Here is a 62,685-nt window from a genome sequence, read left to right as displayed (position 1 = left end):
AGTTCATCAGCGTGCCTGATTATGATCATGTTTAGAATTAAGTCACTTTAACCCATTTAGAAATAGCTTGCCTCATTTCCTTATAGACCAGAGTTCCCCAAACTTGGGTCTCCAGCTGATTTTGGACTACAATTCCCATCATCCCTGATTGCCAGTCCTGCTAGCTAGGGATGATGGGAGTTGTAGTCCAAAAACAGCTGGAGACCCAGGTTTGGAGAACTCTGGTCTACAGTGGTACCTTGGGTTACATATGCTTCAGGTTACAGACGCTTCAGGTTACAGACTCCGCTAACCCAGAAATAGTGCTTCAGGTTAAGAACTTTGCTTCAGGATGAGAACAGAAATCATGCTCTGGCGGCGCGGCAGCAGCAGGAGGCCCCATTAGCTAAAGCAGTGCTTCAGGTTAAGAACAGTTTCAGGTTAAGAACAGACCTCCAGAACGAATTAAGTACTTAACCTGAGGTACCACTGTATTAGGAAATGAGGCAAGCTATTTCTAAAGGGGTTGTTGTTGTTTAGTCATTTAGTCGTGTCCGATTCTTCGTGACCCCCTGGACCAGAGCACGCCAGGCACTCCTGTCTTCCACTGCCTCCCGCAGTTTGGTCAGACTCATGTTTGTAGCTTCTAGAACACTGTCCAACCATCTCGTCCTCTGTCGTCCCCTCCTCCTTGTGCCCTCCATCTTTCCCAACATCAGGGTCTTTTCCAGGGAGTCTTCTCTTCTCATGAGGTGGCCAAAGTATTGGAACCTCAGCTTCAGGATCTGTCCTTCCAGTGAGCACTCAGGGCTGATTTCCTTCAGAATGGAGAGGTTTGATCTTCTTGCAGTCCCTGGGACTCTCAAGAGTCTCCTCCAACACCAGAATTCAAAAGCATCAATTCTTCGGCAATCAGCCTTCTTTATGGTCCAGCTCTCACTTCCATACATCACTACTGGGAAAACCATGGCTTTAACTATACGGACCTTTGTTGGCAAGGTGATGTCTCTGCTTTTTAAGATGCTGTCTAGTCTAAAGGGGTTAAAGTGACTTAATTCTAACACCCAGAGCATGCTTGAGCAACTCCCTGCTCAGGAAAACCCTTCCGTGGGTGAAGGGAGTGTCATTGGTACGCTGTCTTATGTGGCTACATTGAACACCTGGAGACATCCCTTTAGAGCTCCTCTTGGTCCCTTTTCTGTTTTAACACTCTTTCTTTTCTCCTCTCCGCTGCCCTTAACTACGGGTCATTCATGAAGACATTAAAAAGCACCAACCACAGACACACATTCTTGGGGAAGCCCCTTCCCATGTCTTTCCACTGTGATAACTTGTGAACGCACCAGTATAATACAGCACAATGCAGAAGAATGTTGGAAGAGCCAGTGTGGTGTAGTGGTTAAGAGCAGTGGACTCGTAATCTGGTGAACCGGGTTCGCTTCCCCGCTCCTCCACATGCAGCTGCTGGGTGACCTTAGGCCGGTCACACTTCTCTGAAACCAGAGTTGGAGGTCATACATTTTCTATTACTGGGGAATGATCAGGAGCTCACCAAGTTAGTGGCTAAATATCTCTATTTGGTTTTTTGTCGTCGAAATACACTGCAGACGTCTGATCTCCCTGGAGACCGAGAGATGTGATAATAGACTGCTCTGCCTCCTTTCTTTTAGCAAATGTTTTGTGCCACTGGGGAAGTGGTAATTCTGTATTGATTTGTTTTGGATGTTTGGATGTGATGCCAATAAAAGGTTTGTTGATGATCGTGTTTATGGAAGACAATCTTACTCAGCTACGAGTGATCGCCAAAGAAGAAGAAGAAGATAGAAAAAATAGGGGAGGGTGGCTTTTGCTGCCCAACTCACCAAGCGACTGAGTCCCCTAAGTCTATGATTGGTCAGAGATGAATGGATGGAGGCAGGAGGCAGTGAAAGCAAGGCAGATCTTTATTTTTCTGTTGCAACAGAGTTCCCTCCCCTGCTGGCAAGTAGGCAAGAGAAACCCCGAGCCAAGAAGAAACATCTCTTTTAAGGGTTTGCATTTTGGTAATAATAATAATAATAATAATAATAATAATAATAATAATAATAATAATTTCTTATTTATACCCCACCCATCTGGCTGGGTTTCCCCAGCCACTCTGGGCGGCTTCCAACAAAACACTAAAATACAATAACCTATTAAACTTTAAAAGCTTCCCTAAACAGGGCTGCCTTCAGATGTCTTCTAAAAGTTTGGTAGTTATTTTTCTCTTTGACATCTGGTGGGAAGGTGTTCCACAGGGTGGGTGCCACTACCGAGAAGGCCCTCTGCCTGGTTCCCTGTAACTTGGCTTCTCGTAGCGAGGGAACCGCCAGAAGGCCCTCGGTGCTGGACCTCAGTGACCAGGCAGAACGATGGAGGTGGAGACGCTCCTTCAGGTATACTGGACCGAGGCCTTTTAGGGCTTTAAATGTCAGCATCAACACTTTGAATTGTGCTCGGAAACGTACTGGGAGCCAGTGTAGGTCTTTCAGGACCGATGTTATATGGTCTCGGCGGCTGCTCCCAGTCACCAGTCTAGCTGCTGCATTCTGGAATAGTTGTAGTTTCTGGGTCACCTTCAAAGGTAGCCCCACATAGAGTGCATTGCAGTAGTCCAAGCGAGAGATAATCAGAGCATGCACCACTCTGGCGAGACAGTCCGTGAGCAGGTAGGGTCTCAGCCTGCGTACCAGATGGAGCTGGTAAACAGCTGCCCTGGACACAGAATTGACCTGTGCCTCCATGGACAGCTGTGAGTCCAGAATGACTCCCAGGCTGCACACCTAGTCCTTCAGGGGCACAGTTACCCCATTCAGGACCAGGGAGTCCTCCACACCTGCCCGCCTCCTGTCCCCCAAAAACAGTACTTCTGTCTTGTCAGGCTTCAACCTCAATCTGTTAGCTGCCATCCATCCTCCAACAGCCTCCAGCCACTCACACAGGACCTTCACCGCCTTCACTGGTTCTGATTTGAAAGAGAGGTAGAGCTGGGTATCATCCAATAACTGATGAACACCCAGCCCAAACCTCCTGATGATCTCTCCCAGTGGCTGCATGTAGATGTTGAAGAGCATAGGGGAGAGGACAGAACCCTGAGGCACCCCACAAGTGAGAGCCCAGGGGTCTGAATGAAGGAGCATATTACAATATAATTGTTCTATTATTGAAGGACAAGCTTAAATGTTACATTGCAAATGGGCCCCTTGTTAGAATGTCTAGCCTGGACAGATAGAGATAAAGAACAAGGATTTATTGTCACACCAGGATGAGGGAGGTTGCAGGAAGGAGGGAGAGAAGACCAAGACCTTATATGGTAATATAGGAACTTATTATAAGTTTTGATTTCCCAGAAATCAGGTGACTTACAAGAGATCAGGTGGTATTCTATTTTGCAATTCTATATAAAGGGGCGCACCCTGACTACTGTGTACAGGTTGCGTACTGATCGCCCTGTGCCTTTGTTCTGCATATGCACTTCAAATAAAAATCCTGTTAATAACCTGCAAGAGCGTTTTGCCGCTTTGTGTGAATCTGTGCTTCAGGGACCCAAATAGCAGATATGTGTGGTCCTTCATGAACACTCATCCCCCACCACCACTTTCTGAACATGGCCCAGGAAGAAGGAGCGGAACCACAGTATAACAGTGCCCCCAGCTCCCAGCCCCTCTAGACGGTCCAGAAGGATGTTATGGTCGATGGTGTCAAAAGCTGCTGAGAGATCCAGCAGAACTAGGAAACAGCTCTCACCTTTGTCCCTAGCCTGGTTGCAGAAGAAGGACATCCCCTCTACAAACAGTCTGAAATTATATCACATGTTGGGGTTACTGTGGCTCAGGCAGGCCAAGGTGTGATATTCCTGAGGATTTAGCAAGTTTTACATAATTCCAGCAAGTTTTTACATAGTTTTAATGAGGGTGAAAAAGGAGATGGGGACAGAGACCAGGCTAATAGCAAAAGCCTTTTAATAAAGGAGATACAGTGGTACCTCAGGTTAAGTACTTAATTCGTTCCGGAGGTCTGTTCTTAACCTGAAACTGTTCTTAACCTGAAGCACCACTTTAGCTAATGGGGCCTCCTGCTGCCGCCGCGCCGCCGGAGCACGATTTCTGTTCTCATCCTGAAGCAAATTTCTTAACCCGAGGTACTATTTCTGGGTTAGCAGAGTCTGTACCCTGAAGCGTATGTAACCCGAGGTACCACTGTATTTATTTAACTGCTACCAGGACCAATATTACAGGAAAAGAAAGGTGTTACAGGCACACAAATACAGTCATTTCACCCCGTCTCTTAATTACAGGTAAATGTCTTAAAACAATTAATTGCATCTACTTGCAAAGGAACACAGCTAAGAGTATTTCTGGGATTAATTCAAAAACAGGACTGATGATCTAGTCAGTGCTTGGATATACTTCTGTTTACAAAAATAATGTTTTTAGAAGCATTTGAATTTCCCGGTATTTTAAAAGGGTGGGTGGGGTGGCTTTTTGACTGATTGCTTCAATCTCTTGTCAATTTAACACAATCCTTTCTTCCATTATGGAATGTCAGTGTTTGCTATGATTTCTACGTCATCCATCTTGCTGTTCTCCATTTACAAAAGAAGGATTTGAAATACACTTTGAGTTTCCTGACACCCTAAAGGTGGGGGCCGTCAGGGAGATCTTGGGTGTTTCTTCTGAATGATAATCTTCCTGTATAATCTTCATGAAATGCTAGCATTCTGATTCTGATTCTGTCTATACCTTTTCCCCTTGAAGACAGATCTTCCTGACTGCTTACTAAACCCTTTCCACTGCTCTGAGGTGGAGACGTTTTGCATAGCTATTGTTTCTGTTTGAGTATGTGAGCCTCTTAGTTTTGTTTCAATAAAATGGAAAATAAAACCATCTATCTTGAGTAGTGATTCTTTTGATACTTTTGTCTTTGGTGAATCTGTCTGTCTGAGATTCATCGGAATGCCTGAGGGAAAATGGGTTTTAGATGAGGAAGCCTAAAATAGTAAATGGAAGATACACTCTTTAGGAAAACAGGAAAGTATGTAAATGTTGGGAAACATCTTAACACAGAGAAATTTGTTTCTACATTTCTGGTGGTCCGAGGTGTCAAGATTAATCTCCTAAATTTTAACTCTTAGGCAGGGTTTCATCTTTTCATATTTAATATTTTTATTGAAAAGGTTTCAATTATAAAGTGATACAAAGACAGAGAGGAAAATAAAAGAAACATAAAAAGGTACAGAAATGTGTAGAAAGAAGCAATATACAAATATATACAATCAGTGCTTTTTTCCTAAAAAAATATTTAGGGGTACAGTCATTTTCCTACTCATATTGAAATACTGCCCCTCAATGAGGCCAGAATTAGATTTACAAAATGTTTAGGGTATGCGAACCCCTGCGTCCCCCCATAATAAGAGCACTGTATACAATACAGGAAAAAGAAAATGTAGCATAATAACATCAAATTTAATATAAGAATGTATGAGAGCATATTAAATTGCATGCTTTCATATTTTCATGTCAGAAAGAACCACGTACACCACTTTGAGCTCCTTGGAGGAGAAAAGTTGGATATAAATGCAATAAGTATTTTTTTAAAGTTTGCTCAGACATACGAGCCAGATATTTTCCTATGTTCGATGTAAACAGTGCAGTTGAGGATAACACATGTTTTGTAACCATATACAGTGGTACCTCGGGTTAAGTACTTAATTCGTTCCGGAGGTCCATTCTTAGACTGAAACTGTTCTTAACCTGAAGCACCACTTTAGCTAATGGGGCCTCCCACTGCCACCACGCTATTTCTGTTCTCATCCTGAAGTAAAGTTCTTAACCAGAGGTAATATTTCTGGGTTAGCAGAGTCTGTAACCTGAAGCGTATGCAACCTGAGGCGTATGTAACCTGAGGTACCACTGTAGCTGATATTGGAATTTCAACAACTGCTTGAATGTATCTTCCCAAATAATTAATGACTTTGACTTGGACAGCTTCTGCATTTCCCCGCAGTTTGGCAAACTTAAAAACGAATTTAAAAGTGTGTTAAACCATGTATTATAATAAAACTGAAGTAGTTCCCTGTGTAAATATGGCCGGAGTCAGACTTGTGCCCACCAAAAGAGGGGGGGTAGGTAGGTGTGTCTCTCTCTCTTTTTGGAGTGGGCGGAATGCAAGTCATCACAATACAGAATCTCAGTGCAAGAATTGACACTCCCCTCTTCTCCTCCTTCTCACTCTTTGAAGCCGGAAACTGTTGGCAGCTTCTTCTTTTCTCTCTCGCTCCTCAAGCAAAGCCATGGCTTCTGCAAACCCAGTCCAGTCCCTTCTGCATGAGCTCACTTGCTCCTTCTGCCTGAAGGAGTTCATGGACCCAGTGATGCTCATCGGATGCGGGCATAACTTCTGCAAAGCTTGCATCACTAAGCACTGGAAAGGCTCCCTTAAGAACGTCTGCTGCCCTCAGTGCAAGAGGTGTTTCTTGAAGGCCGAGCTGCAGCAAAACGGGCCGCTGAAGAAGATGGTGGAGGCAAGTCGGCAGATCACCTGGGGAAGCCTGAAAGAGCCAGCCGTGTCCGAGAGCACCTGCCCTTCGCACAAGAAGCCTCTGACACTTTTCTGCCAAAAGGACAGCATCCTGATCTGTGCAAAGTGTGAGGATCAGCATCAGGACCACACCATCCTGCCCATACAGAAGGCTATTGACGAGCGAAAGGTAATAATAGCTTTCAGATAGGGTGGGGGGGTGGCAAAAGTATGTACAGTGGTGCCTCAGGTTATAGTCACTTCAGGTTACATACGCTTCAGGTTACAGACTCCGCTAACCCAGAAATAGTACCTCAGGTTAAGAACTTTGCTTCAGGATGAGAACATAAATTGCGCGGCGGCAGTGGGAGGCCCCATTAGCTAAAGTGGTACCTCAGGTTAAGAACGGTTTCAGGTTAAGAACGGACCTCCGAAACGAATTAAGTTCTTAACCCGAGGTACCACTGTAATTGTTATTAATGTTTCTTTAGAATAGGTTGCATCTTGCCCAAAGTCAAATTTCAGCCAGGACTCTCCCTCAGTGCCCTTACATGATGTCCAGAGAGACCCATTCAACTTCTGAGGCCACTAGCCATAAAAAAGAAAAATGACAACACGCAAAATTAAATTAAGGCACCAAAAAGGGGGGGGGGTGAGTGGTTTGTTTATATAATCAGCCGATCTGAGAGGATGTGTTTGTGATGGTCTAACCTTATGCCTGGCGTGCTCTGGTCCATGGGGTCACGAAGAGTCGGACACGACTAAATGACTAAACAAACAAAAAAAACCTTATGCCTTCAGAACATATTTTATTTATCAACATTTTAAACTTTTTAATGTGGCGCAATCTGTATCAGTTAACAAAAAGAAATACGTCTTTTGCCAAATCACATCTCTCATTTGTTTAAATCTGTAGCCCTAAATTGAAAAAAACAAGTCGCCAGACTTATTAAATGCCAAAAAAACCCCACAAAATCACTCCACAAGTGTCTAATGGCAGTGTAAGGGCAGAGCCAGACACAAAATGGAGGCCGAGGTTGGCATAATCAGCTGGCAATTACTAACATCACTTTTTACATCACTCTGACCCATCTTTGGAAATAGCTGAAATCTTTCCCACAATATCTTCCTTGTGGCAAGCAGTTCCATAGCTCAGTTTTCCTCCATCTGCTCTGGAGGTATTGTGACTCAGCCTCCCCATGTTAGGCAGAATTTAGTGCTCCCTTCCCATCCCCACCTTTCTCTCAAATTATTTTTACCCATCTCCTGTAATTTCTTCTCCCAATCCCCTTTTGCATTCAATTTATACCTTATTCCTCATCCCCAAACTGTTAGTTTTCTTTCATCCCTCCCCCTGCTCTGGTCATTTCACATTCACTTCTGCCTCCTATAAGAGCTTTCCATTCCTATTCCCTTGCTTTCTATCCCTGTTTCATTTATTTATTTAATCAATATGTTGTTGGGGGAAAGCTGCCTGGGCCTCATCACTTCTCAAGTTCTAACAAAAGTCTGGGTGAGGTTAGGGGGAGTCATGAGTTTTCAGAAAACGAAACTGAAAAAAGCAGCCCTTATGCTGTCTTCACAGCAAGAGTCTTTCTGCGCCGATCAACCTACCGGTATTCTGTACTTTTCTGCCTGCTGTTAGCGAAACTTTGAAATGCCTTTATTTAAGGCATCTGATCTGCTTGGAACTTTCTGGGAAAAACCTCCTGATGCTTTGAGTGACCCAACTTGCATGTATACTGTAATAAAAGGTGCTTCTGGCAGATTTTTACACTAAACGCAGAGTGCAGTATTCCAGAATCTTTTAACTTTTAATCTCTCCCCCCACCCACCTTGCATGTATACAATCTTTTAACTTTTAATCTCTCCACCCACCCCCTAATTTCCTTTCTAATTTCCTCTGGTCCAACCAAAAGGCTATCTGCACGAGTTGTAAGCCTCAATATCCACCTCGGAGCAGGCAGGCCAGAACACAGATATGTGTGAACCTTCTTCCATTTTTTTATTTTATTTCAGCCCCTTCATGCCTGCCTTCTACTCAGAACCTTGGGTGTTATCAGTCAATCATCCAAGTATTCTGACAAGGTTGAGCTGTGCTGAAAGTTTTGAAACCAGATAACACCAGCTGCACACATTCCCATGAGATTTACTCATGGTTCCTTTGTTCTGGGTTTCTTCTTCCTTGTTTTTTTGCTTGGGAGTTGGAACCTTGTTGCAACAATAAACGATCAGGCTTCCCAGCCGCTCGTTTTGCTTCAATTGGCCTGGCTATGGTCTCTTGCTTGAACTTGACTAATTCTGAACTAGCAGAGCTAGAACCTAGCGAAGCTGAGAAACTTAAGTACCCTACCCCAAGTTTTGTCACTTGTGAATGTGAATTTCCCTCAGCACTGTCTGCTGCAGCCCCTATCCTCTTTTTAGAATGTGTGGGGATTAGATTGCTATGGCAAAGCAACAACTGCTTGGGTGCACTGTGGCCGAAGTTTCCTGTTTAGGGAAGTTTTTAATGTTTAATGTTTTATTATATTTTTAATATTCTGTTGGGAGCCACCCAGAGTGGTTGGATAATTATTATTATTATTATTATTATTATTATTATTATTATTATTACTATTACTATTACTATTACTATTACTATTCCCTTACGTGGTGCCTGTGTGGTAAACCAGTTGCATGAGAAGCGAACTAAGCTGGGAAAGTACAGTGGTACCTCAGGTTACATACGCTTCAGGCTACAGACTCCGCTAACCCAGAAATAGTACCTCGGGTTAAGAACTTTGCTTCAGGATAAGAACAGAAATTGCATGGCAGCGGCGGGAGGCCCCATTAGCTAAAGTGGTACCTCAGGTTAAGAACAGTTTCAGGTCAAGAACGGACCTCCAAAACGAATTAAGTACATAACCAGAGGTACCACTGTATAAGGGTTCCCCCCCTCCCTTTTTAGATTATGTGGTTGTTTTGAAGTCAAACCACTGCATTAGCAACACCAAAGTGACCTCCCTGGGGTGCCAGTCTATGGAGGTCTTGGGCTGCCCAGGCTACACGACCCCCTGTAGTGAAGTTGGGAAAGTTTGGTATGCCAAACGTTGGTTCACGCAGGAATGAAGCATTGTGGGAGAGATAAAATTGTGGCCTTCTGGGGAATGGTTGTGTTAACGGAGAAATCTGAGGGCTCCCTTGGACAAAAAAACAAGGACACCAGCCAGGAATACCAGAGCAAAACAGCAGCCAGTAGGCTTGGTCTTTCTTGAAGACTGTCGTGACAGGACTCCCACCTGCCACAAGGTGGAACAAGATGGAAGCCACGAACAAAAGAGCCCCCAAACTTTTATTAGCTGCTAATCCCCACGTTGGGTAAGTAAAGGGACCCCTGACCATTAGGTCCAGTCGTGGCCGACTCTAGGGTTGCGGCGCTCATCTCGCTTTATTGGCCGAGGGAGCCGGCATACAGCTTCCGGGTCATGTGGCCAGCATGACTAAGCCGCTTCTGGCGAACCAGAGTAGCGCACAGAAACGCCGTTTACCTTCCCGCCGGAGTGGTACCTATTTATCTACTTGCACTTTGACGTGCTTTTGAAATGCTAGGTTGGCAGGAGCAGGGACCGAGCAACGGGAACCCACCCCGTCACGGGGATTCGAACCGCCGACCTTCTGATCGGCAAGTCCTAGGCTCTGTGGTTTAACCCACAGCGCCACCCGCGTCCCCATGTTACACCCCCCAAACTACATCACTCATACATCACGGTTACATCATGAAAGGGGAGGTCTGGTGGCAGTAATCTGAGCATCCTGGACCCTGCCCCATGGTTCTCCTTGCCCTCCACCAAACACCCATCAAGTGTAACAAAAAAGATATTTACATTTCCCTGTTTCCCAGCCAAGTTAATCACACCCTTTTGTCTTCATCTGGGTTTGTTATTTCTGGAATGGCTACCTGTCTGGCATCAGGTATCAGGATGCCAGGGATTATCACTCAGGCAGAGGGGCTGCTGAGTAGCTGAGCTCACATGTCTATATGAATTTCTGAAGTTTTCCCAGTGAGCCAGTACAAAGATACATTTACCAGTGAATTGTTACGTTTGGTATCGTGCAGCAAAGGCCCTTTGAATAGACAGGAAGAAACTGTGATGAAGTGTTTTGTGGGGACAAATCACAAAAGTCACAAAAGCAATTGTGCTGATTTTGGTAGTGGGCTGCATGTGCAGGATATCTGCTGGAGGGGCAACCCCCCCACACCTATACATAAATTCCTGCAACAGCTGTTTGGTCTCTTTAAACATAAAACTCCCTGTTTCTAGAAGTGTGAGTCAATTACATCTTGACTCTAGGCAGGATGAGAGCTTATCTGATTTGCAGACCCTGACACAGCTAGGTGTAGATTGGGTTGTAAATAAGGCACAGGAGGCTATAAAGTAATTTACAATTTAGGAGCTGGTACTTGTAGGAGAAGCCTGGGAACGAAGGAAGAGCCTTTTGAACTATTGTTGCTGTGTGAGTATGGTTTTAGCTAGTTATATTTTACAATGTTTTTATTTTTTGTTTGTTACCTTCTAAGAAACGCGCAACTTTTTGGGTGGCTTGTTCAATAAACTTGAAAAAGGACTTTTTATCTTTTGTACTCGGCGCCTTTGCTGGGAGAAGCTAAACTGGTGCCTTACCATTTGGACACCTACCTGTTGAATTTCTGTCTGCGTCACGGTAAAGTGACTCAGGGCTGGGCCAACCCGGCAAATATTGAAGGGGGGTTCTCCTCCTTGAACCCCATTTGAGGGTGGTCCAGGAAAGGAGGTGGTTGGCAGCTTTACCGTTTGCCTTTGATTTGCAACAACTAGCGATCTCTCCCCCTTCCTGGCCAAGTCCTGCCGGTGTCTAGGAGGAATGGTCAGGGGGGGTGGATAGTGCCACTCACTACGCATACCCCCTCGGCCTCACTGATGTGGTCCAAAGGAAAGTGTTATGGAAATTATGGGGCAGGGGGCACGTATTTAAAGTTGTTAACAGTTACAAATATTATGCCTGAATGTATCCTTTCGACTTGACAGCTCAGGGAATACACCTAGCTTTATGATTTATATAGGGATGCAGGTGGCGCTGTGGTCTAAACCACTGAGCCTCTTGGGCTTGCCGATCAGAAGGTCAGCGGTTCGAATCCCCGCGACGGGGTGAGCTCCCGTTGCTCGGTCCCTGCTCCTGCCAACCTAGCAGTTCGAAAGCACATCAAAGTGCAAGTAGATCAATAGGTACGGCTCCGACGGGAAGATAAACGGCGTTTCCGTGAGCAGCTCTGGTTCGCCAGAAGCGGCTTTGTCATGCTGGCCACATGGCCCAGAAGCTGTCCGCCGGCTCCCTAGGCCAATAAAGTGAGATGAACGCCGCAACCCCAGAGTCATCCGCGACTGGACCTAACGGTCAGGGGTCCCTTTACCTTTACCTATGAATCATATGAAATCAACACCTTTGCCAAGTTCCTCCATTCCAACACCATTTTGCCCTTGGAAAAAGGACTCTTTCCGCTGCCACCTCTCCAAACTTGAAGACATGTATACACTCCAGGAAATGCCTAGAGGTGACCATTGCTGGGATCATTGTTCTCCAAGGGAAGCCAGAGCTCATCACCAGACTTGCCTCAGGCCCCAGACATGCAAAGGAAGTTCTATTGTACTTTGGGTTGTGGGACTTCAGAGGTGTTTGCCTATGCTAATCTTATACAGTGGTACCTCAGGTTACATACGCTTCAGGTTACAGACTCCACTAACCCAGAAATAGTGCTTCAGGTTAAGAACTTTGCTTCAGGATGAGAACAGAAATTGTGCTCCGGCGGCGCGGCAGCAGCAGGAGGCCCCATTAGCTAAAGTGGTGCTTCAGGTTAAGAACAGTTTCAGGTTAAGTACAGACCTCCGGAACGAATTGAGTACTTAACCTGAGGTACCACTGTACCTGGGTCTTGCCCTGCCATGTCTGCTTATGCTAATCTTGTACCAAGGACTTGTCTGTACATGTTTGCCAAGGTTAAACTAGTATAACCCCTGTCTACCCCTCCCCTTTTGTGACATGTCAGTGATGTAGCAATGACGTAGCAATGATGCTGTACGAACTGTATCCTGGGATATAGTGGGAAAGTTTTAAAAGTCCTTGTCACCCCATCCTCGGGGTTCAAAATTCCTCTTTGAACCTGTTGCGCAATAAACTTTGATCTACAGCTATTTGCTCCAGTTGGTGGCTGGACTCCTTCCTTTATTCCGCAGGGACCCGCGGGCTCTGGGTGACTGAGCAGCCTCACACCTAGATTTTTCCATAACAGAAAGCAGAGCAATACATTTGGCACCAGTTTGGCTGCAGGAGTTGCCGAAAGGAGGCGTAAAAGGCACCAACCATCCACTTCCAGTAGTACAGCAGAATATAGCCAATTTCCCATGTTATTTGCATCCAGGAAAAAAAGAAATGCTTGCCAATAAAATTTGCGCTATATTCTGCTATATGTCTGGAAGTGGCTTTTATTCCATATAGAAGCTCAGATATATTGCAGAACTCAACTGTCAGAGAAACAGAACCAACTGTCCTATGAATGCAGCCTGAATGTGGGCAGGGGGACTGAGTTGTATTCTGGGGCAGGAAACTGCAAAGAAACTGCAACTACCTTTTACTCCTGAATGCTAGGACCTTTTCTCCAAGTTCTTACACCTGAGAAATCTAACTGTAATGTGTCTGAAGGCAGGAACAAACTAAAATCCAATTCTCTCCTCCCCTTCACAACTTCCTCTTAGGAGCAAATTCTGAGCAAGCTGAAGCAACAACAAGTTTCGGTTGAAAGGTTCAAAGAAGCTCTTGCATGTGGTGCCAAGGAACTGCTGGTAAGTCTTGCATAAGCACTCAGCACCTACAGATGGATGCTTGGTTTACATGAGATAGCATATGAGGCCTGCTGTGGACTGGGAGAAGTCCCTGCCCCACTGCTATGCCTTATCTCATTCCCCAGGAGGAGAGAGAGAGAGAATTAAGAAGCTATTTGATAGTCATTTTCAAGTAACTGAATGTCAGGCACTTACTCAAGAGACCAAATTTTATTTTCTGTTGCTCTGGATGGTAAGACCCAAACCAATGGGTTCAAGTTACTCTCTCTCTCTCTCTCTCTCTCTCTCTCTCTCTCTCTCTCTCTCTCTCTGTGTGTGTGTGTGTGTGTGTGTGTGTGTCTGTGTTTATTTTCATTATGCAGTAACACAGCATAATAAAACCATCAAAACAACCAAGCTGTGAGTACTCAGGGCAGAAGTCCTGTCCAAAGCACCACACTCTGACCATCTTATGAGAGGGCTACCTAAGCTACCACGTTGCTTGCACGCTTTCCAGTCCATTAAAAAGCGCATCATCGTTTTTTATTTCAGCCCTCGCGTAAGAACAAAAAGTTCTTGCCTGAACATTAGAAAGAGCTTCCTCACAGTATGAACTGCCCACTAGTTTGAGGCTTGTTTATACGTTGCACTGAATGCAAGTACAAGCTGTTGTATCTGTCTACTCATGTTGTTGGCACCCGCCTGTCACAAGAGACAATGGAGTGCGCCTCTGAGGGTGAAGTCAAACATTAGCAGCAATGAAGTGACCTTCCCAGGGTGCAAGCCTGGGTGGTGTGTATGGAGGTCCTGGGCTGCCCATACAACAAGACCCCCCCCCCGCCTCGCTGGTGTGGTCCGAAGGAAAACAGAGCAATACTCACGTATGTGTGAAATAAATCAAAAAGAGGCTGCGGACATACCATACATTTATTTTATTTTTAAATATATTTTATTAGATTTTCTTCCAACTATACAAAGGTAAAAATCACCATAACAGAAACAATAGTCGCACACACACACAACTCTATGTCAAAACAATTTCAAATCCAAAAATAGGGATTCTCCAAATCTTCCCTCCACCCCCTCCTCTGATTCCTTAATTTTTCTTTTCAACTGCCTATCATTACTACTACAAAAAAATTTCAACCATTTTTTCCCTATTATATTTCTAAAATTACAAGTGTTCTTAAAATCCTGCCAGCGTGTTAACTTGTTTACAATACTTTTGCATATATATAATAAACATTTCCCATTCTTTTCTGAATTTGTCGTCTTGGCTTCTGAGCTTTCCAGTTAATTTTTGGCATATTCCATCAACTTGATTTGCCAGGGACATACCATACATTTAAAACATGCAGCTTCATTCAAAGAATCCCGAGAACTGTAGCCCTCAGAGCTACGCTTCTCAACACCCTTAACAAACTACACTTCCCAGGATTCTATGGGGCCAAGTCATGTGTTTTAAATGCATTGTCTGTAGGCAGCCAAATAATAACATGAAATCTGTTGGGAAAGGCAGTGGGTAAGATGCTTGCACGCCTATGATCCAGTCATCATAGGTTTAGCATATATAGTTTGACCCTACGGTTCTGCTGCGAGGAATAATTTTCTTGTTCTTTGTTTCTGTCCCACTACAGGATCAGGCAAGCCTTGCACACCAGGCGCTAGTGACTGAGGTCGAAAACTTCTGCCAGTCTTTGAAGGATCAGGCGCAGTTCCTGGTGCTCTACCTGGAAGAGCTGAAAAGCACAATCTTAAAGAAGAAGGAGGAAGACGACAGCAAATATACCAGGGATGTGACTCAGCTCGATGTCTTGACCAGTGCTGTAGAGACGATGTGCGCTCAGTTAGGGGTTGAGCTCCTGAAAGGACCACCCCAAGTCGATGTCTTGATCAGTGAGGCAGAGAAGATACATCGTCACCGATCGGATGAATTTTGCAAGGTGAGAGTGTTGTAAAAAATGCACGCTCCTGCAGTGAGGATTGCGAAGCCCAGGTTTCAGAAATCAACATGGGATTTTGCACTGCTCATGCAGCGGCACGAGCGGTTTTCAAAGTGCAAGTTGCAGACATGGTTCATTTGCAGTCGTAATCCCTTTCCTGTTGTGGGGAACTGAACCCTGTGCAGCACAATCCATTACTGCTCCTGATGCTCAAAGATAGCTCTTAATTTGCATTTTTAAGCAAAGAAGTTGGATGGGAACTTCCAGAGACTGGTATGCAGATCAGAACACAGTTATGCTTCAGAGTCCACACTTCTCCAAATTTGTGGGCAGATTTTAAGGTGAATGCCATACAAAAATGCACATATTAAGGGAAAACGTGCATTTTAAGGGAAAACTTGCATTTCTCAAATGCACATTTGAGAAAAATACCATACTTTCCCGTCTTATTCCCTTGGATAAGACGCCCTCTAATTTTGGGGACTCAATATTAAAAAGGGGGGGGGGAGAGATTGTCCAGAATGGGAGGAATGCAAAAAGAAAGCTCACCCAAATTCCAGACGCTTCCGATCAAACGCAATGCAGAAGACTCCTATCTTATTTCCGATCGACATCAGCAGCCGCCAATCACACACCCAATTGCTGCAGTGGAGACCAATCGCCATCGGACATTCTTGCAGCAGTGACCAATTGCAAGCGAACATTGCTGCAGCAGGCTATCACACGCAATAACACCAGTGATCTACTACTCAAGATAGAAATCATTTCCACTGCCCCCCCTGCACTACCCATGTATAAGACGACGCCAGTTTATAAGCATTGTTTTAAGCTAAAAAAACCCAAAACGTCTTATAGACGGAATAGTACGGTATGCTAGAAATGATGCAATTTTGCATATGGGTGTGTTTCAAAAAATGCTAGTTGATGCCGGAACAGGTTGCAAAAGCTGACAGAAGTAAGTAGACTGCTTTTCCTGTTAGCCAAACTGATCACATTTCGATTATTGCTGTTACTACTGCTACTACTACGATTTACATTTGTTAGTCACTTTTTCTTGCCCAAGGCAACCCAAAGTCACTTACGACAAACTAACCAACCAAACAAACAAAAACGGAAGAACATGCATGTACAGAATGTGGAATAGGCCTTCCTGAGCCGTGCTATCAGAAAACAAGTGAGGCGGTTCCATGCTAGAATGCATCAACCCCAAATATCTGCACGTTAGAAACTAGCATGTCCAAGCGAAGGGTTTTAATCTATCTTTCTGTTCTAGCTTTCCATCTAGAGGGAGGCATATGTGTGTGTTTAATAGGGGAGAACAATCCAATGAGGGTCCCGTCCCGCCCCCCCCCCCCGTCTGAAGTGGTAGATTGCAAGCAGGGTTGTGCAATCTCACATGGCACCCTGGGGTTTTAATCTGTTGAATGGTTTATTTAAATGTAAAGGTTCATCATTGTTCCACCCGATGTGTATGTCTTTAAGGGGCCAGAGCAAGGGCCAGAGTAAGATAACGAGACCCAGCTTTACAGCTGTGAAACGTAGCAGGTGCTGTTGAGTGTATTTGATTAAGGTGTGTCAGCATTTGGGTGTAGTATATAAGGAGCAGCACCTAGCTCTCCCATTACCCTGGGGGATGGGTTGGTGGTTGGGTCTGGTTTGGTTGTTAATGTATTTAGTGTAAAAGGAGTTTTTGTTTTTCTTATTAAAACCTTATTTAAGTTATTTTTGAGTCCTTTCTTTTTAATGCATGGTCTCCCCAGCAAGCTCTCTGCAGCGTTACCATACTGCAAAAAGCCAACATCTTTGGTTATGGGCCCAGCTGCTGAGTGGATGACTGCATATTTTTGGACTCTGAGAAAGGTTTGAAAACTCCTTCTCCTGTTAGCGTAGTTCTGTGGGTCTGGAAGAGTTCCAGAATGGTTGACCGGGTTCCTGAAGCTGAGAAGGCTCTGGTCTTCCCACAGCTAACAGATGAGAACTATAGTTTATGGTCTTTTCGGGTGGAGGCGCTTTTGACCTCTAGAGAAGTATGGACCTATGTAACTGATGACCCTCCTGACCCTGTGACTAATGCTTGGTCAAAAGGAGATGCAAAAGCCAGGGCGATAATTAATTTGGCAGTCAGTGACCAGCAAGTAGTCTATATAAGAAATAAGAAAACTGCCAAAGAAATGTGGGACAGTCTTGCAGCAGTGCATGTTAGAAAAGAGTCAGCATCTGCATTGACATTTTTCAAGCAGTTGTACCAGACGAAGTTGCAGCCTGGTGGTGATTTGGCAGCACACTTGAGATGTCTGGAGGCAATACGCGGCGAATTAATTCGAAGGGACATGGACATACCTGATATTCAGTATGTTTTTATCATTCTATGTTCCCTTAATGAGGACTTTGATGGTATAGCTAGCCAGATATCTGCTGTTCCACCAGCACAATTAACTGTGGAAGGGGTAACGGCAAGATTAATGGGCGAGTTGGATAGAAGGGAGGCTTGTGCCATAAGCACTCCTATTTCCAGAAAGAATGAGGAACGCCATATGCAAACCTGTGGTGATACAACTGCATTTAAAGCTGCAAAGCGTTGTTGGTTCTGCAATAAACAAGGACATTTTGCAAAGGACTGCAGATCCAAAAGAAAGCAAAGTACTCCCAAGCCTGTTTCTGTTCGTCAGTCACGGTTGTCAGCCCAGCAGCCGACATCGTATAGTAGAGACAGAAACGAGCCGCGAGTTTTCCATGCTAGGACAACAGATCGTAAAAGACTTAAACGTGCCAAGTGGAAGTCTTTTGTTGTGGACTCAGGAGCATCTCAGCATATTTGCAACGATCGAAGCTTGTTTATTTCTTTCGAAGAGGAAATTGGTAATGTACATTTAGCCAATTCACAAGTCTTGCAGTCGCTTGGCAGGGGTACTGTTAAACTTGACTCTTTAAACATTACAATAGCGAACTGCATTTACTGCCCGTCAGTGGACAATTTATTATCAGTAAGGTGTTTTGCTCGTCAAGGCATAACTGTGCGTTTCTTAAAGTCAATGTGTGAGTTTTTCAAAGGGAACAAACGTCTATTATATGCCCGGGAATCTGATGGTTTATATAGACTGTATTTTCGCACCTACTCCCAATCGCCTATAAATTGCAGAGCAGCACAGTCAAGCCAGGGGTTGAGGAATGTAAGGCCACATTCCGGGTGTGTCCATGAGGCGCACAGAATTCTGGGACACCTGAATTTTGCTGATGTAATTAAGACAAAGAATATTGTTAATGGCCTCAACTTAAAACCATGTAAATTCTTTATGCAATGTCTATCCTGTTGCAAGAATAAGATTAAGGTTGCACGCAAGGGTAGGTGCTCAGATAGGAAAGTAAATGAGCCATTTGAGCGTGTACATTGTGATTTAGTTGGGCCACTCCCACCATCATTAGGAGGTTCTAAGTACTGGCTTACTCTGATAGACCAGTATAGTAGATATTGTTGGACTTATGCAATAGCTGAGAAGTCCCAAGCATTTGAGAAGTACAAAGTTTTTTGCAACTGGGTAAAAACGCACTTTAACAAATCAATTAAGAACCTGTTTTCTGACCGGGGCGGGGAATTTGTTTCTGAGGATTTTGAGAAATTCCTGGAAGCGCAGGGGACTACTCATGAGTTATCTTGCCCCCGAAGTCCCTGGCAAAATGGGCTTGTTGAAGTTGTGCAGCGTGACCTACAGGCAGGGGTTAAAACGTATCTGCACGATGCTAATCTGCCCAAAGACTTTTGGGCTGAAGCGCTTAATGCGTTTTGTTATGTAAGAAATCGCAGTTATCATTCTGGTTTAGATGTCACCCCCTATGAGAAGCTGTTTAAAAAACGCCCTAATCTGAAATACCTACGCATTTGGGGTTCAGATGTAATTATGCATTATCCCGCTAAGCAGAAATTGGGTGAACGTAGTGTCCAGGGAAAATTAATGGGCTACCAGCAGGGGGCATACAGAATTTACGTACCAGCAACTGGCAAATTTCATATTACCAGAAGCATGATACAAACTGTAAATTGGAATGGAGTTGCTGTCTTCCAAGATACTGATGGTATAGATAATACTGAGGAAGAAGAGGAAGAAGAAGCAGCAGCAGGAAATGGTGCTTCTGAATTAATGGAAAAAGACAAAAAGTCTGTTGAATCTGATTTGTTTGATGATTTAAAGTCACAGGCACCCAAGGGGAGGTTAGATTCTCTTGAGTTTTCTGATCGTGAGCTTAGCCTACAGGCATCTCTTCAATCTGACAATGGTTTACAACCTGAAACTAGTGGTTCACTTAGTCCCATTAAGTCTGAGGAGTCTGACTCTCCTTCCGGACTGAGACGTTCAGATAGAAAGAGACAGAAGCCACAACGTTTTGCAGATGAACATTTTAATACTGTGTATGCCAATAAGGCAGTTTTTGAGCCAAAAAGCTACAATGATGTTCAGAAATTACCTAAGCAACAAGCTGCAAATTGGTATAAAGCTATGAACTCTGAGATAGCTTCTTTAAAAGAGCATAACACTTGGTCTCTTGTACCACAAACCCCAGATATGAGACTTATTGATTCAAAATGGGTTTATAGAGTTAAAATGAATGACAAAAATGAAGTTGTAAGGTACAAGGCTAGATAGTTGCTAGGGTTCTCAACAAATTACAGGTGAAGATTATGATTTGTGTTATTCACCAAGCGTAAAATTTGAAACAGTTAAGCTTTTGTTAAAAGATGCATCACAACGTGGACATTCTGTTTTGAAAGACATGTACAAAGTATGCTTTATGTTTTTGTTCCACAATGATGAACCGCAGGGGAAATGTTGAATGGTTTATTTAAATGTAAAGGTTCATCATTGTTCCACCCGATGTGTATGTCTTTAAGGGGCCAGAGCAAGGGCCAGAGTAAGATAACGAGACCCAGCTTTACAGCTGTGAAACGTAGCAGGTGCTGTTGAGTGTATTTGATTAAGGTGTGTCAGCATTTGGGTGTAGTATATAAGGAGCAGCACCTAGCTCTCCCATTACCCTGGGGGATGGGTTGGTGGTTGGGTCTGGTTTGGTTGTTAATGTATTTAGTGTAAAAGGAGTTTTTGTTTTTCTTATTAAAACCTTATTTAAGTTATTTTTGAGTCCTTTCTTTTTAATGCATGGTCTCCCCAGCAAGCTCTCTGCAGCGTTACCATACTGCAAAAAGCCAACATAATCCACCCCAAGATTCGAACGATGAGGAAAACGCATGCGTTTAGACTCCCTCACACGGCCATGAGGTCTAAGGATTAAATCTGCTCCCTGTGTGGCAACTGCAGTTCCTAGCTGCACCAATCTCTGTGCTACAATTAAACATGAGGCTGGCAGAATAACTCCTTAAAAACAGCGGCACCGGTGCACTTGGGGGTGGAAATTCTCTCACGTCACCATAGAGCCCTGCAAAATGGTAAGACACACCAAACTGGGATCCCGGTGGATTTTAATGGGAGTTGACTTTTTACAACTTCATAGATACCCCTTTTTTCATATCCCTAGAAACTTGACTACTCGTTTTCTCTGTTTCTCCTTCTTCTAGGAATATGAAATGTTCACCAACTGGTATGTATCTTACATGTATTATTTTTATTGGTTTTCCAAATTATTACAAACCAGTCCAAATTATTTAAATTTAATACAAAATGTTTTCCCACTCCTGTTGCAAACGTATGTTCATTACTTCCTGATGTAGCCACTTCATTCTTGTTTAAACTCCTCTTCATCCTTCTCTTGATGTTAGTCCATTCTCACAGCCGGCCTTGCCAGTTTCCTCACATTCAGCACCTCTGTTACTTTTCATAAATATAAAATCCATTTCACGTTTGTGGTCCTGCATAAACATTGTTCCCAGACCTGGTGTGTTGAGATAGTTAATTGCCATCCTCCTTTGTTCGGACACATTCCATTCCTTGGAGATCATTCCTTCCTCTCTTCACCAACAGGTTACGGCTATAAATAATAATAATAATAGGAAAAAACCAGCCTTTTCACAAATGCAGGCTCTTGCCAGATTTAGTTAGCAGCCGTTCATCTTCTTTTAATTGCTCCCTTAAACTCCTGGTCCAGTCCAAAGATTTAAATAAGAGTCCATTCAACCTCGGTTGAGGGGGGAGGACATAATAAAACGTTGTTAAATCCTTTGCTGAGCATAAATCAAATGTCTCCCCTTATCTTTTCCTTGGTGTCAGACAGAATAACATAGCTATGACTACACACGGCTCACTCATTTTGCAGGGAAGGTCAAGAATCAACTGGTATGTATTGTTGTGACGTGGGGTTTGTGATTTCAGCTCCCTTGACATAATATGCTGGAGACAGTTCTGTAGTAACACTTCTTTATTTAAGCAAACAAGACTGAGAACTGAGGAGGGGAGAGCTACATTTATAGGGACAGGGAACTAGCTATAAAGGATACATTTTGGAGGGAACAATATCAGGCAATCACAGTCCTGCCTTTTGGAGGAAACCAATAAGACAGAGGATCCAAATACAGCAGCTTGAATGAACCAATAGTAGCTGTACCCTCTGGAACCAAAAGGCAGTTACTTTACCCTAATGCAAATACAGGCAATAATAATACAGATATAAAATCCTTTGACTCAATACACAACATGTATCTCATCCTTTCGCCTCCTCCCTCCACCTTCCACAAGTAGAATTTTTTACATCTCTCTCCAGAGGAACTTCTGCACTAATCATGGCCTCCTTCCTTTTGATCTGTCTGTTATCACCATCTTAACATAAGTGTGGTGGGAGATACACTTGGGCTGTTTTCCTGATGGTTCAATACCTTCAGTGATGCGTGTGTGTGTGTAATTTTGTGTTCCTCAAAAGTTCATTTTTGCAGAAGCAAATCAACAGAAGACAAGTGAACAGCATGCTATTGTTTCCCCCTCTCTAGGTTTGGTGAAGAACATTATAAGGAAAACAGTTCCGGGGATCTGGAAAACAAATGCTACGAAATCACTGAGCTAAATAAAACTTTGAAGAAGACGTTTCAGAAATTCAAAGGTATCAGTAAGCAGGAGAGGAGTGGATGGTTCACTTCCTGTGATAGAGTGGAACAAGGCTATCGGCTTCAATCCTGGCTCACAGTCCTGGAGCGCCTTTGGGTGTGATGCCCTTGGTGGATCCCTACTCTTGAGAAGGCCCCTTCCTCCTCACAGCTCTCTTCAGTGCCCATTCACTTGCAGCACAGCAGAATTTAAATTGCGATACGGCACACTAAATTACAACCACAAACATGCAATTAAAAATCAGTAGGAATATTTGGTGTGATGGATGTGCAGTCCCTCATCTTCAGTCATAAATCCTCAGACAAGCTGCAGAAAACATCACTGAAGTTCATCCACAAAAGGGTTTAAGGACCCCTATTCTAATGCTTTCTGTTATCCTCCCTGCCCTTTCTAGGTCAGATGGCAACTGAGCTGTGGAAAGCCAGAAACAAAGTCCTGAAGAAATATGAACAAGGTGAGTTCACTGGGGGATAACTGAGAGTCAAACTGGATTTGGTGTGGCAGATCCACGAACAGGATCCCTTGTGATGGCAGCTGTATACTATGGCCCTTATTGGGATGCTGTTACGATTAGTATGGTAATGGAGCCCAGAAATGGTCATGGTACTCAAAGAATGTGGGCAACCTTTCCCCTCCAGATGCTGCTGAACCCAGCATCCCTTGTAATCATGGCTAAAGGTGAAGGAAATTCTTCTCCCTCTTATGTATTTATTTATAGTCTGCCTTTTCCCCTGACAGCCTCAAGTGTCAGGGACATGCCTGAATCGGAGGGGGAAGAGTCGGACTTGGGAGATGAAAGATTGCTTGTACAAGGAGAGACAGAGTCTGACTCTGGAGACGAAAGATGGCAGACAGAGCAGGAGGAAGTGGGCTCGACTCTCCCCCTTCACCAAGAGTTCTCTGACTCAGCTAGAGCAGACATGTACAGCTCACAAGAAGGGGGAGAAATAGATGGCAGTAGAGAAGTTGCTAGGCAACCAGCAGAGAGTCAGAGGTCAGAGTTCCTCCTTTGAGAGAGGGGTGTGGGAATTCCCCCCTCCTCCTCCTCCTCATTCCAGGAGAGCTGTAAAGGTCAGAATGCAATGGAAGTGCAACAGGGGAAAGGCTGGACGTTGGCGTATTTTCTGTTGTGACCAAGGCGGAGTTTCAGAATGAGCAACTCCTTTCAAGAGCGGCAGGCTGGGAGCCACTCTCTGAGTGTAACTTGTAAATGAATGCACCATAAAACTGCCAGGGAGTCATTAATTCTTATCGAGGCTTGCTTGCCTGCCTGAGATAGTTACATCAAGGCAGCTTACCGATAAAAATAAGAAACACGAAAAACATAGGAAAACCAATAATTAAAAAACAACTAAACATTGATAGTATTTTATCTCCATCTATCATTTATCATCTATTATACATCATGCAAATAATTACAATAAAAAAGTACATTTTTATTACAATTTTAAAAAGTAATAAAAGTTATTATATCAAGTAGTATATTTTTAAAATAAATACAGTAATTCTTTTTTCAGCAGAGCAGCTTAGCCATCCTATAACCTCCCCTTCCTCTTGCAGAAAGTGTGTACTTGGATCGTGACACAGCGCACACCTCGCTGGTCCTTTCAGAGGACCAGGGGAGCGCCTGGAAGTCGCACGAGTCGCCTGAGGAGATGCCTTATCACCCTGAGAGATTTGAGAACCGTCAGTGTGTGCTGGGCTTAAACGGATACACCTCGGGGAGAGTCTACTGGGAAGTTGATGTGGAAAAGGCGAAAGAATGGGGTGCTGGGGTGGCCAGAAAATCCGTGGAGAGGAAGGGCCCTCTGGACTTTAACCCTGATGCCGGAATCTGGGGAGTAGGCCTAGACAGAGTTGGGTTAAACAAGGGGTACTGGGCTTTCACCCTTCAAGGTCCTATTCCCTTGACCGTGCCAAAACCCCTCAAGAAGATCCAGGTGTATCTAGATTACAACAAAGGGGAGGTGTCATTTTGCAACGCCACCGATGCTGAAACCTTAATCTTTACCTTCCCTCTGGCCGCATTCAATGGAGAACAAATCTATCCCTGGTTTTGGGTTGGGAAGGGGCCCATCAAAATATGCCAGTTAGAACCAGAAGATATCGAGTTCAAACTGGTAGAGGCTGGGCTTATTAAACCTTGGGAGTACAGTGGTATCTCTGGTTTTTGATAAAAGATACAGTGGTAACTCTGGTTACGAACTTAATTCGTTCCGGAGGTCCATTCTTAACCTGAAACCGTTCTTAACCTGAAGCACCACTTTAGCTAATGGGGCCTCCCGCTGCCGCCGCGCGTTTTCTGTTCTCATCCTTAAGCAAAGTTCTTAACCCAAGGTACTATTTCTGGGTTAGCAGATTCTGTAACCTGAAGCGTATGTAACCTGAGGTACCACTGTACTATGATTTCTGAGGAATCTCCTCTTTGTAGGCATTCCCTGGATTTGCAACTCCTAAGCACTCTTACTTCCTGTTGCAATACATTCCCCTTTGTAAGTTGGGGTCTGTGGCCAGCTCCCTCCTTGCTTCCTCTACTTAAATCACTTGGGTGGGAATGGCCTCAGGGCATCTTCCTGTATGGAAATCTTAAGTACCGGTCAGGTGGTTAAGCATGTGACCCTGTTTCTTTTCAGGAGGCAGTCAATTCGGAAGGGAAAGGCGCACAAACGATTGCAGCAGTTGTACGTATGGGGCTGTAGCCAACCTAGTGACGCGCTGGGATTTCTCCTTGCATGATGGAATATTCTCTCCCTCTGCTCCCCCCAACCTATTTTTGAGGTCCTTCCAACGCTCTGTGGCAGTTTGGGGGAGGGGGGAAGTCTCATTGTGCAAGTAGAAATCCTGGTGCTGGCGGGACGCATTAGTTGAACACTTCCCTCAGCTTCCATGCCTATCGATGCAATGCTGGGTGTGGAATAAATCAGGACATATTTTTGGTGCATGCCTTGTTTTTTTTGGGGGGGGGTGGAGTGGTGTGGAATGCAACGTGCATTGCTTTGTTGGTATGGCTCCATCAATACTGTTGGCAACCTGGTACCATCCAGATGTTTTAGACTACAACTCTCATTGGCCTCAGGCAGCATGGCCATATGGAGTTTAGAACATCTGGAGGGTGCCAGGTTGGCACATGCGCACACACGCACACACACACACACACACACACACTCTACGTTCCCTATGGCACGGCAGTTTGGCACTGAAGGGGAGGGAAGGCACCAACATCAAAATAAATCCTTTACTCGTTCAGCCCCACACGAATCTCCCTTGAGGCACTGTCAAAAGAAACAATACTCTCTGGTTTTCTATGTGCTGTGTTCTATGCAAAACCCCTTTGCGACAGAGCGTGCAAAAATACTGTGTTGCTTTGTTTTGCAGCGCTCCTGACAAAATTAGAAACCAAAGTGCATTGGGCTGACTAAGCAGTGGAGGTTTTCTGTTCTATTTCCCACTTTTGGTGTTACTGTAACTTTCTCACTGTAAGACGTGCGCCAGCTGAACATACATTTAAACTGCCTGTTATCACTAATTGTAATTTTCACATCACCTTGCCATCCAGCTCCCACCTAATCATTTTCTCATATATACTTGCCAACTATGATTTCATTTTCTGCATCTAACAAAGTAGGCTGTAGTCAACAAAAGCTTATGCCATAATAAATTTGTTATTTAGGGTGCCATAATACTCTTTTTTTTATTGCCTTTTCTTAGGTTGTTTTTTTTGCATATTGTACCCAGGGATTTGCATAATTCTTTTTTTAAAACTGATGTTGTTGGTACCTTTTTGCTGTTTGGAAAGTTCCTGTATCTATTCGGCTGTTTCTTCATGCCCTTTGGCTGTATTCTAATAAAAGTGAGATGCTCACACCGAGGGTTTTGTGTGTGTTTATCTTGGTTTCACTCCCCAACCCAATGAAAATCCAGTGTCCTGCCACTAAAATAAACCATAGGAATGAAGCAAATATAGTTAAAAGATAAAACTTACAAAACTCCTAAGAAGTAGTGCTTAATAATTCTTTCAGTCTCTTAGAAAAATCAGTAAGGCCTCGAATTTTGGATAATTGACAAATGAGCTTTGCTTTAATCAACTATTAAAATGTGTAGGTACCAAAGGTTGGGGGATGAAGGTGCTGTTTGCTTGGTTCATATCCTGCTCTAACCACATGAGCAATCACCACAGATGCTAAGATAGCTGCTAAACAAGCTGATTTTAAAAGGATTTTATAGCCAGTTTTAGTAACTTGTTGAAATCCACTTGCAACACTTGCAATTTTCCAGTACTGTATATTTGACAAAGTGATTTGCATGCTTGTTATGTGTCAGCTACTGTATAAATATTGTATAACGTTCAGAGCGCCAGTGGCAAGGTGACTCCCCTGATAAGCATATCAGAAAATAAAGGGTAATAGAATCAGAGAACGGTAGAGTTAGAAGGGACCCCAAACTCTCTGCAATAAATCATCCGTGACTGATGGTCACTTAAAGGTAAAGGGACCCCTGACCATTAGGTCCAGTCGTGACCGACTCTGGGGTTGCGGCGCTCATCTCGCTTTATTGGCCGAGGGAGCCGGCGTACAGCTTCCGGGTAATGTGGCCAGCATGACTAAGCCGCTTCTGGCGAACCAGAGCAGCGCACAGAAACACCGTTTACCTTCCCGCCAGAGCGGTACCTATTTATCTACTTGTACTTTGACGTGCTTTCGAACTGCTAGGTTGGCAGGAGCAGGGACCGAGCAACGGGAGCTCACCCCATCGCGGGGATTCAAACCACCGACCTTCTGATCGGCAAGCCCTAGGCTCTGTGGTTTAACCCACAGCACCACCCGCATCCCTGATGGTCACTTAACTTCTGCTTAAAAAACTTTAAGCAGAAGGAGAGTCCACAACCTCCCAAGGGAATCCGTTCCACCATCGAACAGCTCTTGCTGTCAGAAAGCTCTACTACCTGATGTTTAGTCCGAATGGATTTACAAACCTTAAATTGTTTTAGAATTAAAGTGGTATAAGTGAATGAGGCTAGATCAGGGTAGATGTTTGCATACAGGGGGTGAAGTCAGAACTTAATTTCTCAGCTGTTGGGAACAGATAAGCACACCGCTGGTGAGGTCACGCCATCCACCCTTGGGTGGAGCAAAATCACCCAGCTTCCCATGCACACACAACCCCACCAAGCAAACTTCTGGGACGCTGGAACTAGATTGCTTCGGTTTGGTCTGGTTCCACTCTGCATCCAAAGTGATAAACATCACATGACCCATCCATGTTTCTGCTGTCTTGGACTGAAAGGGTCTATGCCCCATGGTAAGAACCCGAACACTACGAAGGAAGGCTTTTCAAATACCTCCCCAGACGAGGCAACTCAGACCTCCTGCCACTGAACATCTGCCTCCTCTCTTAGGTCTGATTATCCCAACAGTTTTGACAGCGAGAGCCTGGTGAGACAACCTTATATTTGTTTATGTTTTGCTTAGACTGGTACCTTTAGGAATATAGGAAGCGTAGTGCTGATAAGGGTGGCGCTGTGGGTTAAACCACAGAGCCCCTTGGACTTGCCAATCAGAAGGTCGGCAGTTTGAATCCCCGCGACGGGGTGAGCTCCCGTTGCTCGGTCCCTGCTCCTGCCCACCTAGCAGTTCACAAGCACATCAAAGTGCAAGTAGATAAATAGGTACTGCTCTGGTGGGAAGGTAAACGGCGTTTCCGTGCGCTGCTCTGGTTCGCCAGAAGTGGCTTAGTCATGCTGGCCACATGACCCGGAAGCTGTACGCCGGCTCCCTCGGCCAATAAAGCGAGATGAGCACCGCAACCCCAGAGTCGGTCACGACTGGACCTAATGGTCAGGGCTCCCTTTACCTTTACCTAGTGCTGATAATGCCAAGGTTGCAGGTTCGATCCCGTATGGGACAGCTGCAAATTCCTGCACTGCAGAGGGGTTGGACTAGATGATCCTCAGGGTTCCTTCCAACTCTGCAATTCTATGATCTAGCCCAGAATTTCCAACACAGACTGGCAGCAGGTCCCCAGGGTCTCTGCCCATCTTCTGTTGTCTGATCCTTCTTAGCATTGATGGAAAACACATTACTCATGTGTGCAGTGCAGTGTGTGTGATTGCCTATTGTTTGTTTTTTGTTTTGCAAATTTTTAAATTTAGTTTTACATAATTATTATACCCAACAAACATAACAATTCCAAAGGAAAAAGAAAGAAAAAAAAGCTGCTCTCGAAACTTCAGACCTCCTGCCCTCCTTCCCTCACTTCCATTTCTAAATTTTATTCCTGCATCTCTTACTGTACTGTAACTATTATATATGCATAGTGTCCAAAGTTCATGTTACTTTACAAGTGTTATTGTACCTCGGGTTGCAGCCGCTTCAGGTTGCGTTTTTTCGGTTTGCGGACCGCCAACACCAGGGAGTACCAGAACAGGCTACATCCAGGTTTCGGTGGTTGCGCATGTGCAGAAGTGCTAAATCGCGCTTTGCGCATGCGCAGAAGAGCAGAAACACTACCTGTGCATGCACAGACGTGGGTTGCGAACGCTGCGGGTTGCGAACGTGCATCCCGCACGGATCACATTCACAACCCGAGCGTCCACTGTATTCCTGTTTACATTGGTCTCTAAGATATGTTATAAAATTATTCCAGTCCTTAATAAAAATTTGGTCTTCCTGATTTCTGATCTTCCCCGTCATTTTTGCCATTTCGGCATAGTTCATCAACTTGGTCTGCCATTCTTCTCTGGTTGGGACTTTGTCTTCTTTCTATCTCTGGGCTAAAAGCATCCTTGCTGCTGTCGTCACGTGCATAAACAGTCTTTTCTTCTCTTTTGGTAATTCCGTACCTATAATTCCTAATAAAAAAAGCTTCTGGTTTTTTAATGAAAGTCACCCTAAACATTTTTTTCACTTCATTATATATCATTTCCCAGAACGTTTTTACCATCCCACATGTCCACCACATATGACAAAAGGTACCTTCTTTCTTTTTACATTTCCAACACATATTTGAAGCGGTTTTATACATTCTTGCTGATTTACTAGGTGTAACAGATACCAGCGGTACATCATTTTCATATAATTTTCTTTCAACGTATAGCAAGCTGTAAATTTTAAATCTTCTTTCAATAACTTTTCGCATGATAAAGGCTGTACAGTGGTACCTCTGGTTACGAACGCTTCAAGTTACATTTTTTTGGATTATGAACGATTGTAATCCAGAAGTAAGTTTTTCCTCGCCGCTGCCTGGAGCCAAGCCCGGACATCCGCGGGGCCTACGGAGCTCTCGGAGGCCTCTGCAAATGCCAGGAGCCAAGCCCCGACATCAATCCACTGTCCATTACAGTGGTACCTCAGGTTACAGACGCTTCAGGTTACAGACTCCGCTAACCCAGAAATAGTACCTCAGGTTTGCTTCAGGATCAGAACAGAAGTACTTTGCTTCAGGATCAGAACAGAAATCGCGGAACGGCAGCGAGAGGCCCCATTAGCTAAAGTGGTACCTCAGGTTAAGAAGAGTTTCAGGTTAAGAATGGACCTCCAGAACGAATTAAGTTCTTAACCTGAGGTACCACTGTACTTTCAATGGGAAAGTCTGCTTCAGGTTAAGAATGGACTTCCGGAACCAATTAAGTACTTAACCTGAGGTACCACTGTATATAAATACTTTTGGAGTCCACATTCCTTTGAGGCCATTTGGTCTATCCCTATATTTGGCCTGGGAAAAATAAATTTCAAGGGTGCAAGTTCCTGGGTGCTTCCAAACACAAGTTTACTGGAGAGTCAGTGCTGCTCATGGTTGCACCTTTTTGCACCATCCACGTGACATCACCATCAAAATGCCAGCGTGTACTTGGAATCTTAGAGTTGGAAGGGACCCCAAGGGTCATCTAGTCCAACCCCCCACAATGCTGGAATCTCAACTAAAGCATCCATGACAGATGGCCATGCAAGCTCTGCTTGAAAACCTGCAAGGAAGGAGAACCCACAACCCCCGGACGGATACTGTCAAACAGCTCTTACAGTCAGAAATTTCTTCCTGATGCTCTTCATCCTTTAAACTGGATTCCCCTGATACACCCATCCTTTGGTACATACACATTTTAGCTGTTGCCCAGTGAAACTGGGACATGCGTGGAATACACGTTTTTCAACTTATTTTCTAACCTGTCAATCATGATGCTTTGTGAATTACTGACTCTGCCATTCATATTCGGGCACCTTTATTACGCACTTTATTATCCGGACATGTCTGCTCTCCCACGCTGCTCCGTGGCTCTTGTGCTTGCACAATTCTCTATTGCTATATTCAAAAACAAAACAAAACCTTTTCCTTGGGCACTGAGATACACAGCCCGATCGCCAACAGGGAAGAGACAGCTGTCAACTTACAGATTTGAAAATAAGGGACCAGCAGCCTCGAAAATATGGGATCAGCAGCCAAATAAGGGATTTTGGCTTAGCTTATACAGAAATCCGGCACTGATGGAGCCATGCTGCTTTGGCTGCCACTGACTGTGTTTTGCAGGGGGTTGGACTAGATGATCCTTTGTTGTTGTTGTTGTTGTTGTTTAGTCGTTTAGTCGTGTCCGACTCTTCATGACCCCATGGACCAGAGAACGCCAGGCACCTCTGTCCTCCACTGCCTCACGCAGTTTGGTCAAACTCATGCTGGTAACCTCGAAAACACTATCCAACCATCTCGTCCTCTGTCGTCCCCTTCTCCTTGTGCCCTCCATCTTTCCCAACATCAGGTTCTTCTCCAGGGAGTCTTCTCTTCTCATGAGGTGGCCAAACTACTGGAGCCTCAATCCTAAGGGTCTACAACTCCCACCAAAGAAGAGGGGCAGACAAAACTGATGAACGACATTGAGATGGCAAAGCTTACAGGCAGAATTGGAAACCAGGAAGAGGACCTCTTTAATAAAGAATGGGGAAAGTTTATAAGTTGAAAAGCTATTGCAAAGGGCTACATACATTGGTAGGATTGACAGAAAACTTGTAGTAAAAATTTGAACTATGGGTGGACAAATGATTTATAAAAATAGAGTTATGAAAGGGATGCAGAGGGGGAAATCAGTACATTAAGATGCTGCACTGGTTGGAGGGTATGCTAAGCAGAAGTCGGGGCTGCCATCCTCCTGGCGCGAGGAGATCCATCGGTCCTTCCCTGCCCAAGAGAGAGGGAGGGAGACTCTCACCCATGCTGCCCGCGAGCCCGGCATGAGGCAGTTGCGGCGGCGGCGCGGCCACTGAAGCATCGCCCTTCTGCGTCCCTCCCCATCCCCTCCTCTTCCTCCTCCCTCAGGCCGCCTTCTCAGCCGCCGCCGCCGCTGCCGCCTCTGGCTTCCCCTGGCAGCACAGCAGAAGTCTCGCAAGAAGCCTTGCCCGCCGCCACCCATCTCCTCACAATGCGCCCCTGAGGGGGAAAAGGGAGAGATGGAGACGCGGCAGCTCATGCGTGCGCTAAGCCGCTGCTTCCCTCCTGAGCCAGGCGAGCATGAAACCTGGGAAATTTAAGGGACATCATCAATCTGGGACAGCAGCGGGAAACGGCGCTGAGATAAGGGAGTTTACTGCTAAATAAGGGACGGTTGACAGCTATGGGAAGAGACCCTGTTTACCAAGGATCTCTCGTCTACGTGACCGCAGTAGCCCAACCATGGTTCGGGCATTGCTTTCTGGTTTTACTTGAAGTTCAACTTCAAGTAAAGTGTTTTTTCACTTGCAAACACGAAGCGGGAGCCCTAAAATGAAATGTTTCCAGTTTGGCAGATGCCTCCTGGCCTTTTGCTGACTCCTGCAGGGGACCCTGTTGCGCAGGTTGAAACACTGAGTTGCCCATTTCAGAAAGTCCTTTTGGTTTTTTTACATGCAGAAAAGGAGCTTAGTGGAATCAGAACAAGAAGAATCTTTATTTGCATCAGCCACTAGCCATAGCAATGAAATGAAATGAAATGTACTGAAGATAGAGGTAAAAACTTAACTATAGAAAATATATCTTGGGGGTTTACATCAATAATCAAATAACAGATCTTATTCTAAATGCCCCTGCTTAGTAGTGATCATCTATGACGAACCCCTGTTTTCTTGCGACAGACCCATGATTCATAGGCATGCGACAGGCGGAAGCGTGGATGAGCAAGTTGTGCTCTGTGCCAATTCTTCCTGCCCAGGGATCTTGACCAAGAAGGCGGATTCCTGGGCTAAGGGCTAGGAAGCTTCCTCTGTTTTCCGTTTTCCGTTTCCTCTGTTTTCTGTTTTTCAATTTCTTCCCTGCACAGAAATCTTCCCCTCCGTCTGAAAAAGGGAGCATACAGCCAGTTTGCATCCTTCTGTTGCTCACACCCAGCCGGGACTGAGCGCACCTCAAAAGCAGGGCGCACCCAACTCTCGCCATCGCTTGGCAGGGGTGAAGGTTGCCCTCTTTTGAAAACATGGGTGAAGAAGAAGAAGAGAAATTGTGCCCAGGCTGGGGGCGACGAGCAGGCTAGAAGAAGCAAAGATCACCAGTGTCAAAGCAATGATTCTTCAACATCAACTCTGTTGGACTGGTCATGTTGTGTGGATGCCTGATGATCGTCTTCCAAAGCAACAACTCTATTCCAAACTTAAAAATGGAAAGCATAATGCTGGTGGTCAACAAAAGAGATTTAAAGACTGTCTAAAGGCAAATCTAAAAAAATGTAGTATAAACACTGACACCTGGGAAACACTGGCCTGCAAGCGCTCCAGTTGGAGAACAGCCTTTACCAAAGGTGCCGTGGGCTTTGAAAACACTCGAACTCAGGATAAAAGGGAGAAACGTGCTAAGAGGAAGGCACGCTTGGCAAATCCACACCGTGATCAATCCCCGCCCGGAAACCAATGTCCCCACTGTGGAAGGATGTGTGGATCCAGAATTGGTCTCCACAGTCACTTATGGACTCATTGTTAAAACTGTGTTTATGGAAGACAATCTTACTCGGCTACGAGTGATCACCAGAGAAGAAGGCAGGCAGGCAGGCATGGTGGGGTGGCAGTCTGGTGGATAATGTTGGGGGGGGGAGGGTATTTTAATTATTTCATTTCATTTCTATAACGATTGATAGTTTTTTTAAAAATCCTCAAAGCGAGTACTCCTCAGAGAATAACAATACATACATCAAGGTTTTTAAAAAGAGAAGGGGGGAGAGAGGTCTTGCACAAGATCTCTTCACTCCTTGGCAAATATAAAAATCTTGCGCAAGACTTCAGTTTTTAAAGTATTTGTTAAAAATGGAAATTAATATTCCTCCCCCTTTTTAACAACAACAACAAAAGCTAAAGCCTCATTTTGCCCATTGAGAAATAAGGCATGCTTACAGGGGCTCTCTTGTAATTTATCACCATGCCAGAAAAATAATTTGGCTGCTTACCTTCTTTCCTAGGAGTACATGAGCCAGGGCATGAGAAAAAAAGAAAAAAGAGGTTGCATCCCATATTGCCTCAGGAATTTTTGTGGTAAACAGAAGCTGTTGGAAATAATGAGAGCTCATATTTTAAAATAAGTGTAGATAATAATCAAGCTATGATCTGCGAGCCTGTGTTGCGTGAGATAAGCCAACCCTGTTAGCAGTGGTCTTTCTAGAACCTTCCACACTAACCCAGTGCTGACTAACCCAGCCTTTCTCTATCTTGAGTCCTCGGAATATTGTTGAACTACAATGCCCATCACCCCAACCGCTGTTCACACCAGCTAGGGATGATGGGGGTTGTAGTCTAACAACATCAAGAGACCCAAGTTTGGGAAACCCAACTTGACAGCAGTCTTTCCATCAGGCCAAAGCAAGGCCTCTCGGCTGTTCTGAGAGAGTGGCTCCATTTAGTTCCTCCTCTTGCCAAATTCTCCATCCCATCATTATTAAGAATGTGATTACTTGTAAAAACCGGTGCCAGAGCTTGCTTACTTTCCCCTTCCCTCCCTGCTTCTTTTTCCTTTTGTGCCGCAACTTTTCAACTGGCCCTCTTTTGCTAGCTGCTCTTGGAACCTCTTCGGCCAGTGAGCAGGGCGAAAACATCTTTAAATAAACACATAACCTTTAACTGCAGTGGTTAGATTCTTCCTCTGAAGCCCCCAAGTCTTAATGTATGAAACCTTTGTAAGTCTTGCCTTTATTAGTTCATAACTGTTGCAACAGTGGCCATGAATAAAACTGGCTGCAGCTCGTGGCTGGTGAGGAGACATTAACCATGATCCCATCTTTGGTCAACACATTAAGCTAAGCTCAGCACAGTGCAGGAGTCAAATAGACCAGGGAACTACAAGCTATAGGCCTGTTATGTTTGTGTAGTGCCAATAAGCTACAGTTTAGTTTACCGTGGCATACGAGCCAGGTCAGTGAGTGCGGCAGCAAAATGATTTTGAGGACCTTAGAAATCCAGAGTGTGTGTGTCAAATACCAGCAAACAACTTTGGATAGTTCTGCAAATCGGCCAAATTCTGCAAGAAACTTAAGCTCTCTTCTGCAAGGGAGAATATTCTGCAATTCAGCATTCCCTCTTCTTCGGCAGAGGGAATTACGCTTGCAGCTTCATGAAACGCAAGGCATAAGCGCTTGAATGCCAAATATCTGTCACAGTCTGGAGGCACCAACTGCCCAGAAGGGAACTAAACACGCATACCTGCCAAAAGACCCAAGTCCTCGTTTGACCCAGGAACCAGAACGGCAGTGAATAAAAATGCATTCCGGTTTTCATACTACCGTTATTTCAAGGAGCCCTGTTGCGTACTGACTCAGGGGATTCAGGTTTGTAATTTCAGAACCTTTGGAGCTGGCGGACCTGACCTGTTTACTGCCCAGGATTTGAAATGGTTCCCTTAAAATGTTCCCTCCTTTCCACATGGGTCACTGTGGGTCGCACTTGCGCCTGTCGCTCCAAAAATCCCCTCGGCCTCCTTCGTGTTGACATCCCTCTGTTATTTAATGTCTGCTGGCCTTGGCAAAACCAAGCTGGGCCTGATTTAGCCTGCTCAGCTAGCAGAATGACCCGTCTTACGCTTCAAGCTCCCTCCCAGGTCCAGTGCTGAGCTGAGCTCCCCTTTCAGTTAGTTGCAGGTTTCCTTGGGAGCTGTCAGAACTGACCAAATCTCCTTGCCCCTGAGAAAGAGCCAAGAGAAGGCCTGAGGTTAGGGTGGAAAACTAGGATTCAGCCAGGAGCTCAACTTTCCCCCCCTAAACTGGTTTGAGAGGAACTCGAGACGGTGACATTCCAGGTACGTCACCAAGAATTTGTAAAGGCTTGGTGTGTGAAGGACAGCTAAAAGTAACAGTGGAGCAGTCTCCCTTAGGAGGTTGTGGGTTCTCCTTGCTTGGAGGTTTTTAAGCAGAGGTTGGATGGCCGTCTGTCAGGGATACTTTAGCTGAGATTCCTGCTTTGCAGGGGTTTGGACTAGTACAGTCTAACTGGGTCATTTCTGCTCTCTGTGTGAGTATCTGTGGAGGGGACGGTTTGGGATGTTTATGTAAAATGGGTTGGGACTTAAGAACACAACGTGCTATATACCAGGCCAGAGATTTGTCCATCTAGCCTAGTGTTGTGGGTCTCCAGCAGAAATCTTTCACTTCACTTGCTCTCAGATCCCTTTTAACGTAAGGCGAAGATTGAATTTGCAAAGCAAGTGATCTACCCCAGAGCTGTGGTTCCCACACCTGAAAACTTGCAGCGTCTCTCCCCTGAACTCCTCTTCCACCAGAGCTTGAACTGACCAGTTTCTGTTCCTACTGCTTACCCTTGACTGAAAAGGCTCTTGACGCAGGTGCAGCCAGAGTGGTGCCTTCCAGATTCCTTGTCCATTGGTCATTCTGGCTGCGGCTAATGCAAGCTGGACGCGGGTGGCGCTGTGGTCTAAACCACTGAGCCTCTTGGGCTTGCCAATTGGAAAGTCAGTGGTTCGAATCCGCATTATGGAGTGAGCTCCCGTTGCTCTGTCCCAGCTCCTGCCAACCTAGCAGTTTGAAAGCACACCAGTGCAGGTAGATAAATAGGTACTGCTGTGGCAGGAAGGTAAACGGCGTTTCTGTGTGCTCTGGTTTCCGTCACGGTGTTCCATTGCACCAGAAGTGGTTTAATCCTGCTGGCCACATGACCTGGAAAGCTGTCTGTGGACAAACGCTGGCTCCCTCGGCCTGAAAGTGAGATGAGTGTCACAACCCCATAGTCGCCTTTGACTGAACTTAACCATCCAGGGGTGCTTTACTTTTTACCTTACCTATCATTCTACCTCACAGAATAAAATCTTCCAAGTTATTCGGCATGTCTTATGATACAGGGAGTGAAGAGATTGCCGGTGCAATCTGCTCAGAAGCAAGTCCCATTGAATTTCATGGGGCTTGCTCCCAGATTTTGTGTGTGTAGGATTCTAGCCTGAGCTACAGTCCAGAAAGCATCCTTTCCGGGTGTCTTAGGAAAGCTGCTTTCTCCCAGCCTTCATGCACACACATACACCCATCATCTGTAATATGGAAATAATAATGCTGCTTAAAGTTTGAGAGGTTAGTCTAGATGCTGCCTGAGGTGCCCCACGCAGCCTTGTCATTCTTGGTTGTCAAACTGAAGTTTGGTCAGGGAACAGTTAGCAGAATAGGCAGGATCGCTGGCTGTGGTGGAGAGGTCAAGGTCTGTTTTTGTTAAAAGATACAGTGGTACCTCTGGTTACGAACTTAATTCGTTCCGGAGGTCCATTCTTAACTTGAAACCGTTCTTAACCTGAGGTACCACTTTAGCTAATGGGGCCTCCCGCTGCCGCCGCGCGATTTCCGTTCTCATCCTGAGGTAAAGTTCTTAACCCGAGGTACTACTTCCGGGTTAGCAGAGTCTGTAACCCAAGGTGTTTGTAACCCGAGGTACCACTGTACATCTCTGAATAGGTGGACTGGAAGGAGAGAATCATAAGGAATGGGGTTCAGTTTTCCTGCTCCCCCTCCTGACTGGGGGTGATCACAGAAAGCAGAACAGCCAACTCCTGAGCCTAGAGATGGGAACACCCGGGCCTGATTTGTTCTCTGCAAAAATCCAGAACTGTGGCTTCAGGTTTCTCCCCACCACTCCAACCACCTTAGAAATTTAAGTGTGGGAGCAAGATCTGTTGGGAAATTCACCAGTGGCCTTTATGCCAAAGAACACGCTGGGACCACTGAGAACTCTTTCTGCTCAGAGACTAACAATAGTATCTGGCCAAGCAAGGATGTCTTTAGGTTTGTAGCAAGACTTCACACTTGAAATGCTTTGAAGATTCAAAAGCTCACCTTGCAGTTTTCTTCATTGCCATTCTTCTGACGGAGAAGATGTTATACAAAATGTACTAGATTAACTGCAAATCATTCTTCTAGATATTGAGCTATGGCGAATAATAGAAAATTGGCTCATTCCGACTTTTTCACAATAGCGACAGTTCCTCTGATATGCAGCCGGATTAATTAAAGTGCAGCAATCACTTCTGAGACTTCACTCTGTTGTTCTTTCCTTACCGATCTTTTTTCCACCTCAGCCTCCCTGTTTTTCGTGACGGGGTTGGTTGCATCTACTTTATAATTTTTATGCCGGTGTCCTAACCACTGCAGGGTCCATTGGGGTCAGCAGATAGGTCATTTCGACCCATCTGAGTTGATGACCGCCCACCACACCCTGAGAGATATTCAGGGCAGCTGCAATGAAACGGACTGTTGAGGGCATTCCTTTTGGGGAGAGGTAATGGATGGGTTGTGCTTCCCCCGCAGGATCCAGCCAACCACCTTATTAGGGGTTTGAGAAATAACTAGCTGGCTAGCAGGAAGGTAGCCATCCCTTATAGTCCCTGCTTCTTGACCTCTGCTTGAGTCGAGTCTGGAATAAGCTCTTCTGCAGGCATCTGGGTATAGTGTAACTGGGTCATTTCTGCTCTCTGTGTGAGTATCTGTGGAGGGGACGCTTTGGAGTGTTTATGTAAATGGGTTGGGACTTAAGAACACAACGTGCCGTATACCAGGCCAGAGATTTGTCCATCTAGCCTAGTGTTGTGGGTCTCCAGCAGAAATCTTTCACTTGCTCTCAGATCCCTTTTAACGTAAGGCAAAGATTGAATTTGCAAAGCAAGTGATCTACCCCAGAGCTGTGGTTCCCACACCTGAAAACTTGCAGGTTCTCTCCCTGAACTCCTCTTCCACCAGAGCTTGAACTGACCAGCTTCTGTTCCTACTGCTCACCCTTGACTGAAAGGCTCTTGACGCAGGAGCAGCCAGAGTGGTGCCTTCCAGATTCCTTGTCCATTGGTCATTCTGGCTGCGGCTAATGCAAGCTGGATGCAGGTGGCGCTGTGGTCTAAACCTCTGAGCCTCTTGGGCTTGCCGATCGGAAAGTCGGTGGTTTGAATCCGCATTATGGAGTGAGCTCCCGTTGCTCTGTCCCAACTCCTGCCAACCTAGCAGTTCAAAAGCACACCAGTGCAAGTAGATAAATAGGTACCACGGTGGCAGGGAAGGTAAACAGCATTTCCATGCACTCTGGGGTTTTTTACGGTGTTCCGTTGCGCCAGAAGCAGTTTAGTCATGCTGGCCACATGACCCGGAAAGCTGCCTGTGGACAAATGCTGAAAGCGAGATGAGTGCCGCAACCTCATAGTCGCCTTTGACTGGACTTAACTGTCCAAGGGCCCTTTACCTTTTACCTTGATGCAAGCTGTAGTCCAGAAACATCTTGACTACTCATGCTGTAACACAACCAGTTTACAATGATGCTCTCTACTAGAAACGTAAGAATTTTCTTCTTCTCTTCTTTCTAGCCAGTGTGATGGATGCGCACTCTCTAATATGTCCCAGTGGCGAAAGGGTTTGTTCGATCTGCTTGAAGCCTTGCCAATGCCCAGCCACGCAACCCTGCGGGCACAGCTTTTGCCCATCGTGCTCCAACCGATCCTGGGTGGATGAACTAAAGGAAAAAGTCACCTGCCCTGAATGCAGAGAAACCTTTCTGAGAAATAAGGCATGCTCTTATGAACCTCTTGGAAAAATGGAAGAGGCCACCCAGCTGACCACAGTGGATGAAACAAAACAGTCAGCTCAGAGTATCTGTGCGATACACAAGGAAATATTAAATCTTTTCTGTGTTGAGGATCAAGCCCCACTCTGTTCAGTCTGCAGAAAATCCTGGGATCATTCATCACACACTGTGATTCCCAGAGGGGAGGACAGTTTTCCAATATCAAAGCCTTCCAATTCTGGCATTATAGGATACTCAAACGCAGCAACTTGCATCAAAGGAAACGGTAAAGAAATGTAGCATTTTGTAACAAAAAGTGCATGGCTTGTGATATCCTGAAGCAAACGTTATGGGAATTATTAGATAAATGTCTGGAAGTAAAACCACAGGTTTATTCTCAGGCTGTTTTATGGTTCCATGCCCTGCACCCTGTCAAGGGGAGGGAGATATACCAGGGCAGCTTTGCAGAACTGGTTTCTTTTGAGGTGGAGGTGGGGATTCAACTCCGCATGCCTAGCTTTTCAAAGGCTTGCAGCACAAAAACGGGAAAAATAAGTCCCCACCAACAGTGAAAGAATAGCTCACAAAAATCTGGAAGGTAGCAGCGATGTACAGGCTTCCGGAATTGATTAGAGCAAGAGAAGGCAAATAAGAGAACATTTTAAAGATAAATGGAAACCATGCCTTGGATTTAGAACATAAATATGGATGAATGTGGTAGTTTTTCCTAGGTAGTAAAATGTTAGGTATAGTATACAGTGGTACCTCGGGTTAAGAACTTAATTCGTTCCGGAGGTCTGTTCTTAACCTGAAACTGTTCTTAACCTGAAGCACCACTTTAGCTAATGGGGCCTCCTGCTGCTGCTGTGCCGCCGGAGCACATTTTCTGTTCTCATCCTGAAGCAAAGTTCTTAACCCGAGGTAATATTTCTGGGTTAGCGGAGTCTGTAACCTGAAGCGTATGTAACCCGAGGTACCACTGTACATATCTGGACAAAATGTTTCCAACGGCTGTGGAAGATATGGTCAGAAATCATTGTTGGTGTAATGGTTCTAGGGGTTGCTCGTGCATAAACCAGCGCCACACCTGGCTGGGTTGCCTGAGTGAACCTTTTCTGTCCGGACAGCCACTCGCCCGTGGCTGTCTCAATCGCTGGCAGAATCCGTCAGTGGGCGTTTCTTGAACTTCTTCCAGCAAAGAAGCTCTTTGATGCCTAGTCTCCGCCTACTCTCCCTGCGCGGAAGCCTTCTGCACAAGGAGGGTGTGGGCAGTGGAGGACCCTTACTCTCCCCGCTGGTCCCCGGCAAGGAGTCATGGGACCGCCTCGCCGATTCCCCCATCTGCCCCCCTTCTCCACTGGTGCTACGCTGATTCTCTTCCCCAGAAGATGGGCTGCCTCTCCCCATCCCGGGACGCTCTCTGGGACCCCTCTGGAGCCCGCTCTCTCCCTCCGGCCCTGATGGCAGTTCCCTGACAGTTGGTTTGTGTTTACCCTTCAAAGGAGAGGTCGTTGGTGGGAATGAGAAGGACAGCACAGATAAGCTCATGCTGATTGAGCCGCAGGTTGACTTCAACTTGGAGGAAAACAAGGAAGAAGGTAAAAAGGCTTTGCTAAGAACGTAAGAGCCACATATCTCAACAATGAGCAATCCTGATTTGCTTGCGGGATATTTACACATCTTCGTTCGTTCCACACTTTTCATTGCATTGTCCCATTGCTTTCCTAACAACAAAAACTCTGTGTTGTTGTTGTTGTTTTGTATAATTCCCCCCCCCCCCAAAAAAGAGAGAAATTAGTGAAATAAGATTATTCTTCCCGGGCCTCTTAAGCAATATAATATTGTGATAGTTTTAACCATCAATCATGGCATTGAACAGCTTGATATTTTATTATTGACTCTGCTGCTATGGCAATTGGATATGGGGCTCACAAGATTGTTTTAGCGCTTATTATGATTGGATTTATGTAGCATGGCTGTCTTATACTCTGCCTGGTGGTGGGGTTCCCGGGGTTTTGGTATTATATTGATTTTATTGTATTTTTAAAGTTGTATTAGTTTAGAATCTGTGTTCGTTGTTGCTTTAGTCGTACATCACCTAGGGAGCATATACGGAGCGGAAATTCGGGCACGCAGCAAAAGCAAGCAAACAAACAAACAAACAAACAAACAAACCCAAACCCCTAAATAAATAAGCAGAGTGTGTTCCCCTTCTTCACAGACACTCCATCAAACTCCAGGGTCCAAAATTCCATAACATGGATCCTCCTGATACTGTTCATCATCCAGATTGTGGGCTTGGTGACAACCATCTTCGTTTTCACAAGTGAGTAGGAATCAGCCGGGTACCGTCAAAAGATTGGTAGTTGTTGAAGCAACAAGCTCATAAATGATTATATTCGCTTGCTTCACTATAAGCTAGTTGGCTTGCTTTGATGTTACCCTTATCTGCGGGACTGGGGTGCTGGGCTCCGAAAAGCCCAGAAAAGGGGAGCTATCTGTAAGATTTGGGTATTTGCCACCTATGACCTCACCTGGGCAGATGTCAGAGACCAGGCTGAGGAGTCCTGCTCTGATGAGGAATGGTGGGAGCCTCCCCCTCTTTCTGTTCCTGACCAGGATCCTGAAGCTGCCCAGGAGCAGTGGAGCAGTACAGATTTGGAGCAGTGGTTTGCAGAGGGGCATAGTTCGGAAGACAACAGCTGGACAGAACTGAGCTAGGAGAAGAAGAACAGGGAGAGAGAATTAACAGACTCCCTTTTGCTGGAAAGTGTCTCAGCACTCAGTCTAAGGTCAAGGAGAGCAGATAAGGTAGCTATGCAGAAGGCCAAATGGTTGCAAGATCAGGTTGCCAGATGAGGAAGTGATGGGGGTGGCTAAGAGGGAAGTGGGTGAAAACCTTAATTGGGGGCATCTTTCCTCCGAGAATGGAATCTTTGTTTTTCTCTATGAACATTAAACATCTCTTTAACTGGTAAGAGACTATTTTCGCTTTGTTCTGCTTATCCACGGCCAAAGGGAGGGAGGAAGCCATTTCCCCAAAGCCTGACAGCAGGTGAAATGATAGGAAGCCCTGGCCAGAGTGACGTGTGCTGCTTTGTGTATACAGAATGTATGAATGTTTGCTTGGGTGCAGACATGCCATCTCCTTGCTGCGGTGCCCATCCTGCGTCTGTAAAGCAGGCTGATTTGCTGTAATTATGCACCTTTCTTTTCTTTTTTAAAAATTTATTTAATCATTTTTTCAATACAGACAGCAACCACAAAAACCACAATAACACAATAACACAATTTAACAATTCAGATTTGAGTTCTGATATACTATAACTACACCTTTTTAACAATATTTCCCCACCTCTCCTCCCCCTACTTCCCACCACTTTCCGCCTTATCTCTTAAGTAATCCTTCCAGATTTCTTCATATTTATCCATTCTTAATTTGCATCGATATGCAATTCATTCGTATGTAGCTAGTCTGTCCATATTGTCGATCCATGTGCTCAATGGGATCTTTTTGCAGCTCTTCCCATTCATCAGAACAAGTTTTTTTGCTTCTAATATGGCACGGTACATCCATTTTTTTGGACCCCTTGTAATCTCCCACGTTTCTGGTATATAATTTAGAATTAAATTCAAATCTCCTAAATAACATTTTTTTTTATTACTCTTGCTATATACGGTATATATATCCTCACCTTGCACCAGTGTGAGGTAATTATGCGCCTTTCTTTAATAAAGCACTAGAGCCGATCACTCTGGTGTTGTAGACATCCTTCTTTGGTTTCCCTGCACCCTACTGCTGCCAGGATCCCACCTTTCGGACTGCGGTTCAGGACAGTCATATAATGTATTTATATAATGATCAGGTAGAATAGCAACAGGTGGGAACAAGTATTGTGAGGGGTGGAGTTACATGACAACTGGCCAGTTGCATTGTGGGAGGTGGGGAATCTTTGTGTCTCCTGCCATGCCCCCTGAGTTCCTTGGGTAGCGGGCAGGTTTCTAGAACAAACAAAACAATGCTGGTTCTCGTCATCAGAGGCTAAAGCTGAGCTACCAGCCCCTTGTTGCCCGTCTGGCTGGATCGTGAACCAAGGGAGCTGCTATCATGTCTTGCAGCTGGAAGGGTCCTGGGATGATGGCCAGCGCCACTGTTCCTCGCTCGGTGCCTCCCTGGCTGTGGTTGCGGACTTGGAGAAACTGGTAAGAGAAGGGGCTTGCTCAGATTGCATGCTTTATACTTTTTTAAGGGCTTCTTTTCAGAGCATGCGTCCTGTTAATATGCAGCGGTAGCCAATGTGGTTCGCTCCAGGTGTTGTCTGACTACAGCTCCCACTGTTGAAGTCCAGGAGTGTCTGGAATGCATCACGACAGCAGTTCCTGCATTGCTATATCCAAACTGGAAGATGTGTCTTCAGTTTTAATGTTTCAACAAGTGGGATGTGATACATAAGTAGCAGTCAAGTGCAACATTCCTTGTTTTCCTAGAGTGGACATGCAAGGGAATGTTTGGTCCAGCCAGTCGGAACTTCCTGTTTCCTCCTGGCCTGGGACATTCTTCCTTTGCATGTGACTAGAGGTGGGTGTGACCTTACCTGTCCAGGTAACAAAAGGACAGGGCACGCAGCGCTCTCTCTCTCTCCGACTCTCTTTTTTACTTCCTCCATCATTGGAGCAGCTTTCTAGCTAAGGTTGCTCTGTTGACTTCCAGCCAACAGAAGACGCTGGGACTATCCCCATATGAGATAGTTCCACATGTATATACTTTGTAACTAAGTCTGCCTTCAGGGATCCAACTGTGAACTGATGATGATGTGAGTAAACTTCTTTTAGTACTTCACACAAGATTGTGACATGTTTATTCATTTAGGAGGGATACAAAGGGGACTTACCAGGAATATACAATTCAATACTGAATTGTATGATATTGAGAGACTTAAACAAGCCTGCAACCAGCTAGCTGCTGTGTGTTAAAAGGGGAATGTGAAACTCTGCTAAGTATATTATATAAACAATATTAATAAGGATAATATTAATATAAGGATATTAATAAACAATATATCCTCTCCTGCCTCTCTGAACATTCCCACGCATCATTGGCTGAAAACTTCTCTATGTCACCAAACGCAGTAATCTATGATTTTCATCTTTATGAGGTTTTTTTTATCATGTGTGTGTAGGCACACATGCACAGACACTCCTATACCACTTTGATAGTATGAAATCATGGCACTGAAGTATTTTTATCAGTCCAACAAACAAACAAATATGTGAGCTTGGTGCCCAGTGCTCCTGAGATGAAATCTAGCTATTAATCTCTCAACTCTGCTCTGGTTTTCATATAAACGCATAATATGCATAAATTTGGTAGCTGGCCCAGCACTTAGAAACAAACAAGTTATTTTAAAGTCAGGTCCCTTGGCTATCCTAAATGTACAAAATCCAGCCCTGAAACATACTGAACCCCACATTCTCTCTCTTTCGGAACCAGAAAGTCGCCATGCAAGACAAAGGCCCCTTTGACCACTGGGTTGGCCTACTCAGAGAATCGGGAGGGAGCTGGAAATGGACTGATGGGACGGATTTCAACAACCTGTGAGTTCTTCATGCCTGAGCACCCACAACTGGGCCACTGCTGACATTCCTGCATTTCAGCGGGTTGGTCTAGATGGCCTTTGGGGTTCCTTCCAACTCTACAATTCTATAATTCTATGAAATGACAACCTTGGGGAGCTTGGCTTAGTCCCCACCGTATATCCATTGCACCATCAGCTAAAGACTCTTGTTCTCAACAGCTGTTTGCTAGACATCATTGGGAATTGCGCTTGGTGGCATTCTTGTGCTGTTTCGGTGTCATTTGTTCTGGTGTTGAAATACTTTGACAATTTACAGGCTCCTTCACAAAACCTGTCCAGTCAGCATACATCCTGATTTGCTTGCTCAAAGCTCATGTAGTGGTTAGACTATGGCTAGTCTTGATTGATCAGCTGTTCGGATTTCTTTACGGTCCAATTGTACCACAGAGAGCATTCATCCTGATCTTCTTGCAGGGTGTTTATATGTCTTCCCTTTCATCATTTGTTTGCCCCACACTTTTCAGCACATTTCCTAACCACAGAAAGTGAGGGGTGTTTTTTCCGTAATGGATTTGCTGCGCTAGGTTGACATTCAATACACATGAACTCCAGAAACCTAATATCTGGTGAGTGCTTGAATCCTTCCTGCAAAGTAGTAACAGGCTGGAGGCATTCATAGTGGGTTGTGTAGTTGTTGTTTAGCTTAATAATAGTAGTAAAACTAATAATAGTAATAATAATAATAATAATAATAATAATAATAATAATACCCTGCCATCTAGCTTGTTGTGCTCACCCCAATCTCTGAATGGCAAGAGGCACCAATGGTTCCAGCACTTACCCAGGGTTTTGTTTTCTTGGAACAGAGGTCAGTGGGAACTATGATGTCAGTCTAGGATATATGTGGTCTAAACCACTGAGCCTCTTGGGCTTGCTGATCAGAAGGTCGGCAGTTCAAATCCCCACTCCCATTGCTCTGTCCCAGCTGCTGCCAACCTAGCAGTTCAAAAGCACGCCAGTGCAAGTAGATAAATAGGTACCGCTGCGGCAGGAAGGTAAACGGCGTTTCCGTGCGCTCTGGTTTCCGTCACAGTGTCCCGTTGCACCAGAAGCGGTTTAGTCCTGCTGGCCACATGACCCGGAAAACTGTCTGTGGACAAACGCCGGCTCCCTCAGCCTGAAAAGCGAAATGAGTGTCACAACCCCATAGTCGCCTTGACTGGACTTAAGCATCCAAGGGTCCTTTACCTTTTTACCTTATATGGATTTTATCGACACATATATACAGCCTGAGCACATGCTGGAGGGGTTCACAGCATTAACACTCTTAGCCAGGGGTAGGCAACCTAAGGCCCAGGGGCCAGATGTGGCCCAATCACCTTTTCAATCCGGCCCAAGGACAGTCCAGGAATCAGCGTGTTTTTACATGAGCAGAATGTGTGCTTTTATTTAAAATGCATCTCTGGGTTATTTGTGGGGCATAGGAATTCGTTCATTTCCCCCCAAAAAATATAGTCCGGCCCCCCACAAGGTCTGAGGGACGGTGGAACGGCCCCCTGCTGAAAAAGGTTGCTGCCCCCTGCTCTTAGCAGATCTTGCTTCTCCATCAGGTCTCCAGGGAAGCCGCAAGCGACAGCTTTGAGTGCAGCACAGAGCAAAACAAGCAAGGCAAGGCTGTTTTGCCCAACATGGGTCTCAAACACACAACCCTGAGATTCAGAGTCTCACACTCTACCTACTGAGCTATATATAATAGTGCATGTCGCTTTGGGCCTATCGGTTGAGAAAGCACCTCTGAATTTTTGCAGGCAAACAGCTGTCTTGTTTACGTGTCTGTTTCCTCTCCCTTTGCAGTTTTGAAGTGGAAGGAGAGGGAGACTGCGCTTTCCTAAGCAAGGGGGTCCTGAACCGTGGAGATTGCTCAGCTGAGAAGAAGTGGCTGTGCAGCTGGAAAGCTCAGGCCAGAGGCGGATTCCACAGCCCTGCTGGGGGACGTGAAACTTTAAGAGCTGACCCCGTGCCGAAGGACCTTTCCACGCTTTTACCCTGTTCCTAGCTGCCACTCCCTCTGTGTGTGTGTGCAGTGATAAATCAGTCACCAGCCCAAGTGACCAAGCTCGAATCCTAGAGGGTAGCCTCCCTTTGGCGATTTGAGCACTCGATAAATGCTTTCTCGTGGCGCTGCTGCTACGAGAGCCAGTAGGCTGAAAAACCAGGCGATGCAAGAAAACATCCTAACGCATTCTGTTTTTAGAAATCTTCTCGTTTCGTTCTCGCAGTTGCAATCTCAAGCATAACTTTCTTGAGAGTCGGTCGCGTTGAGCTCAGTGGGGTTTACTTCTGGGTAACTAGGCAGAGGATTGTGTCTCTGTTTTAGTGTGGGCATTCTCTAGTCAGTTTTAAGAATGGCCTGTGATGAAGATGACCGCCTCAGCTTTCCTTTTAGATGAAAACATGGGCAGGTTTGTGGTCCCCAGGACACCAGGACAGGTGAAATTCTTCAGCAGAGTGCAACCCAACTCTCAGCCACTGAAACAAGTGACAAGCGTCGAGCTCCACCAGTTCTAAAACCTTGCGATTCTGAAATCAGTCCGGATGTATTTCGGACCTGACACTCAGTTGCTGAATGCCCAGGTTAGAATTAACAGTTTTACAGTTCTGTCATGAGACAGAACGTTGCGTAGTCAAAGTTTTCCAAGCAGGGAATGTTTCTGCCTTCACTCGTACAGAAACACTGGTTAGGAAACTACTATTTAGCGCTGCAAGTAAGATATTTATATCACTGTTGGAAGGGAAATCAGTGTGACCTATATAGTAGGAGCATAGAAGAAGACACAATCTGCTGTTTGTTGGTGTGGGACGACCAGTGACATATTTCTGCGACAGCTTTATTGCTTCGTAACCTTTGCTCTGAAAGACGGAGCGTTTCCGAGAAGCAATCCCTGCATGGGCCATGCTGGCGGCCCATGTTCGCTATCATATTTACGCATGTGGCGCATAGCTGGAATACTGCACGTAGATCCAGTATCCATTACGGAGGCTAGCATGACAACACAGCCCTCTGCAAAGCTGTTTGCAGACTCAGCCCGGGAGGGCGGAATTAATAAATGCAGCACTACCAAATGTCAGCACCAATCTTTCTTCCTCTGTACATGCACGTACATGTGTGTGTGTGTGTGTGTGCGCGCGTGCATTTGTGGTCTGTGTTGACAAGGAAACTATGCTGTTCTTCGGGGCCTCGGTTCTTGAAATTCCTCCTTTTATATCACTGTGAAAGGAGGCCTCTGGGCCCCCTTATGGCGTTGCAGGGCCGGCCCTACCATTTGACAGTGTCACTCAATTCAGGAGGCAGGAGCTGGAGGCCAGGGAAGCAGAGCAAGATGTTGGCGTATATGCCGCTCAACCTGCTGTGCACCCACCCCCCACAAGCTTGTTTGCTGCCCTCAGGTTGGGGCAGGACACTGTCTTATCCCCAACCTGGTCAGTTTCTTTACATGGAATGGGAGGAAGATATTATCTTGTCCTTTGCCTCAGGCGGCAAAACGTATTGAGCTGACTGTGTTTGGATGCCCCAGCTCAGTTCAGGACCATGCAGGGTGTGGGTGGGTGGGTGCGCACGCACGTGCGTGCGTGCCACCTATGTGTTGTTTTCATAGATGGGTCACTTCCTAGTAATGTGGCTGTTAATGGTGGCTGAGAGCTAGCGCCATCTCCTGGACTGGATGTATGCAAGCAGGCAGGAAGGAAGCTGGATGAGGGCAGAACCAGATTGGCTTGGCAGTGCCCCAGTCCCCGTAATGGACCAGCCTCCACTGGCGGCATGTTTGCTCACCTTGTGCATGTTACCGTCAAGGGGGCACACGGCACTTGGAGAGGGTGTGTGAGAAGTTTTAGGGAAGTGCTCCTGAGGCCGATGGAGGCTTTCTCTTACGAGCCAGCAACTGGGTACGCTCAATGCCCTCTAGGAGAGGATCCTCATAGATCCACACTACGTTTGTGAAGGAAAAGATGCTCCCCTCCCACTGCTCCATCAGTCCATACTGATTTGGGAAGAAGGAGCCCCACGGTCAGGAGGGAGCCGTCAGTAAATCACACTGTTCAAGTTGGAGTTAACTCTTTATTAGCAATAAAGAGTTACGACCTGCACAGACTTGGCGGAGTGTCGGGCCTAATGAACGCAGCAGCTCATCCCCGGTAGGTCTTGCCCCATGGATCAGTTGCCAAGACTGAAAGTCCCCATCTCCCCACAGCTGTCTTAAGTTCCCTCCTCTCCAGGGTTTTCTCCCCCAAGTAATTGGAGACTGCGCCTGTGTGAAGCCAACCGCTCCTCCATTCTTATCATGCCTCTCCTGGTTCTGGGAGGCCAGCGGGGAGGGGAGCTGGTCGCAGCAGGAGGGGAGACACTTGTGGCTCTTCGCCAGCCAGACTCCTCTCTGCCTCTTGGCCTCCGTCCTACTTCAGCTTCTGCCTCCGATTCTGAACTTCTCTCTGCCACGGACTCTCCCAGCTCACTTAAGCCCTGTTACCTCTTCAGCTTCTGACACCTGCCCTCTGGCCAGTAATCTTCATCCCTCCCCTCATTCCTGAAATATACTCAGAGTCGAGAGTGGATTTCATGCTCTTTATTCAGCTCATAGTGGTGAGGAGGAATGAAAGTCCCTTCAACGTATCTGCTTTATATACATTATTTACACAATGGGCTGCACGTGATTGGCTAATTCCGGAATTCTCCTGTAGGCCAATCAGGTTGTGGATTCACTTCCATCTGGAGCTGGATTGGGTGGCTCCTGCAGACCAATCATACTGCTGCATTGTTCTAGGACCAATCAGACTGCTGCATTCTGAATCCTATTGTTCTGGGACCAATCAGACTGCTGCCTTTTGGATCCTATTGTTCTAGGACCAATCAGACCGCTGCATTTTGGATCCTATTCAACTCAGTACATAACAATTCCCCAGACTCTGAGCCTTCCTTCCTTCCTTGTTGGTTCCTCAGCTGGTTCTTCCCACCTTTCCTCTGCACCAAACCAGTCCATGACACCCACAAAGAGACTGCTTTGTTCTAATAATGTCTGAATGTGCATGGGCTGAGGAGGTGGCGAAGTTGCCTTGCATCTTTTCTACTGCTGGATTAGTGCCCCAGTCCACACACATGATTCTGCGCTAGGTAAAGGTAAAGGGACCCCTGACCATTAGGTCCCGTCGTGACCGACTCTGGGGTTGCAGTGCTCATCTCGCTTTATTGGCCGAGGGAGCCGGCGTACAGCTTCCGGGTCATGTGGCCAGCATGACTAAGCCGCTTCTGACGAACCAGAGCTGCGCACGGAAATGCCGTTTACCTTCCCGCCGGAGCAGTACCTATTTATCTACTTGCATTTTAACATGCTTTCGAACTGCTAGGTTGGCAGGAGAGGGACCGAGCAACGGGAGCTCACCCCGTCACGGGGATTCAAACCACTGACCTTCTGATTGGCAAGTCCTAGGCTCTGTGGTTTAACCCACAGTGCAAATGCAAACCCTCATGCAAGAGAGATGGCGAGTTCAAAGCTTGAGGGACATATAGGGAAGTAAGAATCTCTCCAGACTTGAGATGTGTGTTTGTTGGTGAGTGTGTTTGTGCTTGGCAACATGTCATAGATGCAATAATAGTGCTTTTTTTTTTGGGGGGGGGTTCCACTCCACACTAGATTCTCCACAAACCATGCCACTTTATTTGTTGTCCTGCAATGCTCTACCAATGTTGCTGCATTATATGGCGCTGTGGTCTAAACCACTGAGGCTCTTGGGCTTGCCGATCAGAAGGTCAGTGGTTCAAATCCCTGCGACGGAGTGAGCTCCCATTGTTCTGTCCCAGCTCCTGCCAACCTGGCAGTTCAAAAGCACACCAGTGCAAGTAGATAAATAGGTACCACTCCGGCGGGAAGGTAAACAGCATTTCTGTGCGCTCTGGTTTCCATCACAGTGTCCCGTTGCACTAGAAGCAGTTTAGTCCTGCTGGCTACATGACCCGGAAAGCTGTCTGTGGACAAATGCTGGCTCCCTCGGCCTGAAAGCGAGATGAGTGTTGCAACCCCCATAGTTGTCTTTGACTAGACCTAACCATCCAGGGGAGAGGGGCCACTCTTGCGCTGTAATGGAACAAAAGCAGAACCAAAAACAAACCCTGGAACATTTGTTGTAGAAACATTACAGGATTTCAGTGGGAAGCTATGGGACATGCACTGTCCCAACCACTCTGCCTGGAGGCTTTTGCAGGCACACACTTTATTGAAAGTGAGATCACGCACATCTGCTCCAGTGCCATCATGAATGCCTCAATCTTTTGAGAGCCGCATCTAATTGTATTAAGCCCAAAGGGTACTGTGCAAAACTAAGTTTGGTCAGCAGGTGGCAGCAGCTATTAACACTACAGTTCACTTGGTTGTTTCAGCTTGGGCTAATTTACTTTTAAGAAAACCAGTACTAGAAGCAGCAACAGCAAGGTTTAAAAAAGACTGAATAGGAAGCAGGCCTGCCACAGTTTTTTGTGTCATTTGCTCCCAATGCAAATATAAATAAGTCATCTACACACACCTTCACAAACACACAGCATGAAGATGCAATGAAGAGGAAGCTTTGCCTGTTGAATTTCTGCCTGCCGTGTCGCCGTTAAAGTCACAGGAGCCCAGCTAAGGAGAGAAGGATACCAATTCTAATGCAGATAATGTTTCTGTGGATCATTCGATGCAAAAGAGGGCCATGCTATAATAATAATAATAATAATAATAATAATAATAATAATAATAATAATAATTTATTTGTACCCCGCCCATCTGGCTGGGTTTCCCCAGCCACTCTGGGCGGCTTCCACAAAGACCAAAAATACACTAATATGTCACACATTAAAAACTTCCCTGAACAGGGCTGCCTTCAGATGTCTTCTGAATGTCAGGTAGTTGTTTATCTCTTTGACATCTGCTGGGAGGGCGTTCCACAGGGTGGGTGCCACTACCAAGAAGGCCCTCTGCCTGGTTCCCTGTAGCTTTGCTTCTTGCAATGAGGGAACCACCAGAAGGCCCTCGGTGCTGGACCTCAGCATCCAGGCAGAACGATGGGGGTGGAGACGCTCCTTCAGGTATACTGGGCCGTATGCTCAAGTACATACAGTGCTTTTTTCTGGGGGGACGCAGGGGTAGACATACCCCTAAACATTTTGTGAATCTAAGTTTGGCCTCACTGGGGGGCAGTATTTCAATATGAGTAGGAAAATGACTGTACCCCTAAACATTTTTTAAAGGAAAAAAAGCACTGAGTACGTATAATACCTGAATGAGTGGGAAATGAATTTTCAGTCATTTTCAGCTAGGGAAAAAGGTTTCCCCTGTCTTTGCATGTCAAAACCTATACCTGCCAAAATCCCTCCTCCTAAAAAAACCAAAACAAAAAAACCTGTTACAATTCTGTTTGCAGTCTTCCCTGAAGAAGTTGGCTACTGTGAGAAAAGGGGTCTTTGGCCTGACCCTGAAGAGCTCTTGTTACACTTTTGAAAAGGACAGGAAGTCTCCCTGGAAGTTGGCGTTGTATACATGCTTCTAGGAGTTGATGGAAATAATCTGTTGAGGATTAAACCTACATTACCCACTAGAGAAATGTAGGGCAATGACTCCATCCAGCTTCACAGCCTGTGGGAAACTGCCTAAAGAGTGCTATACCTAGAAAACCACCCTGGTAAGAAAATATTAAGAGTATAACACACAGTCTGTGCTGCTCTCTGTGGATGAATCGAACAGCATCTCTCTTATTTCTGCACCACTGTGGTGATAGTCCTCTTCACTGGGCATATCAGTTAGAAACCAGTTCCATTTAATATCAGAAGGAGTAATAAGGACAGAAGCGGAGGCCTTCTGTTAAAAACCGTTCACATTCCTAGAGAGAATCCTATTATTCCGAGAGATGCATACAGATTTATTCCACCAGGGGGAGATATCTTGCAAACACAGTACAGCGGTACCTTGGTACTCAAACTTAATCCGTTCCGGAAGTCCATTCCAAAACTAAAGCGTTCCAAAACCAAGGTGCGCTTTCCCATAGAAAGTAATACAAAATGGATTAATCCGTTCCAGACTTTTACAAACAACCCTTAAAACAGCAATTTAACATGAATTTTACTATCTAAATCCATAAAATGAAAGCAATAATGTACTGCAGTTACACAATCAATCAGTTGGTAGCTGAACTGGGTTCCACACAGTCACAAAAGCAAAACAAAAAGAGCCACAAAAACAAATAGCAAAACAAATAGCAAAAACAGACAGGCCCCAGCGTAACACTCAAATTGGAAGCGTAACGCCCCAAACGGAGCACGTTCAGCTTCCAAAAAAAGTTCACAAACTGGAACACTTACTTCCGAGTTTGCGGTGTTTGGGTTCCAAGTTAAACAAGGCATTTGAGAACCAAGGTACCACTGTACTGAACTCAGTAACATTATGCAAAGCCAGTTAAATAGTTTAAGAGAAAAGTTTCACATGAAGAGCCAACATAACTTTAAAGAGAGAGTGTGTGTGGTTTCTCCTACCAACCCCTCCTTTTTCTAACATCTTGCCTGATGAAGAATTCTGCGGAACCTGAAAGCTTGTGCAGTATTATGCGACAATTTGCCTGCTCCTTATAAAAATATTGTTCAACTGTGTATTGGTATTGGCGTGGAGGGGGGATGCTGCTGTTTTCAAAAGCATCTTAAGAGACATGCAAGCTTCTCTGCTGTGGATCAGAAATGAGCAGTGTGGTCTAGTGGTTAGAATGTCGGACTAAGAGCTGAATGCAAATTCTGAACAGCTGTGAAGCTCACTGGGCGACCTTGGGCCAATCTCTCTCAGCCTGGCCTACTTTGTGTTCATATCCCACCTATTTTCCCCTAAGAGAGCTTAAAACGTCCTCCTCTGCCTTATTTAACCTGCACAACAACCTTGTGAAGGTAGGTTTGGCTGAGGGGCAGTGACTGGCCCAAGGTCACCCAGTGAGCATCATTGCCAAGTGGGGATTTGAACCCTCGTCCTCCAAGTCCTAGTTCAACACTATAACCACTATGCCACACTGGCTCTCATCTGGAGGGCAGCAGTTTGGGGAGGCTAGCCTATGTTCATCAATATGCAGATGATACCCAGCTCTACCTCTCTTTCAAATCAGAACCAGTGAAGGTGGTGAACGTCTGGAGGCGGTTGGAGGATGGATGGTGGCTAATGGATTTAGGTTGAATCCTGACAAGACAGAAGTACTGTTTTGGGGGGACAGGGGGCGGACTGGTGTGGAGGACTCCCTGGTCCTGAATGGGGTAACTGTGCCCCTGAAGGACCAGGTGTGCAGCCTGGGAGTCATTTTGGACTCACAGCTGTCCATGGAGGCGCAGGTCAATTCTGTGTCCAGGGCCGCTGTCTACCAGCTCCATCTGGAACGCAGGCTGAGACCCTACCTGCCCGCAGACTGTCTCACCAGAGTGGTGCATGCTCTAGTTATCTCCCACTTGGACTACTGCAATGTGCTCTACGTGGGGCTACCTTTGAAGGTGACGCGGAAACTACAACGAATCCAGAATGTGGCAGCTGGACTGGTGACTGGGAGCAGCTGATGAGACCACATAACACCGGTCTTGAAAGACCTACATTGGCTCCCAGTACATTTCCGAGCACAATTCAAAGTGTTGGTGTTGACCTTTAAAGCCCTCAACAGCCTCAGCCCAGTATACCTGAAGGAGCGTCTCCACCCCCATCGTTCTGCCCGAACACTTGGGTCCAGCTCCAAGGGCCTTCTGGTGGTTCCCTCATTGCGAGAAGTGAGGCTACAGGGAACCAGGCAGAGGGCCTTCTCAGTGGTGATACCCACCCTGTGGAACGCCCTCCCATCAGATGTCAAAGAGATAAACAACTACATAACATTTAGAAGACATCTGAAGGCAGCCCTGTTCAGGGAAGCTTTTAATGTGTGACATTTTAATGTATTTTTAATCTTTGTTGGAAGCTGCCCAGAGTGGCTGGGGAAGCCCAGCCAGATGGGTGGGGTATAAATAATAAATTATTATTATTATTATTATTATTATTATTATTATTATTATTATTATTGTCCTAAGGGGCCATCCTGCTCTCTAGACTGTTCTGTGAGGACTGCTTGAACAATCCCGCCGTCCCACCAAGGCTTTGTAAGATAGTTTGCCGTAACTTCACCGTGAGAACTTCCTGTCTACGGTGGTGAGGACCAGAGGCGGAATTATGCTTCATGAAAATAATTATTCCCCTAGAGAAGACTCAGTCAGGTATGAAGGCATTTTGGATAGGAGCAGGGTGTCCTTAAATAAGAAATTCTTGCATCCGGTACTTATGACTTGGGAGTCGCAATAACGGTAATCTTTCTCTGCCTTCGGCACTGTTTTTCCCAGGGCCTCAATCTGAAAAAACAATGCGTCATTGTGAAGTATATTAGTTTTAAGAGATCCCAGTCTCGCTCCCTCTGGCTTCAAATGGAGCTCGGAATTAGCAGTCACCGAGCAGGACTCTTAATGTTCAGACACCCCCCACGAGGCGGCGGAAAAAGGAAACTGGAACCCAGGGACTGATAATAAGTAACTTGGTTCAAAATCCTCTTTGCAGACTAATGGGGTGTTACTGATTCATACAAGGGGGAGGCAGGAGAGTGGAAGGAGACGCCAGAAGACCTGAAGGTTGAGAGATCTTGTTGGGCCGTTGATAGTGGTATTCCCATTGTTCCGTGCATCAAACATGCTAATAACTATTTCTGTTTATCTCACACACACACAGAGCACGCCACTTCCCTTGCAACATGAAGGAATAACTGACAGAACTAAAAATATATCTTTCTATGAAGCCCCATTAGCCATTGGCTGAGCAGCTGTGATGTCACAGAAGGTTCGTGTGAATTCTGACTCTTGGTGCGGATGAATCAGTCGTGGAAAGTTAGCTTTCAGCACGGCTGCTGCAAGGGAAATGGAAGGTTTGGATAGGTAGAAAATCTCACACAGGGCACACAGACAGGACATGGGAAAGTTTGTTGCAGGATAGGCTGAGGAAATCAGGCGTTTGGGAGACAGGAGAGTAATTCAATTTCAATGGTGGAACTAATATATTAGATAGACTCATGACATGCAAAGCGAGATATATCAAGCCTTTATTTCTTATACAGGTGAAACTCGAAAAATTAGAATATTGTGGAAAAGTTCATTGATTTCAGTCATTCAACTTCAAAGATGAAACTAATATATAAGATAGACTCATGACATGCCAAGCGAGATATGTCATGCCTTTCTTTGTTACCATTCTGATGATCATGGCGTACAGCTGATGAAAACCCCAAATGAACCATCTCAGAAAATGAGAATATTGAATGAAATCAGCAAAACAAGGATTGCAAATCGAGCAAGATTGGACCTCTGAGAAGTAGAAGCAGATCTCGCTTCGCATGTCATGAGTCGATCTCATATATTAGTTTCACCTTTCAAGTTGAATGACTGAAATAAAGGAGCTTTTCCACAATATTCTAATTTTTCGAGTTTCACCTGTATTTGAAGATCGCCCTCAAGATATTTGAAGATGGCATATCGCCTCTCTGTCTCCTCTTTCCCAGGCTAAACATACCCAACTCCCTTAACTATTTCTCTTAAGGCTTCGTTTCCAGACCCTTGATCATCTTAGTTGCCCTCCTTTGAACACGTTCCAGCTTAGGATGAGAAGAAAGCTACTGGACTTAGGACCCACTGAGATGTCCTTTTTATTGTGCTCACGACGCTATTGGGACAGTGATACAGGATTCCACGTTAAATACCCTTTGCACCCTCAGATTTCTGGAGCATAGCTGTCAACATTTCCCTTTTTTTAAAGGGAAATTCCCTTATTCCGAATAGGATTCCTCACAAGAAAAGGGAAAAGTTGACAGCTATGGACTCTGGAGGCAGTCGCCCTGCTTCATTCTCAGGAACGAAAACCTTTTCACGAGTGGTTTATTTTTCTCCTGTTTTCATTGCGCTGCAGCAACAACGTGGTAGCAATGGGGAACTATCGCAGAAAAAATTAGTAACGCCGAATAGGCGTGACACGAAATATCCCCTCTTCCCACACACACTAAAAGAGAGGCCCTCAAAGGAATTGCCGCTGCGCAACATACACATTTCTGGCGCAAATGAATCACAGGCTAAAATTATATAGGTACTTGGGGGCCGGCGCCTAGAGGTTTGCATTGGCAGTGAGGAGATGGCTGGTTTTCCATTTGTTTCTTCCTTTGAAGCCCCGCCTAGTGAGAAAGTCTGGCTATATGGCCCTGTCTCTGATGGTGAGGGAGGGGTGAGTTCATCTGGGTGGTGATCTAGAGGCCGAAGCTTTGAAGTTGGTCTCTGTCTGGGTGGGGGAAGAGTGTGCTTAGACAAAAAGGGATGCTTGGCCCTTGAGGCATGACACACAATAAAAATAACGTGGTGTTTTGCTTCAGGGGAACTTCTGAGGTGGTTCCAGCACTTCCACACCTCTGGTGGAAAAGTTTTCCTTATGTCCTCCTGAGTCACCTTCATCTCATGTGACTGGTTGGACCCCGCCCACCTGCATCGGAAGGGGGGTGACTCTGTTCAGACCCCCCCCTTGTGTAATTCTCTCCCTACATGGTGACTAGCTCTCATCCTATATAGCTTGGTGAGTCATTCCCTCACCATTATGGTGACCATTAAGGAATCTTGCAGTGAAGGACAGGAGAGGTCTATATTTGGGCACAATCACCCACGGGGAAGAATCTTGTTACAAAAGTGGAGTGTGTTTCACCTTCACTCTGCCAAGGAAGTCCAGACACTCACCCAGGGTCTGTGGTCCTTTGGGAAATTGGGACACGTAGGTTTCAGAAATATACTTTATTCACCTATTTACACCTTCCGTCTGCAGTAGTGGGCTTCTATCTACATAAGAATAATTAAGAGTACAAGCCAATCAACTAGATTCTCAGGCAAAGTATCTCAGTAGGCTGAACAGATCTCTACATTTGCACCCCATATACCTCCAGGGGGAGGAAGTTCCAGAACCAGAGAGAGGCCACCAATACTCCTGTAATTATTATAATTATAATTATTATTATTAATTTATTTATACCCCGCCCTTCTGGCTGGGTGGCTCCCAACAGAATATTAAAAACACAATAAAACATCAAACATTAAAAACTTCCCTGAACAGGGCTGCCTTCAAATGTCTTCTAAAAGTCAGATAGTTGTTTATTTCCTTGACATCTGAATGGAGGGCGTTCCATAGGGCGGGCGCCACTACCGAGAAGGCCCTCTGCCTGGTTCCCTGTAACATCACTTTTCACAGGGAGGGAACCGTCAGATGGCCCTCGGAGCTGGACCTCAGTGTCTGGGCAGAAAAATGGAGATAGAGACACTCCAGGTAAACTGGGCCGAGGCCGTTTAGGGCTTTAAAGGTCAGTACCATGTAGGGAGTCCAGATCTTACAACGTGGTCCTTTCAAGAGGGGCTTGCCACCCACAGCAGTGCAGCCCTGGAGTGCAAGGCATCGCTCCCAGCTTGCCTTCAGCCAGCCTGCCCAAGATGGCTCCCAGTCTTTCTTCTTCCCAGAACACCTTGCTTTAAAAAAAACCCCTCTCTTTTCTTGTCACTTCAAATACACCCCCCATCACCTTGGCAACATCTGCAACCCCAGGCCAAAGGATTCCTCTCCGATGGCCAGTCAACCCCTTTTGTCATGTTAACAGATTTGCTTGTCTGGCACAGTTCTGCCGCTTGTACTTTCATCCATATCCCTAGTAAGCAAAATCCCACCATTTATTTTCTAGGGTTTAAGCAGGGTCACAGATTTTCTAGGGGCAAAGAGAGACGCCTTACACCAGGCCATTGCTCCATCTGGGTCAGTATTGTATACACCAGCCTCCACCAAACTGCTTGCCTCCCTATTTTTGGGGCTACAGCTCCCGCCAGCCCAAGCTGTTTGGCCGTTGCTCTCCAGGGTTTTGAGCAAGACCTGGGTGGAGATGCCAGGGGTCAAATTTGGAACCTTTTGCAGACACAGTACAGTGGTACCTCAGGTTAAGATCTTAATTTGTTCCGGAGGTCCGTTCTTAACTTGAAACTGTTCTTAACCTGAGGTACCACTTTAGCTAATGGGGCCTCCTGCTGCCGCCGTGCGATTTCCGTTCTCATCCTGAGGTAAAGTTCTTAACCTGAGGTAATATTTCTGGGTTTGCGGAGTCTGTAACCTGAAGTGTCTGTAACCTGAAGCGTCTATAACCCGAGGTACCACTGTACTGTATATGCCCTACCTTTGAGCTCTGTGTCTTCCTCAAGTATCTAAGACATTTTTACACTGATTTTCAGCCGATAAGGTTCCTAGAATGGCTTACATAAAACCAATGCGCCTGGTCACGCAAATGTCACCAGGGTCAATCCCTGACCTAGCAGGAACAGCCGGGGAATACCCCTGCCTGAAACCCTGCTGGCCAGTGTAGGCCACGCTGAACTTGGTGGATCAGTATAATGCAACTTCTTATCCCTAATGAAACTAACAACCACTTGTGAAGGTGCTGCATAACCAGAATGAAATACTTACGTTTCACTGTGCAACCTAAAACTTTGACATTTTCCTTGTAGTATTCTGAAATATTTTGAGTAGCCCCTCTCTCCCCCCCCATTGTTTCTGCCATTTTGATTAATGTGGCTGCTCATAGCTCAGTCGGTAGAGCATAGAATCAGAGAACTGTAGAGTTGAAAGGGGCCCCATGGTCATCTAGTCCAACCCCCCTGCAATGCAGGACTCTCAGCTAAGGTATCCATCTTAATCTCAGCGTCACAGGTTCGAGCCCAACGTTGGGCAAAAGATTCTTGTGTTGGACTAGGTTATCCTCCTGGTCCCTTCCCTAGAATTGATTAAGGTAAAGGTAAAGGGACCCCTGACCATTAGGTCCAGTCGTGGCCGACTCTGGGGTTGCAGTGCTCCTCTCGCTTTATTGGCCAAGGGAACCAGTGTACAGCTTCCGGGCCTTGTGGCCAGCATGACTAAGCCGCTTCTGGCAAACCAGAGCAGCGCACGGAAACTCCGTTTACCTTCCCGCCGGAGTGGTACCTATTTATCTACTTGCACTTGGACGTGCTTTCGAACTGCTAGGTTGGCAGGAGCAGGGACCGAGCAACGGGAGCTCACCCCGTCACGGGGATTTGAACCGCCGACCTTCTGATTGGCAAGTCCTAGGCTCTGTGGCTTAACCCACAGCGCCACCTGCATCCCTAGAATTGATTACCTGTGCTTAAATTATGTGAAAAGACTTCAATTTATTTCAGAGGAGAGATTCCCCACTATGTCACACACAGAACAGAAACACACTAAATGTTGGAAGGATGGTATCCAACTCTTGTCCCAATATCAGTTACAGTGGTACCTCGGGTTAAGAACTTAATTTGTTCTGGAGGTCCGTTCTTAATCAAAAACTGTTCTTAACCTGAGGTACCACTTTAGCTAATGGGGCCTCCCGCTGCCGCCATGCGATTTCTGTTCTCATCCTGAGGTAAAGTTCTTAACCTGAGGTACTATTTATGGGTTAGCGGAGTCTGTAACCTGAAGCATCTGTAACCTGAAGCGTCTGTAGCCCGAGGTACCACTGTACAAGATTTTCAGGTGACTATGAAGATGGACAAGAGGCACTTAAGAGGTTGTATCTTTATGTCCGATGCAGAAAGGATCTAACCATGATGGCTTCTACCAAGAGTTCGCAATGGTTCTCACTTATTAAAACAGAGCATACCTGGGCCAGTTACCTGCCAAAGCTCCCACTTGCCGTGCTTAGAATCGCTTTCACGGAATTACGATTCCAATCGATGCCCTCGGCAGTGTTGGATGGACGCAGCGGCAAAGTACATTATGAAGAGAGACTTTGTCTGTGTGGGCAACCCCATGTGGAGGGCCTGTGCCACTATTTATTGCAGTGCCCGTTATATATAGAGCCAAGAGACCGATTCATAGAATCCCTGTTTCCGAATGGAACTCACTTGAATAGGGTGGAAAGGGTGAAATGGCTCCTGAGCGATACCAATGACTTTGTAACTTATAAAGTAGCACTCTATGAAATGATACGATACGATTATCTTTATTGTCATTGTCCCATAAAGGTAAAGGGACCCCTGACCATTAGGTCCAGTCGTGACCGACTCTGGGGTTGCGGCACTCATCTCGCTTTACTGGCCGAGGGAGCCGGCGTTTGTCCGCAGACAGCTTCTGGGTCATGTGGCCAGCATGACTAAGCCGCTTCTGGCAAACCAAAGCAGCACACGGAAATGCCATTTACCTTCCTGCCGGTACCTATTTATCTACTTGCACTTTGACATGCTTTCAAACTGCTAGGTTGGCAGGAGCAGGGACCGAACAACAGGAGCTCACCCCGTCGCGGGGATTCAAACCACCAACCTTCTGATCGGCAAGTCCTAGGCTCTGTGGTTTAACCCACAGCGCCACCTGCGTCCCCATTGTCCCATACAGAACAACAAAATTGAGAAAATCTACATCAGACATTCAAAAACCAACAAGCCTGCTATCCCAGCTATCCCAGCCTGGTTAGCACCCTAACAACTCTGATACCCCATAATTAAATACAATATACTCCCATAGAGACTACCTTACACGGTGTTTAAAACCAAAATCACATTTGGATAGAAACTGTTTCTCAGGTGGCTAGTCCTAGTCTTTATAACCCTGTACCTTGCATTCGAATAGAAACTGTTCCTCAGGCGGCTAGTCCTAGTCTTTATAACCCTGCACCTTCTTCCAGAAGGCAGAAGCTGAAAGAGATAATTTCCAGGGTGTGCACTATCTATGCGTTGGCAGCCAAGAAGATCAGGAGGAAAGAAATAGATAAAATAGCCATCAACTGCAAAGGGGATTCGGATATTTAATTTGGCACATTTTACTAGAGAACCTTCTGCCATTCTATTTTATGCAACAAACAATCTTAGTAGTTTTGGCTGTGGTTTATACTGCGTGTGTGGTGCCTGATGATTTTTATGGTTATTGCTGTTTTTCCTTTTGTTATTTTTCTGAATGATGCCATGGCCTATGGCTAGAGCAATAAAAGTCGATGATGATGGTCCCTTCCAACTTTCCAATTCTGTGATTCTGCTAAAATTTATATTGAGTGGTTTTGTTTTGTTTTGTTATTTTATTTTGTCACCTTGGAGGCTTCTAATTCACAGTGGGCTACGAGTGCTTTAAGGTACAAAAATGATTAAGCGCACCCATCTCTCATGAGGGGCAAGCGAGGAACTGAGTGGGAGTCAGCTCTGTCGGGGAATCAGCTGGACGGCTGTCATGCAACAGAGAGATAGAGAGATAAAGAGGCTAAAGGAGGCCTTGGCTGGTCATAGGCAAATCACATGGCCAAATAGGGTGACAAAATCTCGGATGTGGCAATTTGTAAAGCAATCAGGGAGAGATGTAAGATTGCATTCACTTGAAAACATTCCTAACAGATTAACCAAGCAGATAGAAAAGCACAGGCAGTGATCTTGCAGATTACAATTGGGGCAGGAAGAAGGTTGGGTGGAGTTGGAATGATCTATCCCAGGGACGTCCAGCTCCCAAGAGACTGTGATCTACTCCAGGGGTGGGGGGGAACTAGCAGTGATCTACCCTTTTGAGGGGGTGGGGGGCAAGGCAAAGTTGCTGAGCTTTTCTTAGGGGGGCAAGACAAATAGTTCTGCCGCTTTTGGGGGGCGCCCTAAATTGCTACACAAATATTAATCCCGCTAGCGGTGACTCTGCGTCTTCCGTTCTTGAAATTGTGTGCGA

General features: G+C 45.6%; 2 protein-coding genes across 3 annotated transcripts; both read left to right on the top strand.

The window, feature by feature from the left end:
- Nucleotides 1-6,200: 6,200 nt before the first annotated feature.
- On the top strand, nt 6,201-25,458 carry LOC128408665 (E3 ubiquitin-protein ligase TRIM39-like). Its single transcript, XM_053378654.1, has 7 exons — nt 6,201-6,709; nt 13,287-13,373; nt 14,990-15,295; nt 20,862-20,884; nt 22,224-22,333; nt 22,733-22,792; nt 23,899-25,458. Exons 1-7 carry the CDS (start codon nt 6,293-6,295, stop codon nt 24,510-24,512), a joined length of 1,617 nt encoding a protein of 538 aa, XP_053234629.1. The 5' UTR covers nt 6,201-6,292; the 3' UTR covers nt 24,513-25,458.
- Nucleotides 25,459-35,294: 9,836 nt separating this feature from the next.
- LOC128408672 (uncharacterized) lies at nt 35,295-47,410 on the top strand. Of its 2 annotated transcripts, none has more exons than XM_053378662.1 (7): nt 35,295-35,565; nt 39,109-39,591; nt 40,808-40,903; nt 41,527-41,631; nt 43,345-43,508; nt 44,797-44,900; nt 46,736-47,410. In XM_053378662.1, the coding sequence occupies exons 2-7, from the start codon at nt 39,117-39,119 to the stop codon at nt 46,935-46,937; spliced, it is 1,146 nt and encodes a 381-aa protein (XP_053234637.1). In that variant the 5' UTR covers nt 35,295-35,565; nt 39,109-39,116; the 3' UTR covers nt 46,938-47,410. The 2 variants fall into 2 exon arrangements, with proteins under 2 accessions (XP_053234637.1, XP_053234638.1); XM_053378663.1 differs by lacking the exon at nt 35,295-35,565 and adding an exon at nt 35,639-35,777.
- Nucleotides 47,411-62,685: the final 15,275 nt, after the last annotated feature.

Source organism: Podarcis raffonei, chromosome 2, assembly GCF_027172205.1.
Source record: "Podarcis raffonei isolate rPodRaf1 chromosome 2, rPodRaf1.pri, whole genome shotgun sequence".
Taxonomy (NCBI): Eukaryota; Metazoa; Chordata; class Lepidosauria; order Squamata; family Lacertidae; genus Podarcis; species Podarcis raffonei.
This window is presented reverse-complemented; position numbering and strand designations above follow the sequence as displayed.

Coding starts and splice junctions, on each gene's coding strand:
- LOC128408665 (XM_053378654.1), top strand. CDS start 6,293: ATGGCTTCTGCAAACCCAGTCCAGTCCCTTCTGCATGAGCTCACTTGC. Junction 20,885..22,223: donor TATGAAATGTTCACCAACTG/GTATGTATCTTA, acceptor CCCCCTCTCTAG/GTTTGGTGAAGAACATTATA. Junction 22,793..23,898: donor CCTGAAGAAATATGAACAAG/GTGAGTTCACTG, acceptor TTCCTCTTGCAG/AAAGTGTGTACTTGGATCGT.
- LOC128408672 (XM_053378662.1), top strand. CDS start 39,117: ATGGATGCGCACTCTCTAATATGTCCCAGTGGCGAAAGGGTTTGTTCG. Junction 39,592..40,807: donor AACTTGCATCAAAGGAAACG/GTAAAGAAATGT, acceptor TACCCTTCAAAG/GAGAGGTCGTTGGTGGGAAT. Junction 40,904..41,526: donor GGAGGAAAACAAGGAAGAAG/GTAAAAAGGCTT, acceptor CCTTCTTCACAG/ACACTCCATCAAACTCCAGG.